General features: G+C 35.5%; 3 protein-coding genes across 3 annotated transcripts; 1 reads left to right on the top strand and 2 right to left on the bottom strand.

The window, feature by feature from the left end:
• The first annotated feature begins 13,211 nt into the window (after positions 1-13,211).
• Positions 13,212-14,614, top strand: LOC119665942. The gene is made up of 2 exons (XM_038075202.1): positions 13,212-13,484; positions 13,601-14,614. Exons 1-2 carry the CDS (start codon positions 13,212-13,214, stop codon positions 14,612-14,614), a joined length of 1,287 nt encoding a protein of 428 aa, XP_037931130.1.
• Positions 14,615-38,360: 23,746 nt separating this feature from the next.
• On the bottom strand, positions 38,361-38,933 carry LOC119665941. Its single transcript, XM_038075200.1, has one exon. The coding sequence runs from the start codon at positions 38,931-38,933 to the stop codon at positions 38,361-38,363; it is 573 nt and encodes a 190-aa protein (XP_037931128.1).
• A 1,796-nt stretch (positions 38,934-40,729) lies between these two features.
• Positions 40,730-43,551, bottom strand: LOC119665940. Its single transcript, XM_038075199.1, has 4 exons — positions 43,384-43,551; positions 42,107-42,899; positions 41,303-42,031; positions 40,730-41,226 (listed from the first exon to the last, which is right to left on the bottom strand). Exons 1-4 carry the CDS (start codon positions 43,549-43,551, stop codon positions 40,730-40,732), a joined length of 2,187 nt encoding a protein of 728 aa, XP_037931127.1.
• Positions 43,552-70,725: the final 27,174 nt, after the last annotated feature.

The raw sequence follows: 70,725 nt of genomic DNA, 5'->3' as shown, positions 1-70,725 counted from the left end.
CCGAAAGGTAATCTTTTAAATTCGTAATGACCATCATTTGTTGAAAAGGCGGTTTTTTGTCTTGAAGAGGCGTCAATTGGTATTTGATGAAATGAGCTGGTCATATCTAAAGTGGAAAAATACCTAGCTCTTCCAAGCTTATCGAGAACATCCTCCAAACGTGTTAAGGGGAATTTGTCGTTGACTATCCTTTCATTGAGTTTTCTGTAATCAATGACGAGTCTCCAATTCTTGTTATCGTTTGTTGATTTCTTAGGAACAAGCAAGATTGGTGAATTGTAGGGGCTTTTTGACGGTTGTATTATATCGTCTTGTAATAGTTTTCGAACTTGTGTTTTTATATCATCATTATGACAATGTGGTAATCGGTAATTTTTAATGTATATTGGATTATTGTCAGTTGTAGAGATGTGTTCTGTATAAAAATTGTTTGTAGATAATGGTTCTGATTCGAGTTGAAAAATGTGTTGGTATTTTGAAATTAGTGGAATTAGTGTTAGTGCATCTTCTTTCAGCTGTACCTTGTCAAGAATTTTAGCTAATCTTTGTTCAGTATAAATTTTTGATTTGTTATTTATACAGTAATAGTTATACAAAGGTTGTGACTTAATTTTTAAATCAGTTATGTTGATATCTGATTCGTTTGTATTTATCACATTTATGTGGCAAATTCCGTTTGCTGGTACTATGGTATTGGCCATGTACACTCCTTTGTTGATTTCGTTACTGAACAGAACAGAATCTGTATTAAAACGAATGTCTATAGGTAATATGTTTTGAGTTCTCGCTTTAACTGTAAATGTTTTAATATTTATTGGAATTGTTGTGGACTGTAAGTCCGAAGTTACTGTTAGAGAAAATGTGTAGTAATCTATATTACATTTAAAATGTGTTAAAAAATCTCTACCTATTATTCCATCCACCTCAATTGGGAAGTCTGTATCGACTACTGAGAATATGTGATTTAGAAATAATCCATCAAAATTTAGGCTTAGTTTTGAAATACCTAAAGATAACTTGTGACCATCTGTAATACCAGTTAATAAGCAAGTTGTGCTAGAATCAAAATTTAAATTGTAGTTATTTTTTATAATAGACACATCAGCACCAGTGTCAATTAAAAGCTTTAGACTTTTATCAATAGTATTGCAAAATACTATTACATAATTTGATATATTAGGGTTTATATTGAAAATTTTTAATGATGTACCAGAGGAGAATTCCCTAAGTTGTCCTCTGGTTCTGAGTAGTTTTCCTGGGCATTTAGTATCTGTACACGCCTGTTTCGGTTAGAGTTGAATTGACTCCTTGGATTCCGAGCTGTATTGTTGTATCCTGTTCTATTTCTATTCTCAACGTTTGACGTATTGTTGGGGTACGCGTTGTTTCTGTTTCTATTGAAGTTTCTCCCATTATTGCTTCTATTTTGAGAATTGTTGTTAATTCTCTGGTTATATTGGAATCTATTTTGATTCATTCTATGTTTGTCGTATCTTCTTTGACTATGAAAACGTTGTTGGGTGAAAAAGACTTGTTGTTGCATTGGTATATGCATATTTTCTGCAAACAATCTAGCTTCTGTAAAGGTCTTTGGTTGAGCTGCCTGTACAGTTTGTGAATAAACAGTATTTAATCCCTTTTTAAATGCTAACAATGCTGTTTCATCATTTACTAAAAATACGGCCTTTCCTTCCGGAGATGACTTCTTAAAATTATTCTTTAGTAATGTCGCATTGTTTAAATTCGCCAGAATGGTTGATATCTTTTCTGTATATTCGTGTATTTTCTGGTGAGGGCCTTGTTTTACTTCTGCTATCTTTTGGAGCAGTTGAGGTATGGTATCCTTTGATATGAAGTTCCTTTTTAGATTCTCTATTAGTTCAGGAAGTGAATCTGGAATTCCTACGGGGCTGACTTTGGCTCTTACTGAATGTTGTAACTTGCATTCTACTATAAAATCTAAAAATGCTTGTTTGTCAGAGTCAAGTAGGTTGTCATGAATTATATTCAATCTATGTATAAAATTGTTTAATTCTTCAACTTTACCGGTGAAAGTGGGTACTAGTTTTTCCACAGTTTCGTAATTTAATTTTTCCATGTTTGTGCTTGTAGCACTACTGTTTTCCTGGCTAACTATGTTTTCACTAGTAGACATACTTAATAAATATTGTTTAGTCAGGTTATATTTGTCGAAAAATGTCTCTGTTAATGAAGTTATAGTTTCAAACTTAGAAGTTGGGTAAATTGTTCTAACTTTACTTGACAGATATTCTAATCTTTTTAATTTTTCGGATACTGTAGTTTTTGAATATCCTCTTGAAGCAGATTTTTTTGCGTTTCTTAATATGATATGTATTTCAGATATACACTCAGATATAGTTTCCATTAACTAAACTAGTTGCTACTGTGTATTGGGGACATGAATATAGCTAACGATTTCTATGTAGGATCTATTTTATATTAAATTGAACGAAGTGAACGATAATACTGACACATGTGAACGAGTGAACGAGAGACAGAGATAAAAGATAAAAGAACTTTTATTTATATATATATTTATTATTATTTTAGTACATGATTTAATATAATTAAAAGTTTTTAGTAATTTTTATTTTCATACATGTAAAGTAATTTTATTTTCATACATTTTCATATATTTTATTTAATACTGTAATATAATATGTTACAGAAATATTATATAATTTTTACATAAAAAGAATATAATCTATTTCATCATTTTAAATTTTCAACATATTTTTAAACATTTGATGTTTGTTGTTGATGAACATGTTTGTGTACATAACTTTTGAAATATTTATTTATTCTAAATATTACATATACAATACATATTATAATTATAAGTGTTATTATGGCTACCTGTTGTTCCGGCATGTTGACTTCTAGAATCTGGTTCTGGTTGTTGTTGACTGTGTTTGTGTCAGGTGCATCCGCGGAAAACCAACCCATGATGTTTCAGCTGCAGATGAAAATGTTTTTCTTCTCTTTTTAATATATTTTAAAATATGCGTCGATAGTTGCAATGAAAAAATGTTTTATTTGTACACGAACACACGCTTGTAGATCGTTGGATCTTTCAGCTAATTAATTAATTTCACATATATATATAAATTTAAATTTATTTATTAATTGTTTTTGCCATTGAGATTTGGCATAGTTCACTTAGTTTTTAGTTGTATTCACATAATATGAAAATTTTAATATGAAAATTTTATTATTTTTTTTTTTTTGTTTATACGATTTTTAAAATTCACTTTCTATTCATTTAAATATATATAAATTTAAATTTATTTATTAATTGTTTTTGCCATTGAGATTTGGCATAGTTCACTTAGTTTTTAATTGTATTCACATAATATGAAAATTTTAATATGAAAATTTTATTATTTATATAAATTTATTTATTATTGCTTAGTCACTTAGTTTTTCTTAATTGTTATTTAATTAGTGGTCCTTGCCAACGAGATTTGGCAGGATCGCCATGTAAAGATATGGTTATACAAAAGAAAAGACGCGTCGTTTTGAGTGTCCAAAATAAGACTGATTTTTATTAATTTTTATTCTTAAGTCTAACATTGTTTTTTAATATTAATTTCCAATAGAATCTTATGTATTGATTCTATTGGTTATTACTTATCATACTTGCGTCTAATTGGTTAACCCAAATTAGACGTATATACTATTCTTACAAACATAACTTATCAATAAATGGTGTACTATTAACAAATGCAATTGTTCCACATATGGTTTCACTTGAAACCGTTTATTCTATTGACACAGTTTTGACTTATGCATATTGCACATATGGTGCAATGTGCGGCTCAGTTATTTGTCATCAAAGAAATGACAAAATAAAGGCTCATATTACTTGACAATAGTTTGTCATAAATTTTATCAAAAATAGAACTGTGTCAATGTTTACTTTAAAATAAGTGGAACAATTGAATGTTTTGTGATATGTGTGGTCTCATACCCATATCACATTACACTAAAATAATACAATATTAATCAACTTATATAATAAACAAAATTAACACATTAATAATACATTAATATGTCGATAATAATTTATTTCAATATAAACTACTATAGTTTTCCAATTTACAACATTAATGTGATGTATTCGTTATTTAGTTTTTTGCTATATGGTTGTTTTCATCCAGCTCATTCATGATGCTTAATAAGTTAAAATTAGTAGTCGCCTTCTCATTGCCACACTTTAGGATTCCATTTTTGCTCCATTTGCACCACTTGTTTCCAATGCGTATTCTATCATCTGGAACGAGCACCTTGTGCGAACGATTTATTGAGAGAATTTTTTTCTTATTAAGAGAAGAGCTTTTGTGACAGCTTCTTTGGGTGGCAGCTGATCTGTTAGGCCTTTGAAAATTAGGTTTTTTTCTTATTGGCATCAATTAGCCGCATCAGTTCTTCGTGGTCGGTTTGTTTTTCATGTTCCTATTTAATTATTTTTTCTTTTAAAGTTTTATTTTCCTCTGAAAGCATTTCGACTGTACGATTAAGGCTGATTATATTTGTGTTAACAGCCTCTAAATCGGATTTAGTAGCAATATCTCTCAATTTTTCATCTAGAATGCTCACCATTGTTTTTTGTATGTCCTGTAATAGCTCCGACACATCCATACTGCCAACAGATTGTAGGTCACCTTTGTTAGGTGACACCTCTGAGATAGTACGTTTTGCTGCTGAGTCAGACATTGTATCGATCATTAATTTGGTGGATTTGGATGGAGGGCTTCTTCTAATAGGCATTATATTTTTCGTAGTCGATTTCTTGACAAAAATCTTTTTAGATTGTTAAATGAACGCGGTTTAAAACGTAAATTATTAGGTTTCTAAATAGGTTTTTAAATGTTGTTTACCAATATTTAATTTAATAAATTTAATTGTTTACTTTCCGCACTCTGTATTATGCAACCGGTCGCTTCGAACGTTCAACTCAAACTCATATTATTAAAGATTCAAACACAAAGTTTTATTTGTAATTAATTAAATTACAATTTTGTAATTCCAAAATATTACAATGTAATTTACACTGTTAAAATATTCTCCGCTATTCAAAACTTGTTTGTCAAAAATTTGCACGTAATAGAATTCATATTATAAAATGTAAAATTTACTAAGATTCCACTTCTAAAAATTGTTAAGAAAATTTTTTTAACACTTAAATAATTTATAAAATTTATGGAGGTTTAATAAATTTGCTTTTCTAAACAAGCACCAATGTTTACATTTCGCACTGTTAGAATATTTTTCGCTATTCAAAACTTGTTTGTCAAAAATTTGTGCACACACTTTTGCTTTATACAATAGTAATGGAATTCATATTATAAAATGTAAAAATTTATTTAGATTCCACTTGTAATATTTGTTAATAAATTTTTTAACACTTAAACAATTTATAAAATTTATGAAGGTTTAATAAATTTGCTTTTCTAAACAAGCACCCATGTTTACTTCGAGAAAGTTATTGCGGTGGATAGGTAGCTGTAGATGTAGTGGAAGATTTTCCCTAATCAGCATAATTTGCCCACTAAACTGTTGTAGAGTTAACAGAAGAGGATTTATTTTATCGTGATGGCTGTCGATTACGACTTCCATAATTGGTAAGTGAACCCGTTGCAGGTTGGACATCGTCATGAACAATTGCATTGTCCTCTGCGGGATAGGGGTTAGAATATTCCCGCGGTAAGGCATGCCTGTCGTACGAGATGACTAAAATCCAGACAGGCGTCGGAGGGTGTGGCTTAAAAGGTCACAATAACCCTGAGAAGCTCATGAGCTGAGCCTTGCTTTTGTTTTTTGTGTTTGAAAAAGTAAGTCGCGTTCGTGGTGCGCTCCGTGTTTTTTCGAAGTGAAACCTAGTAAAAGACTTGTCATTAAATGCGAAAGTACCAAAAAATATAATATAATATCATAATTAGTTAAAGAACTTGCCGAAAGTGCCGAAATATCGCGCCCGCGGTGTTATTTTATTAATTGATTAGATTTTTTTTTTTATAATATTCCGAACGGAAAATCAAAAACATAAAACAAAAAATAACATTCACCTAATATTTGTTATTTGATATTTTATTACACATATACAATCAGCTGATATAGACAGCATAGTGTTGCAAAACTACTAAACTAGTGCACAATTTTTGGCTTTACATCGTGTAAAAAAATATTATTGTGTAATTCAATTTGTCAGCTCTAATAGCGTAGTTGTAAGTTATTTTCTTTTTATATATATATCAACTAACAAAAACTACGCAAAGAACTTAATCTAATATGAATCCGCAGCAACCTCCACTTTATGGTGGAGGAAAAGTATCAAAATTTAAAGAGAAAGCCGAAAGTAGTGCTATATCTAAATATATAGAAAAAATAAACAATATGGAGCAGCTATGTCTTCAACTTAGAAATGAGATAGAAGTTCTGAAAAAAGAAAATGAGTTGCTTAAAGGTTCTCCATTACCTGTTACCCAAAAGTCTGAGAATGTGCACAATCAAATTGTATACGAAACTGATGAAGATGAACTTGCGAAAGAAACGGAGTGGATCTTTAAGAAAAGGCCCGCTAAGAAGAGAAAACCTAATCGCTCTCCTGACTCCATATCTCCTTCCAAGGACAAAAATATGGCATCAGTTTATGCAATTAAGAATGCCTCAGCAGACCAAAAATCATCACGTCCACCGCCAATTATGGTCTCAGAAGGAATGAACTACTCAGATCTCCTTCTCATTGCTAAAAACAACTGTAAAGAAGAATTTTCTATCAAACTTTTAAATAGTACTTTGTACAAAATCAGTACATCTGAGGTTAATGACTACAGATCAATAACAAAAGCACTATCTACGCAAAAAATTGTTGGTATTCTTATGAAAATAAACAACTGCGTCCGATAAAAGTAATAGCTAAACACCTTCCAAAGTCATGTGACCCGTCTGAGATTGTAACTGATCTGCAAGAGAAAGGATTGAACATTCTAAATGCGGTAAATAAGTGGAAGCCCTTCTCAAAAGAGCCACTCGACATGTTTATGCTCACATTTGATGCGTCCGAAGATATTAAGAAAATACACGAAATCAAAACTATATTGAATTGTGTTATTAAAATAGAAACAATAAAGCGGTCGAGACAAATACCACAATGTAAAACATGTCAAGAATATGGTCACACTCAAAACTATTGTGGCAAAATAGCCCGATGTGTTAAATGTGCCGGCAACCATAAGACAATAGAATGCAAAAAGCCTGATGAGCAACAACCTAAATGCTGCAACTGCGGAGAAGAACATCCGGCCAATTACAGAGGTTGTGTAGTGGCTAAGGAGCTCCAAAAACAAAGAAATAAAATAATTCAAGAGAAGAATGGAAATCTCCAGCGAAATAAAGTGACCAAAAATCAACATAATAATAAACCATCTGATTTAATAAACAAAAACTTAAAACCTACTAACAAAAACAATTCAACGTACGCTGAAATGGTGCGATCCAACGCCCAGCCTGATGAAAATCATAAAATTCTTAACCAAATATTAGAAATATTAACTCTACAAGAAAGCTACTATAAAATGTTAGATAAGAGGCTTACTAAGTTAGAACAAAAAAGATAACTTAATTAATAATGTCAAGTTTACTAAAAATAATGCTTTGGAACTCTAATGGTTTACTCAAACATTTTAGAGAGCTTGAACTTGTTTTAGCAGCCAGAGAAATAGATGTTTGCCTTATTACTGAAACGCATTTCACACATCATTTATACCTAAAATTTAAAAACTACGAGTTTCATCACGTAGTACATCCCAGTAATTACGCTCGAGGAGGTAGTGGAATCTTAATTCGGAAATCTCATAAGTATTTCGTATCCAAAATAATCTCCAATGAAGAATTTCAGGCGATAACCATTACGCTTGATCTGCAATGTAAATTACAAATTACTTCTGTCTACAGCCCGCCAAGACACAAAATTAAAACAGAGCAGTACTTACAGCTTATTGAAATGCACAAACACCGCTTCATCATGGGCGGTGACTTCAATGCAAAGCATACGCACTGGGGTTCTCGTCTAATCACAACCAAGGGGAGAGAACTTCTAAAAGCGATACAACAAACTGGCTGTGAATGCATGTCATCCAGAAACCCTACGTATTGGCCAACTGATACTGAAAAAATACCAGACCTCCTTGATTTCTTCATCATAAAGCAAGTCTCGACATACAATCTTAAAATCGAAGACGGAACCGAACTTAACTCTGACCACTCCCCGGTATACCTTACTACATATGGCTCTCCTATTGTTAACAACGAGACGACTAAAATTGTCAATAAGTCAACTGACTGGAATTACTTTAGAACATTCCTTTCTAATAATATTTCGGCTTCGACTGAAATTTCCGATGAAGGCGATGTGGAGTTCGAAATTATGGACCTTACAAGAAAGCTTCAACAAGCCGCGTGGTTCAGCACTCCTATATGGAAGAAATCAAACTGTCCGCATAGATATCCAATGGCCATATTAGAACTACTACAAAAAAAACGTAAAATAAGGAAAAAGTGGCAACATTCGAGATCCCCAGCAGTTAAAGCTAATTTAAATAGGCTGACTAAAGAACTTACCTTTGAGATCAAGCGCTTTAAAAATAAACAATTCCATTCATACTTGTCTGATTTGACCAATGATCGCAGCACAGATTACTCCTTGTGGAAATGCACTCGAAATATAAAACGTCCAGCCTCTCATAACGCACCAATAAGACCTTCACTAGCCAATGGGCCAATAGTGATAAAGAAAAAGCTGAACTTTTTTCTGAACATTTAACAAAAGTATTCTCTATTTCTGGTAGTGAGAATAGTGTTGAAACTTGTTATCTGGGTACTAATAGCATAAACAATTTGCCGCCAACTAGCGAGCTTGAAGTAATGATGATAATAAAGAACGAACTTAAGCTAAAAAAAACACCAGGATATGATCTCATAACTGCAGCTAACTGCATAGTTAAAGTTACTAACATCTTCAATGCTGTTCTACGATTGAAATTTCTCCTTTCGTTGTGGAAGGTCTCAGAAATTATTATGGTCCTTAAACCGGGGAAAGATGCAAACGAGGTTAGCTCCTATAGGCCAATAGCTCTCCTACCTGTGCTTTCAAAAGTATTTGAAAAAATTATGCTTAAACGGATGTTGCCTTTACTTGAACAACAGCAGACCATACCTATGCATCAATTTGGATTCAGGTGTAATCACTCGACCATTGATCAAGTCCACAGAATCACAAACGTAATCGAAACTGCCCTTGAGGAAAAGAAAGTATGTTCAGCAGTATTTTTAGACGTATCCCAGGCTTTCGACAAAGTTTGGCATACAGGTCTACTAACAAAAATAAGAGACATTTTTCCGTTGGAGTATTTCGATATGGTTTCTTCTTATTTGACCAATCGTTACTTCCGTGTTAAGCATGGAAACGATTACAGTGAACTCCAAAAAATCAACGCTGGGGTACCACAAGGCAGTGTACTTGGTCCTTTGTTATATTTAATATACACACATGATTTACCAACGAGCTCAGCGACGTTTACAGCGACGTTCGCTGACGATACAGCTGTTCTAGCGATTGGAGATGATGAACTAACAGCAGCCAGGCGTCTGCAGTCTTCTGTCAATGACATTATCGCTTGGGCTGAAAAGTGGAAAATAAAACTTAACCACTATAAATCAGTTCACGTCAACTTTACAAACCGAAATATCAGATTTATGCCCCTCTACATTGATGGAATACAAATTCCACATTCTAATACGGCTAAGTACCTCGGTATGACATTGGATGCAAAGCTGAGATGGAATGAACATGTAAAAAAAAAGAGAGATGAACTGAATATAAAATACAGATCAATCAAATGGCTTATTGAAAAGAAGTCGAAACTGTCACTTCATAACAAGCTTTTAATTTACAAACAAATATTGAAACCAATTTGGACATATGGTATTCAGCTCTGGGGATGCGCTAGCAGCACACATGTTGAAACCATACAAAAATTCCAAAACGTTATGTTAAGGGGTGTGGCAAATGCACCATGGTACGTAAGGAACTCTGATCTGCATCGTGATCTAGGGATAAATACGGTGGTGGAAGAAATACAGCGAAATGCAAGAATGCACCTGCAGCGACTGTACTCTCATCCGAATGATGAAGCTAACGAACTGGCGTCAATAGAGCCAACACGTCGCCTTAAGCGTCTAAAACCTTGTGATCTTTGGTCGCAACCTGTCCGAAATGCGTGATAAATGAACTTGCGTGATTTCTAATTAAATTCTTTATAATTGTTGATTAAAATTGTTTGTTAGCTTATTATATTGTTAGCTAGTTACTCTTATAAAATTTATTTAATCAAATAAAATAAATTTATATATACAAAAAAAAAAAAAAAAATGAGCTGAGCCGAGTAGACACCGGCTCTAAGTAAGCGTCCACCATCCCGGGATGGCAACGAGGGACATCCAAGTGCGTGGAGAGTGGTTAAGCAGCTGCGCACCATCGAGGGACACAGGAGAGTGCACTGTTCCAAGAGCGGGTAGTTGCACCATCGATGAAGTTCTTTCGTGCTCAACGTAAAAACTATGCTAGACATGAAAGTTGGAAAAATGCATGCCAAAACAGGCAATGCATTTGCAGATAAGTATAATTAGGAATTCAGGGTTTAAACACTCATCAGGATCGAGCCCAGTAAGATCCTGATTATGGCATACTGGAAGAAATTTACAGCAATGATGATTTTCGGGCTGGTGGATGTGGTATTCTGTTACTTGAGTATATGAGAGTGACATTGCATAGAAATGGTTTCAGTTTAATGCCACACCTTCCTCCGTCCTTATAAACTTGGCAAGTCTCCAAGTACGTTCGATGTCTCGTCACCATTGAGTTGGTGGTATAGGTTCAGTTAAGAGTACTCCTGACCTGCGCCAGATCCTGAACACAATCTCCCATAAGGAATTGTGTCAACCCTCGCATGGCCTTCCTGTTTTGCATAGATAACCATGGGGATCGTCATGAGCGACTATACAATCGAACATCGATAGCGGCTAGGAGTTTGGACCCAAAAAACATGAATAATAACAAAACACAAATGTCAACGGAAATGCCAGTACAAGATGGTGTGAATGTACAAGTGCCAATACAAGATGGCCTAAGGAAGTCTGCAATGAACGAGGGCACGTCAAAGCAAGCCATAAATCGGCAAAGAAATGTCTCGACGGACATTAAAGAGGGCGTTCATGAACTGCAAATGCAGTTTGATTTGATGACCGTTTTCCACCAAAGTTGGGTTAAGGCAGTAGAAAAAAGAGAAAAACTGCGAAAAGAAACTATTCTGACTGCCACACCGAATGTGCAACGACAAAAGCGTGTGGCAACAAGTCCAGTGGCGCAAACAACAGAGAATGAGAGCGCCAAAAAAATTCGAGAAGACAGATCCGGAGAATGGCAAACCGTAAACCGGAAGAAGCCTAAAAGCCCAAACGCAAACGGGAAACACAAAAATGATACCCCTGCCACCTCGAAGTGACAAGTAAAAACAGCTGCCGACACGAAGAAACAGTCAAAGACCACGAGGAAGATAGAGGCAGAAGCAAGGAGGACCAGATCAAACAAGGACAGGGGTCCGAAGACAGAAGCCGTCCTTATAAAACCGACAGGAAGCCAAACATAAGCGGATATTTTAAAAAACCATCGTTCGAACGTCAAGCCGGGCGATTCGGAAGTCAAAATTCGCGCAGTTCGGAAGACAATGTCGGGAGCTATGTTACTAGAGCTTGATAAAGGGACAAAGGCAAGACTGCTGAAGTTGAAGAAGCAGTCAAATGAATCCTTCCAAATGGAATTCATCGATTGAAAGCCATGGTCACTGAACCGAATAATCGAGAATTGGTCAGAGCTTATGTGCAACTCCCAACTACAGCAGCGGAAAAGCTTCTCGAAGCAGGCTCAATCACTATTGGATTGATCAGAGCGAAAATGCGGTTGCGCACTAAACTAAGCGCTGTTTCAGGTGCCATGGCGTAGGACATATTCAAAGAAACTGCAAGGGTCCAGACAGAACGAATCTTTGCATCAAATGTGGAGAACCTGGACACAAATTAAAGGATTGCACGAACCCTCCAAAGTGCTGCATATGTTCTGACGCTGGCCTTAAAACCGTTGATCACATCGCCGCATCTGGCAAATGTACATCGGTTAAAACTCAAAAATGACACGACTTCTGCAAGCAAACATGCACCGAAGCAAGACAGCAGAGGCCCTCCTATTACAACTCGTGCATGAACGGAACGTGGGTGTTGTCATAATCAGCGAACAGTTTAGAGAAATCAATAGTGGTGCCTACTTGGCTGATAGCAGTGGAACAGCAGCCATTTGGCTTCCATGCGCTGAAAACTTCCCTTTTTTGGTTAGCGGTGCTGGAGACAGATACGTTTGGGTGCAAAACCGCAACGTCACCCTTATGAGCGGCTACCTATCACCTAACGACAGCATCGGCGAGTTCCAAACAAAACTTAACGCAATCGAGGATTGCGCCACCCAATCAGGCGGCAACTTCATCATAGCGGGTGACAACAACTCCAAGGCTATCGAATGGGGTATGACGACCACAAACTCTAGAGGTAGGCGAGTCCTCGATATGGCAGCCAGATTAGGGCTGGTAGTAGCAAACAGGGGAACGGTTCCCACCTTCCGCAGACTGGGATGCGAAAGCACAATCCCAGACATCACGTTAGTGTCAGAGAGGACAGCGAGTACGCTAAAGAGATGGTCAGTTCTGGAGGACTTCACAGGCAGTGACCACCAATACATCTGGTTCACCGTCGAACTACTTAGCAGGCCAAATGGAACTCCGGAAGAAAATCTACCCGCAAAACTGAATCGAAATATTTTTCTCGAGGTGTTTGATGAGAGGATGATGAGAAACGCTGGAGGGAGAGACGCCAGAAGCATGGTCCGCCACACAATGCAAAGCATAACACAGGCTGGTGGACTGGTGGACTGATGAAATAGCCGAACTTCGAAGGGTCTGCCTCCAAATGCGGAGGAGAATGACTAGGGCCAGAACCCGAAGTAACGCCGCGGAAGAAATTGAAGCACTGAAAGCGGCGGAGAAAGCGTTAAAGCTTGCTATCCACAAAAGTAAGAAAAGAAAATGGAGGTGCGTAACGACGTAAATAACGACCCATGGGGACTTGGCTACAAGATCGTTATGCGGAAACTAGGAACTTTGGCATCAATTCCTGATCTGGAAGAAAGTATGATGGATAATATCGTAAATTCTCTCTTTCCGGACCATGAAGAGCGAAGAGATCCCGAAAGGACCTTCATGGACGACCCACCATTTTTCACGGAATATGAACTTAAAGCCGCCGCACGTTCTTTGAAGAACAACAAGGCTCCAGGACCAGATGGTGTTCCATCAGAGGTAATTAAACTGATAGCAGATGACCGCCCGCAACTCCTGCTTGAAATGTTTAATTCTTGCCTGAAGGAAGGAATCTTTCCAGAGGTTTGGAAAAAACAGCAACTAACTCTGATCAGCAAAGAAAAGGGCATCCCCGAGATGCCGAACGCATACCGTCCGCTTTGTATGCTCGACACATCAGGGAAATTGCTGGAGCGACTGCTAAAACCGCGCATAGCAGAATCCATCGAATCGCTGCACAGCGTGGCAATGCTTACTCGAAGCGCATAGTCCTTCTGGCGGCTCTAGACATCCGTAATGCGTTCAACAGCCTACAATGGGTTGATGTGATCAACGCCCTAGCAAGGCGCTTTAGTACACCTATGTACCTAATGCAAATGATTCGCAGTTACCTTAGCGATAGAGAGCTTCTCTACCACACACGGAACGGCATGAAAACCAAGAAGATTTCTTTCGGTGCAGCACAGGGCTCCGTTCTCGGCCCCGATCTATGGAATGCGAGCTATGACGAAATATTCTCCATCGAAATGCCAGACAACGTTCACCTAGTCGGCTTTGCTTATGATGTAGCTGCAGTCATCACAGCTCGAAATATGCACGAGGCACAACTCAAACTGCAACAGGTGGTGAAACGCACGATGGCTTGCATGGACGACCGTGGCCTGAAACTAGCAACCGAGAAGACTGAATTGATCTTACTAACGAAGCGGCAAATACCCTTGGAAATCGAAATGCAGGTCTGGGACTCGACCATAAAAACATCCAAGGTAATGAAATATCTGGGCATCCATCTGGACTCTAGGATGTCGTATCGGGCTCAGATAAATCATGCTGTCGAAAAACCTTCAAAGGCCTCAGCGTCCCTTAGAAAGCTGATGGCAAACGTTGGTGGACCAACAGAAGGTAAACGAAAATTGCTTATGGCAGTAGTGAACGCAGTACTACTCTACGGTTCGGAAGTATTGTCAAACACCTTACAGATTAATCAGAAGCGCAATGCGCTCCAAAAAGTCCCGAGAACAGCCGCACTCAGAGTAACATCAGCTTACCGAACTGTATACGGCGCAGCGGTTCTTGTGATCAGCAGCCCAATGCCCATCGACTTCTTGAACGAAGGTGAGCATATTTAGGCCGCCAAAACAACGACAACAACAGCGTGAGCACAAGCTACCGAGAACACACAATGCAAGAATGGCAGAGCAGATGGAGCAACGAAATAGTGGTAGGTGGACTGCAAGACTAATCCCCGATTTAGTGGTATGGACGACAAGAAAGTTCGGCGAGGTCAACTATTACTTGACGCAACTCCTCTCTGGGCACGGATACTTCGGCATGTACCTGTACCGGATGAACATTCGCGAAGAACAGAGTCGTATTTACGACGCAGAAGTCGATGACGCAGAACACATATTCTTCGAATGCATTATATGGTCAACCGAGAGAGCCAGCCTAGAAGCACAGATTGGCGGCATGTGGACCACGGAAAACGTAGTACCTTTACTATTGGCAAGTGAGAGCAACTGGTCCGTGGTGGCGAGGCACGTGGAGGCAGTACTGCGTGGAAAAAAGAGGCGCCTGGACGCAGGTACAACAGCAGCGTCGTAAGATTATATCTTACATACAGGATGTGCATGACCTGAAGCAATACCTAGTGGTGGTTCTGGGTCATGTACTTCGTCCTGGAAAGGGGAGATTTTTAGCATGTCAGCGACTAGCGCGAACCGTGCACTACCCACAGAAAGACGTTTCTGCGGGTGTGTGTAGACATTTTTTGTTCCCCAGTTTCAAAAAAAAAAAAAATGAACGATTGCACCGACAGCATAATTATGTTTTGTGTTACGTGGATATCGTTCATTGACTCATCTGAATACAATAATTTATTCATGAACTTTTCTATTTCATTTTAGCTTGCATGTTTAATTTGTTTCTTCTTAATTCTGTTGATTGCAGAGTCAACGAGTGACGTTTGATTTTTAATGAGTCGTTCCAGGTGATTATCGTTCCTTTTAAGACCAAGCACAATAGCTTGACATTTGTGTTGCATAGTTTAAATCGAGAACATCAAACAATGAATTGGCAAAATTTACAACAATGTCTATAGCTCCTCTTGCGATTCTTTTTTTAACAGAGAGAAGATTAAGTTTCATTTGTTGTTCCGGTCCGATCCGCTGAAAATAGTTGAGTAAGACCTTGCATGCCATGTTATTCAATGCCTTGTCGCAAAATTTTGCAACGCTTTTGTTCCATCAGTTAAAGTGTTCATTTGTTGTTGATATGGGGAAATGTCAAAATATACAGTCATTTTCCAATCAACAGACATGAGTTGGACTAGATTTAGTTGTTCAGAATAAATGACAGGTTTATTGTTGAAATGATGTTTATTGATGGGACTACATAGAACAATTGACAAAATGAGTAAAGTTACAATGGTAAGCAGCAATCCTGGGTTCAAACATGACCGTTTGTTGTCCAATTGACTAATAATTCAGATTTTCTGATGCTTACGAGCATCGACACTGGATTCAATTTTCTTTTCTGGACCTTCAGGAAATAATAAAGCTAATTTAAGCACCGGTGTTTTAAATATTCCCTTCTTTGATTGAATGTCACAAACTCTCACCAATCCATCTTCGCCTTTCTAAACCTTGATGATGCGTCCCAACGACCATTGCAGAACTGGGAAATTGTCTTCCTTGAGGATTACTATCGTATTCATCTGTATGTTGCTGGTTTGGCAGGTCCAGCGCTGCCAAAAACTGTATTTTAGCTCTGATACCAGTTGTCAACGTTGAAGTACTTTTTCTTTAGGGTCATATGCATTCACATTCACGCTTGAAGTGATTTCCTACTAAAAAGTGACCTGGAGTGATTGTGTGGTGTGAAGCTTTTAAATAAAAGAATAATTTGTAAGTAAAAGTATTTACATATTAATCATTGCATCCGTTCGGTATGCATGTCTGAATTAGAATGTGTACTTATGCTCTGCTTCATAAGCTTAAAGCTAAACTTAACATACAAAAACAGCTTACGTTTAGACTTATTATGTATCTAAGGGAATGGTAAAGCATGCATATATCAAATCTTATCGCACATAGCGTGGTTTTAAATAACATGAAGGCATTGCTGCTTCATGTGTGTTTTATTTATAAATTCATTCCAACCACATATAAATGATATATAATTATTGATATATTATTATTAATTTAATATAAGAAAATTTATATATAGTCTTTTTTTCATTGTAATCTTATGTTAATTTTAAGTTGTAATTAATAATGAATTAAAGAAATAAAAGAAAATTGTAAAAAATATACTTTATATAATTTTATATTTCTATATAATTCTTAACCTATCCTTATGTATTACTATTAAACTATTATCTTTCTTACTTTTCAGTGTGCAATTATTTCTATCATCAATACTAGTTACTATATAAGGTCCAATATATCTATTATATAATTTATGTCCTGCTTCATTTGAAATTAATACTAAATTTCCTATCTCTACCTTAATTCTATTTTTTTTTTATCATAGTTTTCTTTCTGCGTCTGTTTATACTTTTGTATTTGGGCATTCGCTCGTTTTTGTGCTACTTGAAGTCTGTATTTCAACTCTTTATCATACGATTCATAATTGTAGATAGGGTCTATTTGTTCTTGATTTAAAAACTCATGTACTGAAGATGTTTTGCCAAAAATTAACTCAAAGGGCAGTAACCATGTACTGCAGATGGTGTTGTATTATAACAATAAGTATAATATTTTAACCATCTGTCCCAGTCAGTTTTATCAGATTTTATATAGTTTCTAACGTATTCGTTAAATGTTCTATGATTCCTTTCCATTGTTCCTAAAGTTTAGTGATGATAAAGTTTTGATGTTTTATTTTGTATTTGTAACAATTTACGGATTTCTGTTAATATTTGATTTTTATATTCCGTTCCCATGTCAATGATTATAGTTTTCATGGGTCCATATAAAAGTATGAAATTTTCAAATATTGCTTTTGCCATGACTTGAGCATGTTTACTATTTACTGGTATGGCAACAAGGTATTTTGTGAGATCATATACCATAGTGATTGCATATTGATTTTGTTCATCCGTTTTAGGTAGTGGTCCGATCGTGTCTATAAGGACCGTCTCAAATGCTTTCACTGGCGTTGGTGAAATTACCATAGGTTCCTTAGTTTTGCGCCCTGATTTATTTATTTTGCATTTAATGCATGACTTGACATACCTTTTTATGTCTCTTGTCATATTTTTCCAATAAAAGGTTTTTGAAATTTTTGATAATGTTCTAGAGATTTCTGGGTGTCCTCCAGAAATGGGATCATCATGGTACTTTTTACGGATTTCTAGAATATCCTTTTTAGTTAATAGTCTAGTTTTGCTAGGTATGAGCTCTATTTTAAAATTGTCTAACATGTTGGTTCATTCTTTCTTGAACATATTTATCCGGATAATCTTAAATATGTCGTCTCCTAGAGACATTTGGGCCTTTTTTTATTCCATTATTACCAGCTATTTTTTCAAGCTTCAGAAAGAGTTGACCTAAATCAATTTTTTTGTTAGTAGTAATGTCGTTCATATTAATTGTGCCTTTTATTATTTTACCTAGCTTTATGTTGATAGTATTACCCTTACTATGGCACTTTTTCTTTTTATATTTTCTTCAAGAGCTTCATACATTTTTTCATTGAATTGAATTTCTTTGTTTTCATTTATGGTCATATTTTCAACTTCTTTTCTTGATTGTGACCTTGTTCTACCTTGAATAGGTTTCTTTGTTCTTGTATATTTTTAATATTATTAAAGTTCACTCTTGATAATGCATCTGCTGTATAATTTTCTTTACCCCTAATATACTCTACTACCAAATCATATACCTCTAAATCTAAACGTATTCTAGTTAACTTAGATGAAGGGGTTTTACATTCTTTACATTACATTATTCAATTTTAATAGGACATTAGTCAATTCCATTTATATTTATATGTGTTTATATTTGTTTGCTTTTTTTTCAGTTTGCATTGTAATAATTGAGAAAACAAATCAAAATTAAAAAAAAAGTTTTATTATAGACATATTATTACATTGTATTTGTAATTTAGAATATTACACAATACTATCTACCGACGCACCTCTTGTTAAATATTTTTTCTTTAATGTATTTTTGTGCATCTTGTATACTTTAAGAGTACCATTTAAAAAAATAAGTATTGTTAATATTAATAATAAATACTTTACTTCATTTAGAATTTCTTCATTGAAATTTTCCTCGATTAATACGTCATCTACAACATTTGCATTAGGGTTTTTAACCACTGGCTTTGAGCTGGTTCCTCCCATGCTTGTATAAATTTTATAGTATAAATTTTATAGTTTACAAATTAAAAAAAAATATTATGAAATTAGTTTTGTAACATAAAATTTATGTTCTTAAATTTCACGTCATAACTTAAAAGTGAACATAAAACAATAACAAAAGCAATAAAGCAAGTATTAAAAACCATCAACAAATTTAATATACAAAAAAAATAACACCAGAACAATAATAAATAAAATTGTAAACAACACACCGTTGATTTTACAATAACAAAACAACTGCATGCTTCGCACTTCGCGTGTGTAAAAGGCGAAGCAAAAACACAGTGAGAACAGTCAGCAAAGCATCGAGCTAGTGAAGACATCGTTCTAAACTTACAAGCTGATACATCGGTGAATAGAAATATACATTTCAGTTCGCATTGTTTTTTTTATATATAATAGAAATAAACATTTCTATCTTTGTTTATAACGAAACCCACATTTTGCTAGAACCACGTAGAGTAGAAATATACATTTCTACTATTTACTCATCTTTTGATAACGACATCAACAGTGCAGGCAGAAAAGGAATTTACAATTCTTCAAAGAAGCCAGCGATTTCATAGCAGAGCAACACTACCTGATTGTAGCGAAGCCACCACCCACCGTGTATCCAAACTTACCACCGTCCCAACATATAAATTTTATTGTAGGATTGAACCTGGAATCCGGCGAGCATAACCTCGGCCAGAAAGGTTCGTTACAATTGGCGCCCGAGCAGGGACGGTGGGAACAAAACTGACCAACATCTTCAGTTCATTATGGAAGACAAACCAGCGGTGGTACAATCAGGAATCAAGGAAGTGACAGGACAAGCAGGTCGTAAAACAGCAGTCGCTTCGACAAGCGCAAAACGATTAACATCAGGTGGTAAATCTTGGATTTACTTCGCAAAAAAGGAAGAACTGGTGAGTTACGCAGACGAGTTCAGATTAGGTCCAAGTGGATCACTGGAGGAACTTCGGAAAAAACTTTCAACGATCATGGACTTAGAGGCAATTGAGAAAGATACTGCCCGGCTACAGGAACTCGCTAAGCTACATACCAGAAGCTCATCACCGGGAGTCATTGAAAATAGACGTCCTTCGATAACTGAGGGAGGAAGTGTTGCCATGGCAGAATATTCAGTAATAATCGATCGAGTCAGAAAATGGGGATACCACTACCCAGGGGAACATGAAATACTACCATTTATAGAACGGATCAAGGAACTGGCGGATATGTACGGTACACATAAGGACGTATTACCAAAGCTAATGCCCGAAGTACTAAAAGACAAGGCACTGATCTGGTTTAGGAGTAACAACAAGCGATGGACCGAGTGTATTCGAACAATTAGAGAACAAAATACGACAAACAATTCGAACAATTAGAGGACAAAATTGCTGCTTTACAAGCATCTTATTTTGCTGGAAAAGAGGGAAACGTACAATTGATTGCTGCAGGAATCAGGGAAACGAGGTCAGGGTCCATCGACAGAACGGGGCGATAAGACCACAAGACAACACCCCGTCGAACCAGTAGGATGCATGAAGCTCAGTGAATCACGTCTGTCGGCCCCAGTAACTATTAATCAACAAGTCATAAGAGCAGCTATCGATACAGGATCCTCGCGAAGTTTCATCAATTCGCAAACGGCAACAAAACTTAAGGGAAATATCATCCTTAGCTCCACCAAGCAACAAATGGCAACATGTATCACGCTCGGGACAAGAACCACAAAGTTAAGATTAATTCTACTTCCAAACTTGATCGATGAGGTAATTTTGTGACTGGAATTCTTGGCTGCTATGGTATCCTCACTAACAAGCGGATGCCAAAAATTACAGTTTACATATCACAAACACGAAACTACGGTAGCAAACACCATGCAAGTGTCAACACTAAATCAAAGGACAATGGATGAAATTTTCAAGGTATTCTTGAAACCGGAATTGGATAAGTTCTCACAGATTAAAGGACCCAGTAACATCACGGAACATGGCATTATCATGCGTCACGAGCAACCCATCAAACAGCAATATTATTCGCGCAACCCGGCGATGCAAGCAATCATCAATGAATATGTCAACGAGCTATTAAAGAACGATTACATCGAACCATCAAGAAGCGCATACAGTGCCCCAATTGTGTTGGTACGGAAAAAAATGGCAAGTGGAGGTTCTGTATAGACTATCGACAACTAAACACACAATCCATCCCCGATGCTTACCCTCTACCTCGCATTCACCACATTTTAGATAGGCTAAGGAATGCCAAATATATCAGCAGTCTGGATCTTCGCGATGGATACTGGCAAATTCCAATGGAACAGGGTAGTAAACAATATACAGCCTTCACCGTGCCCGGTCGCGGATTATTTCAATAGAAAGTGATGCCGTTTGGCGTACACTCCGCTCCCGCCACCTTCACATATTTGGACGATATAATCGTCATTGGCAACACAAATAAAACCTTAGTACAGTGTTAAGACGACTTCACGAAGCAAATCTTTGAATTTACAATGAAAAGTGCGAGTTTTTCAAGACGTTAACGAAATATCTAGGGCATGTCATAAGCTAATAAGGTGTACACACTGATCCAGAAAAGGTTGAAGCAATACGGATTTCTCCAGAATAATACACCCGTTAACCACACTCTTAAAAAAAGGGTAAACATTGGAAGTGGGAATCAGAACAACAAGATGCCTTCGATGAGCTTAAAACAAAACTTACAGAAGCACCAGTTCTCGCGTGCCCAGATTTCAGTCTCCCGTTTACTCTCCAGACAGACGTCAGTAACCATGGATTGGGAGCTGTGTTTACACAATCGATCAACAACGTCGAACATGTCATTGCCTATGCAAGCCGGAATTTAAACCAAACCGAGGAAAAGTATTCCCCCACGGAAAAAGAATGTTTAGCTATAGTCTGGGCAATTCGCAAAATGCGACCATACCTCGAAGGATATCTCAATTATCCTTAACTCAATTAACAACCCAACCGGACGGATTGCCAGATGGGCATTAGAGCTGCAACAATAAGATATCAATTCGAGATTCAATACCGAAAAGGTAAATTAAATGTCATCGCGGATGCGTTGTCCAGACAACCGGTTGAAAATATTGCGCGAATAATTCTAGAGACCAGACAAAGTAATTGTATGTGATTCACAAGGAAATTCGATGAAGTACAGACAAGTCCAGAAATCTTCAAAGAAAATCACGATGACCCCACAGCAAGACACTTCGGTATACGGAAAACAGTACAGCGTATAACAAGCAGATACTACTGGCCTGGTATGCTCAGAGACATTGGGCAATATGTAAGGAACTGCCATATCTGCTCACAATACAAAGCCAGTCAATTAAAATCGGCAGGCGAAATGCTCACCCAAATACCCGAGGAGCCATGGGCAAAGGTCCTTGCAGATTTTGTCGGTCCGCTACCAAGATCGAGTAAGGGGAATACGATGCTACTTGTTTTTGTGACCACTTCAGCAAATGGGTAGAAGTGATTCCAGTGTGAAAAGCCAGCACCGAAGCCACCATCTCCGCGTTCAAATAAAAAATCATCGTAAACTTTGGGGTGCCCAAGGTGTTGATCACAGATAATGGGCCACAACACCGCAACAAATCCTTCGAAAGCTACATGCAGGAAATTGGAGTCAGACATCAGCAAACGGCACCATACTCACCGCAAGAAAAAGTATTACAAAGTATTACAATTTGCGAAGAAGACCGTGGAGATCAGACATAGGCCAACTGGTGTGGATCAAGGAACACCCAGTCTCAAAAACAACCCAGGAATTTGCCGCGAAACTAGTTCCACGCTACGGGGGTCCATATAGAATAACCACCTTTGTATCGCCAGTCATAGTAAAGGCCGCACATGAAACCACTCACCAGACACGCACCGCACACGTCAAGGACTTTAAATCCGCTAATCCTATGAACTAAAGTAATAATCAAAGTAAACCACATGAGAACGAAACAAAAACTAATAAAGCTAATCCACATGAAAACAACAAAAGAATAACGGTTTCCATATAAAAATCAAGTATAAAAAATGGTACCATTTAATCAACAAGACAATCGATCGCAGAATCTTGAAACGATAACATGTCGAAGTGGGAGTAAAGCATTCATAAATTCAGAGAACACTCGGCTAAGCTCAAGGCGCAGCAAAGTGAAGTTAAAATATTAGCTGCGGGGAAAAAATTGAAAGGCAATAGGTACGCGCCGGCTACTCCTATTCACCCTGATGTGTTAGCGTATGTCCGAAAACTTACCTGTCCCAGACGACCACCGATGTCAAGATCACAAAACCGGTAGAGAGACAGAGAAGCTAGTCCAGACGACACCTTGGAATGTGATACCGGAAGCGACTTAAGACGTCTTGAGATCACAATACCTGTTTCCAGCGAGATTATGCCGCCACCCACCGAAACTGAAAACCGATGGCCAGAGGTATTAACCAAAGACATCCAAGAAACACTGGTGAACCGGAAACAAGGTCGACAAATTATGTTTCTTCGGGCAATCGATCAACGGAGGTACCAAGTTAAGATCAATCGGGGAGGAGTGGTACGAGTTCGTCAACTCGATAGAAAAAGCGGGGAAGTGTAAAATAAAATTTATGTTCTTAAATTTCACGTCACAACATAAAAGTGAACATAAAACAATAACTAAAGCAATAAAGCAAGTATTAAAAACCATCAACAAATTTAATATAAAAAAGCTGATACATCGGTGAATAAAAATATACATTACAGTTCGCATTGTTTTTTTATATGTATTAGAAATAAACATTTCTATTATATAATTTTTTTTTTTTTTTCCAAAAAAAGGGTTTGGAAGTAGTCACCGCGTCACTGCATTCTCGAGGATTATTGTGACATATTCACTTCAGTTCCATAGACGAGTAGCAGTTAAGAATGCCAGTATGTCCTTTGGAGAGATGTTACCTAATTCCGTTATAAGCGGATAGGCAATGGATAAGTAGTGAAGTCTGAGTCTTGCAAGACTATCACAGTGACACAATATATGTTCTGCTGTTTCCTCTTCCTCGTAACGAAGTCTACAGCTATCGTTTCCAGTAATACCTAGATTCAATAAATGTTTTTTAACTCCGCAGTGTCCAGTTAGAAAACCTGTGACAAGTCGGATGCCACTTCTGTTCAGCATAAGTAGCTCCTTAGTTCTGGCTTTTGATCGAAACGGCATGGATTCTTTTGCTTGTCTGCAGGTAATTGTATTATCCCAATCATTCTGAGCTGCTCTTTCCAGCCATTCATTAGTTTTAAGTTTGAAAAAGCTCCACGAAGGACCGCAGAATGGTTGTGGCCCAATATAGTATGGGGCCGCCCCTTTTCTCGCTAGTTCATCTGCTTTTTCGTTTCCCTCAAAACCGCTGTGCCCTGGAATCCATATTAAGTGGACTCTGTTCCTTTCAGCAAGGTCTTTGAGAAGTAGAAGGCATTCCCACACTATTTTTGAGGTTACTCGAGGTGAGCGTAGTGCCAGGAGTGCCGATTTACTGTCAGAAAAGATGTATATGTTTTTTCCTGTGACTGGTTTACCTTTATATACCCTGAGACATAATTCAATTGCGTGTACTTCAGCCTGAAAAACTGAGTTTTCTTTACTCATACTCGCAAATATTTCCTCTTTAGGTCTTACTCCATATACTCTTTCCATCGTTTTGGAGCCATCCGTGTACCACAGATGGTAGTCTCCAGCGAATGGAGGTATGTTCCGTTCCCATTCATTTCTGTCTGGTATTAGTATTAGGAACTTTTGGTGAAAGTTGAATTTAGGTAAGCAAATGTCAGATATGGTGACATTTAGTCCTTCCTTTGCATTTCCCTACCTAACAGGGAGTTGTCGAGTAGTCTTGTTGATTGATTGCTAGTCAACTGTAGCTTGGCCATAAAAGTCATTGCTTCCTTTTTGACTAGTAGGTGAAGTGGGGGGAGCCCCAATGCAACCTCTAGGGCTGCTGTCGGGGTAGTTCTCATCGCTCCACTTGTCTTTATGCAGGCTAATCTCTGCAGCTTACGAAGTTTATCTATTACAGTCTTCTGTTGTGCTTTTTTGTACCAGATAGCTGACCCATAAGTTACAATTGGTGTGGCAATAGATGTGTACATCCAAGGGCTGAGTTTTGGATTAAGACCCCAGTGCTTACCAATGAGGTTTCTGCTGGTCCATAATGCCTCTCTGGCTCTTCGTATAACATTGTCTAAATGAGAATTCCACGTCAACTTCTCATCCAGAATTATTCCCAGGTATTTTAGTTGGGTAACGGATGATAGCTTTTCTCCATTCAGGAATGGGTAATTAGAAAGTACACTTTTCCTCTTCTTTGTGAAGACTACCAGACTTGTTTTCTTAGGATTTACATTTAATGCTACTTCACTGCACCATCTACTAACGATGTTCAGGGCTTGCTGGAGTCGATATGAGATCATGTCTTCATATTTACCCCTGACAAGTATAACTATATCGTCAGCATAGCCTTGTGCCTCGAAATGTTTGGCACTGAGTCGATGCAAGAGCTCGTCTACTGCAATTGACCACAGAAGTGGGGATAATACACCCCCATGTGGGCATCCTCTTACAGTATGTGCTTTTATTTCGGCATTGCCGAGAGTGGATTTAACCATGCTATTTCTTAGTACATTGCTTATCCATGTGCGTGTCGTATCATCTACTCCTCTGTTATGGAGGCATCTTTCGATATGTGCGTGATCAGTATTGTCAAACGCTCCCTCAATATCAAGAAAGCATCCCACCGCAAATTCTTTGCAATCTACAGACTCCTGTATTTTATTAGTAAGACTGAGCAATGCATGAGTGGTGGATTTATTTTGTTGGTAGGCGTAATGGTTGGCGTGGAGTGGATTTATAGATAAATACTCTTCCCTTATATGCCTTTCCACTATCTTCTCCATAGTTTTTAAAAGAAATGTAGTCAAACTTATAGGCCTATCGGATTTAGGAAGTTCGCTAGGTTTACCTCCTCCTTTAGGTATGTATTTGACAATTGCTTTCTTCCAATTAGTGGGAATGATTCCCATCGCCAGCCCAGCTCTAAAGATATTAATGAGGTAGGGCATAAGGTGAGTTAGTCCCTTTTGTAGGAGTGCTGGAAATATTCCGTCTGCCCCAGGGGCTTTGAAGGGAGAAAATGAGTTGATCGCCCATTTAATTTTATCTTCAGTGAAGATTTTACGAGCAGTCTTCCAGTTATTGTTTCTGGGCCTTTTGGTCACCAGGGAAATAAGCTGGGAGATTGATTGGTCATAAATTGTAGATCCCGGAAAGTGTACTTCTGTTAGAAGTATAAGTGACTCTTTGCAGTCATTGGTATAAAGACCATCAGGTCGTTTTAGAAGCCCAATGGGATTAGTGTGGCTTTTCGAGATAACCCTGTGAATTTTTGCGCTACTGCTTAAGTTTTGAATCTCTGAGCAAAAGCCTCTCCATGATTCTCTTTTTGCCCTTCTAATTTCTTTATTGTAGGCGGTGAGGGCATTTTCATAATTGTCCCATTCACCGTTGGTTTTTGCCTTGTTGAAGAGTCTCCGGAATTCGACTCTTAGCTTGGCTAACTTTTTATTCCACCATGGTGCACTTCTGTTGCCGGTCTTATTTTTCACCGGACAAGCCCCATGGTAGGCATTCATAATAGTTGTGCTTAAGGCAGCATCAGCTATTTCTAAATCATGAATATTGTTTATCGTATGTTTATTACTGCCTAGATTGGCCTTGAGTTCGTCAGTATAAAGATCCCATTCTGTGGCCCAAGGTACCCTATACGATTCCCTTACTTTCATATTTAGATCAATATCAAATTTTATCTGACGATGATCAGACATGGATGTTTCTGCTGAAACATTCCAGTTTTTAATAAAATGTTTTATAAATTGTGTAGCTAGGGTGATGTCTAATACCTCTTCCCTGATTCTGTTTATAAAAGTGGGCTTATTGCCCGTATTCAAAATATATAGGTTGTTACCAGTTATAAATTCAAATAGACACTCACCTCTTTTATTGATGTCGGTGCTGCCCCAGATCGTGTGGTGTGCATTAGCGTCACTTCCAACGATGAGTTGCGTCTTGCTTTTAAAACTGTAGTCTACTAGTCCTTTCAGTGATAGGAAGTCCAGGTCTTGGGAGTCTCCAGGTAGGTAAGATGAGCAGACAATGAGCTCTGTCTTACTTACTGGGGTGTCCACAGAAATTATAGCTGCTACCTGGTCCTTGTTGGTGTGCTGTGGAATAATGAAAGCATTAATATCATCTCTTACCACAATACAAGCACGAGGTCGACCATGGCTGGCATGATCGTACAATAGCTTACCTTTTATTCCCTTTATCTGGTTCTCATATACATATGGCTAATGGATAAAGGCTAGGTCAATCTTTTCAGATAGAAGTCGCTGTGTCAACACCGCCGTAGCAGCTTTGGCGTATTGAAGATTAACCTGCAGGCACTTCATCATTTTATTAGTATCGTCCTTTACCGTTCCGCATCCACTTGGGCAATTTTGTCCCATGAGTGGGTGCTTCCTGTCGAGGGGATCTTGAAGCTAGTTTCTTTGGCCTTCTGGTCCTTTATACTAGATACCGGTGTGCCACCTCGCTGTTTTGAGGTGCTGGGTCCGAGTTCAGTTCGGGTGCTGTCCCGTGTGACCTTAACCGTCTCACTTGGCTTATCTGCCTGTGCTTTTGAGGTACTGGGTCTATCACCTGAAAGCGGCCTTTTGGATGGAGGCACCTGTTGCTTGACGTCACTGGGTTTCTCTGTCGTCAGTTTCGTGGGTCCAGTTGGCTCTCCCTTCACACGTACGTGAATTTGTGTGAAGTTCAGATACAGCTTCCCTGCCTGACCGACTATCCAATTTTTGGATTTTTCGTCCGCCGAGATCGTAATGGTTTCCCCACCATTCTTATTTTTCTCAGTCCTGAGAATTCTCCACGATGATGTGCAAATGCCACCATTTTGTTTTTCCAAGCGGGACATCAGAATTTCTGGTGGTAGCACAGCAGAGGGGGGAATAAATGTGATGCACACATAGGTTTTGGGCATCTCTCCGCCCTGAAACACTTTGAGAATAGCATCCGGGAATGGTTTGAGTTTTGGGACACAATTGGTCAGCCAGTTCCTCGTTTTACCATTGCAGCATGTTAATGAGAGCCATCCGTCTCTGTTAACACTGGTGATGAAGCCGTAGACACTATTGTGTTTGGGAAGTTTGTCAATTTCTTCCAGGAGCTTCAATTTTATCAACTTCATTTGGTCACCAGTGAGATTCACCTCCGGATATTTCTCATGGGCGATAGCCACTTTGCAAGCACTGGCTACATCACTACATTACAGCACTGGCTGTAAGATGGAGTCGGTTTTAGCTGGTTTCCGGTAGAGCTAGATGTTTGTTGAATGGCTTTTGGCTTTTTGGGCTGAGGGCAATGTGTTTCTTCGGGAGATGTGTTATTAGATCTGCACCTTTTGCTGGTACTGGGTCTGTCACTTTCTCCTTCTGCTGCCAAGGAAGCTTTCAAGAGAGAGTATCGCTCTCTCTCTTTCTGCTTCGCAGTCTCCAAATCCAATCCATCCCTAATCATGGCCTTAATGCGTCTTTTCTGAGCCCCGGTGAAGTATTCCGCTTTCTTCCTGGTCTCTATGTTGGCATCACCTGAGTTCACCATGCTCTGGGTGTTAGCATTAGACGCACCGCCATCGTGGTCACCTGTATCCATAGGACTCTGGGTGCCAATCACCGGAGAGGTGTTCCCACCGCTTGATACCATTGGTCTCTGAACAGATGGGTTCAGATCATCCAGATCCTGAATCTTGAGAGATGCTTCAAGCCTCTTTTCAAGATTTCCTCCAACCTTCGTTGGCGAACGGAGTAGATCTTCTTCCTCTGACTCTGTAATTATATTATTAATAGGTATATTTAGATTATTTTCCATATATAGTGTTTAATATAAGGGAAAGAACAGTCACCCAAAGCAGAGCCCCATACTTTGAGAAGGCATTAATTAAAACAGGAGAGTGCCCGGTATCCTGAGTTCATTACTAAAAGACTGGATGCACCCCTCCAGTCAAGCATCCTCGGCGTAACAGTCTACCTCAGATTTGGGGGTTTTTTTAGGTATCGTACAAACTTGATAGCTACACATATTAAAACAATAATTACTAGAAATACGTACTCGGGAAGTTTTCTCTTCCCAGCCCGACAATCAGCAGTCCACCCTTGGCAGAGACATGACCATATCAAGAGCTTCCCATCAGCATGAGAGATTGTCGCACTTACCCTTACGAGTCTGGCTGATAAACTGGAACTTAGTGGACGGTCTTTACCGCCACCTACTCCCTAAGGCGCTAGAGTATTGTTTAACCATTCAGACTTTGCCAGCTTGCAAAAACAAAGAGCCTATCTACAAACGAACTACTACAAAGACTACAAAATTACAATCATCAGTGATAACACTGACTGAAACATTGATCAGAATAGCTCAAGTTGTACACCACGACAAGGTGCCTACCACGTAGAGGTATATAATTACTTGTAACGAAATCAATAGTTCATTATATACATCGGTGAATAGAAATATACATTTCAGTTCGCATTGTTTTTTTTATATATAATTGAAATAAACATTTCTATTATATAATTACTTGTAACGAAATCAATAGTGCGTTATATACATCGGTGAATAGAAATATACATTTCAGTTCGCATTGATTTTTTATATATAATAGAAATAAACATCTCTATTACATAATTACTTGTAACGAAATCAATAGTGCGTTGTATAGTAGCAATAGAAATATACATTTCTATTATTTTTTTTGTATATAACAGAAGCAACATTTCGCTAGAACCCCGCAGTATAGAAATATACATTTCTATCTTTGTTTATAACGAAATCTACATTTCACTAGAACCCCGTAGAATAGAAATATACATTTCTATTATTTTTCTTTGTATATAACGAAGCAACAATTTGCTAAAACCCCGTAGTATAGAAATATACATTTCTATCTTTGTTTATAACGAAATCCACATTTCACTAGAACCCCGTAGAATAGAAATACACATTTCTATTATTTTTCTTTGTATATAACGAAAGCAACAATTTGGTAGAACCCCGTAGTATAGAAATATACATTTCTATCTTTGTTTATAACGAAATCCACATTTCGCTAGAACCCCGTGGAATAGAAATATACACTTCTATTATTTTCTTTGTATATGGTATAACGATATCAACATTTCGCTAGAACCCCGTAGTATAGAAATATACATTTCTATCTTTGTTTATAACGAAACCCACATTTTGCTAGAACCACGTAGAATAGAAATATGCATTTCTACTATTTACTCATCTTTTGATAACGACATCTACAATGCAGGCAGGGAAGGAATTTACAATTCTACAAAGGAGCCAGCGATTTCACAGCAGAGCAACACTACCTGATTGTAGCGAAGCCACCGCCCACCGTGTATCCAAACTTACCACCGTCCCAACAAATAAATTTTATTGTAGGATTGAACCTGGAATCCGGCGAGCACAACCTCGGCCAGAAAGGTTCGTTACGGTTTCAAAATTACAATATTACAAAATTGCTGGTGTCGCAGAGAAAAGGTATAAAAAGAAATTATGAAACTGTATATGAATACTAATATAAAATACATTACTAGATAGTACTCCATAAATATATTTATAACTATTTGCTATGAATATAACATAATACAACATTTTATATAACATAATTTGTATTTTAACTTTGAATTAAAATATTTTACATATTCATTGATGATCCATTTAAGTACATCAATCCCTACCTTTAGATTTCATACCAGCGTTTACCGCCATTGGTATTCTAGTTAAAGGTTCACTTCGAAGGAGTGTACTCTTTATTACAACAGTATTTACAGTGTTTATAATTCTTTCTTTTTATAACTGCTGCGTTTGACTGCTTGAAATTTTATAGCTGCTTCCCACGATGGTGGAGGATTTCTTTCCAAAAGACTTCTCAAGTGGGCTAACTGCCTCCTTAACGTTGTCTGTTGTCCGCCTCTCCTTTTTGGCTTTTTGATTTTTGCTGGTGGTACGTATGCTAATGATTGTTCTTTTCTTGTCTGCTGTCTTCTTAAGTACTCTGTTATTGTTAACTTTTTAGGCCCTTGATTAGCCATTTATTATTTTGATTATTGTTGCACTTCGCACTTTATTGTTGCGTTTAATATTTTATTGTTTTTTATTTGTCCTTTATTTGACATTTTATTTTTAGTTTGTTAAAATATATATTTTTAAATAAACTTTTTATTAATTTTTTTTTTAAATATATTTTTTTTCTCTTTTTTCCTTTTTTTCATTGTTTTTATTTTTGTTTTTGTTTAATTTTTCATTAAATTTTGGGCACCAATGTCACGGTCGCCATGAGGTGTGAACATTTATCTGTCACGGTCGCCATGTGGTGTGAAGCTTTTAAATAAAAGAATAATTTGTGTGTAAAAATATTTATTAATCATTGCATACAGATCAATAACAAAAGCACTATCTACGCAAAAAATTGCTTGGTATTCTTATGAAAATAAACAACTGCGTCCGATAAAAGCTAAACACCTTCCAAAGTCATGTGACCCGTCTGAGATTGTAACTGATCTGCAAGAGAAAGGATTGAACATTCTAAATGCGGTAAATAAGTGGAAGCCCTTCTCAAAAGAGCCACTCGACATGTTTATGCTCACATTTGATGCGTCCGAAGATATTAAGAAAATACACGAAATCAAAACTATATTGAATTGTGTTATTAAAATAGAAACAATAAAGCGGTCGAGACAAATACCACAATGTAAAACATGTCAAGAATATGGTCACACTCAAAACTATTGTGGCAAAATAGCCCGATGTGTTAAATGTGCCGGCAACCATAAGACAATAGAATGCAAAAAGCCTGATCAGCAACAACCTAAATGCTGCAACTGCGGAGAAGAACATCCGACCAATTACAGAGGTTGTGTAGTGGCTAAGGAGCTCCAAAAACAAAGAAATAAAATAATTCAAGAGAAGAATGGAAATCTCCAGCGAAATAAAGTGACCAAAAATCAACATAATAATAAACCATCTGATTTAATAAACAAAAACTTAAAACCTACTATCAAAAACAATCCAACGTACGCTGAAATGGTGCGATCCAACGCCCAGCCTGATGAAAATCATAAAATTCTTAACCAAATATTAGAAAAATTAACTCTACAAGAAAGCTACTATAAAATGTTAGATAAGAGGCTTACTAAGTTAAAACAAAAAAAGATAACTTAATTAATAATGTCAAGTTTACTAAAAATAATGCTTTGGAACTCTAATGGTTTACTCAAACATTTTAGAGAGCTTGAACTTGTTTTAGCAGCCAGAGAAATAGATGTTTGCCTTATTACTGAAACGCATTTCACACATCATTCATACCTAAAATTTAAAAACTACGAGTTTCATCACGTAGTACATCCCAGTAATTACGCTCGAGGAGGTAGTGGAATCTTAATTCGGAAATCTCATAAGTATTTCGTATCCAAAATAATCTCCAATGAAGAATTTCAGGCGATAACCATTACGCTTGATCTGCAATGTAAATTACAAATTACTTCTGTCTACAGCCCGCCAAGGCACAAAATTAAAACAGAGCAGTACTTACAGCTTATTGAAATGCACAAACACCGCTTCATCATGGGCGGTGACTTCAATGCAAAGCATACGCACTGGGGTTCTCGTCTAATCACAACCAAGGGGAGAGAACTTCTAAAAGCGATACAACAAACTGGCTGTGAATGCATGTCATCCAGAAACCCTACGTATTGGCCAATTGATACTGAAAAAATACCAGACCTCCTTGATTTCTTCATCATAAAGCAAGTCTCGACATACAATCTTAAAATCGAAGACGGAACCAAACTTAACTCTGACCACTCCCCGGTATACCTTACTACATATGGCTCTCCTATTGTTAACAACGTGACGACTAAAATTGTCAATAAGTCAACTGACTGGAATTACTTTAGAACATTCCTTTCTAATAATATTTCGGCTTCGACTGAAATTTCCGGTGAAGGCGATGTGGAGTTCGAAATTATAGACCTTACAAGAAAGCTTCAACAAGCCGCGTGGTTAAGCACTCCTATATGGAAGAAATCAAACTGTCCGCATAGATATCCAATGGCCATATTAGAACTACTACAAAAAAAACGTAAAATAAGGAAAAAGTGGCAACATTCGAGATCCCCAGCAGTTAAAGCTAATTTAAATAGGCTGACTAAAGAACTTACCTTTGAGATCAAGCGCTTTAAAAATAAACAATTCCATTCATACTTGTCTGATTTGACCAATGATCGCAGCACAGATTACTCCTTGTGGAAATGCACTCGAAATATAAAACGTCCAGCCTCTCATAACGCACCAATAAAGACCTTCACTAGCCAATGGGCCAATAGTGATAAAGAAAAAGCTGAACTTTTTTCTGAACATTTAACAAAAGTATTCTCTATTTCTGGTAGTGAGAATAGTGTTGAAACTTGTTATCTGGGTACTAATAGAATAAACAATTTGCTGCCAACTAGCGAGCTTGAAGTAATGATGATAATAAAGAACGAACTTAAGCTAAAAAAAACACCAGGATATGATCTCATAACTGCAGAAATTCTTAGAGAAATCCCAGCGAACTGCATAGTTAAAGTTACTAACATCTTCAATGCTGTTCTACGATTGAAATATCTCCCTTCGTTGTGGAAGGTCACAGAAATTATTATGGTCCTTAAACCGGGGAAAGATGCAAACGAGGTTAGCTCCTATAGGCCAATAGCTCTCCTACCTGTGCTTTCAAAAGTATTTGAAAAAATTATGCTTAAACGGATGTTGCCTTTACTTGAACAACAGCAGACCATACCTATGCATCAATTTGGATTCAGGTGTAATCACTAGACCATTGATCAAGTCCACAGAATCACAAACGTAATCGAAACTGCCCTTGAGGAAAAGAAAGTATGTTCAGCAGTATTCTTAGACGTATCCCAGGCTTTCGACAAAGTTTGGCATACAGGTCTACTAACAAAAATAAGAGACATTTTTCCGTGGGAGTATTTCGATATGGTTTCTTCTTATTTGACCAATCGTTACTTCCGTGTTAAGCATGGAAACGATTACAGTGAACTCCAAAAAATCAACGCTGGGGTACCCCAAGGCAGTGTACTTGGTCCTTTGTTATATTTAATATACACACATGATTTACCAACGAGCTCAGCGACGTTTACAGCGACGTTCGCTGACGATACAGCTGTTCTAGCGATTGGAGATGATGAACTAACAGCAGCCAGGCGTCTGCAGTCTTCTGTCAATGACATTATCGCTTGGGCTGAAAAGTGGAAAATAAAACTTAACCACTATAAATCAGTTCACGTCAACTTTAAAACCGAAATATCAGATTTATGCCCCTCTACATTGATGGAATACAAATTCCACATTCTAATACGGCTAAGTACCTCGGTATGCAAAGCTGAGATGGAATGAACATGTAAAAAAAAAGAGAGATGAACTGAATATAAAATACAGATCAATCAAATGGCTTATTGGAAAGAAGTCGAAACTGTCACTTCATAACAAGCTTTTAATTTACAAACAAATATTGAAACCAATTTGGACATATGGTATTCAGCTCTGGGGATGCGCTAGCAGCACACATGTTGAAACCATACAAAAATCCCAAAATGTTATATTAAGGGGTGTGGCAAATGCACCATGGTACGTAAGGAACTCTGATCTGCATCGTGATCTAGGGATAAATACGGTGGTGGAAGAAATACAGCGAAATGCAAGAATGCACCTGCAGCGACTGTACTCTCATCCGAATGATGAAGCTAACGAACTGGCGTCAATAGAGCCAACACGTCGCCTTAAGCGTCTAAAACCTTGTGATCTTTGGTCGCAACCTGTCCGAAATGCGTGATAAATGAACTTGCGTGATTTCTAATTAAATTCTTTATAATTGTTGATTAAAATTGTTTGTTAGCTTATTATATTGTTAGCTAGTTACTCTTATAAAATTTATTTAATCAAATAAAATAAATTTATATATACAAAAAAAAAAAAAAAAAAAAATTGCATCCGTTTGGTATGCATGTCTGAATTAGACTGTGTACTTATGCTCTGCTTCATAAGCTTAAAGCTAAACTTAACTTGTAGCTTACGTTAACACTTATACATAAAATCTTATCGGACATAGCGTGGTTTTAAATAACATAAAGGCATTGCTGCTTCATGTGTGCTTAAGCAACAGGAATGTGCTGGCCAGGCATAATTCATGTAGCTGTGCAATACTAAGTAAATTATATAGTCTTTTTAGACTATTTAGCAACAAAGTATATTTATTGAAGTTGCTTTATATATGTAAATGTATGCATACTACAATTGCGTTAAAATCGTTCGCATGAAATGAACTAGGAATAAGGGGAGGCGAGTTCAACCATTTCAATCACGACAGTTTCAAGTTCTTAGAATGTCAGTGTTGCTGTTGAAATATTTTTGTCGACCAAATGTTTGACAGATTTTACTGCTGCCTCCCATCCGCCGAAGTATGGTGAATTTGGTGGAATAAAATAAAATTCTATGCCTTTTGTTCTGCACATTTCTATAATCGATTCCCTTGCTCGTTCAGCATAGATAATTTCATTGAGTTCCTGTAACTGGTTTTTCGCACCAAGAAAGTTGATCGCATTGTCGCAGTACAAGGTTTTGCATCATCCTTGCCTTGCAATAAAGCGTTTTAGTGCTCCAATGAACGTTTTTGTAGACAAATCATTGACAAGTTCTAAGTGTACGGCCTTGGTTGCAAAACAGCAGAATACAGCGATATACACTTTTTGTGGGCGCTTACCTCTTGTTTGGTAGTGAACCCATAATGGGACACAATAATCGACTCCAGTGTTTAAAAATTGCCCAGCTGTTTGCACACGGTGTCTAGGCAAATTTCCCATGATTTGATTGTAAACAATTGGCCTTGCTCTTCTGTATCTTCTGCATTGTTGTATTACTGTTCTCATCAAGCTTTTTCCTTTGAGAGGCCAAAAATGCTGTCTCACTTGTGCCAGCAATGCTTGGGCACCACAATAATAGTTGTCCTTGTATACATTTTCTACTAGTAGACGTTACTTGATAAAATCATTTGATGAATGGCATCAAACTGCTGTGTTGAGGAGCTTAGCCATCCACCAACTCGTATTACCCCTTCTTCATCGAAGAACGGCGCTAGAGAACTAAGATAGTGTGTTTCTTGCACAATATTTTCGTTAATTAGTATTTTCTTTAGATCAGGAAATTCGAAAGCCTGGATTTGACGTATAATTAACTTAAGTGCGATGTCAAGCTCAATCGGTGAAAGCTGAATGGTCTCGAGTTTTTTGATGTTCGTGCGTTTTTGGTAAAACGAAGTACATAACCAACAATCCTTTGGACATGTGTAAACAAATTTTTTGAATGTATTGAGTAGACCCATGGCTGGTCATCAGCACGTTGTTGCGTTGTTAGAGCGAGCACCACTGTGTTGTCTTCAATAAATAATTCCCTTTTGAAGGGAGTTGGTCACAGCGGCTGTGAAAACTGACGAGCACTTAAACTCGTCGACCAATAGAAAATACACTTTATAAACAATATTAATAGTACATAAATTTTATTGAAAAATTTATATAAAATGTTAAATAAACAAAAAAAATTAAATAAATGATAAAAAATCATTTTTGTGCAAAATCATTTGTTCTGTTTTTAGTTTTGGCTTAATTTTTCTTTGAATGAGCAATCGAATCAAATCGGCCAATTTGAATTTGTCTTCATATGTGACCACGTATGCAACTGCAAAAGGACGCCAAAATAATTAGTATAAAATATTAATGAATTGTTTGAATGAAATACTGATTAAGTCTCGAACTGATGCTCCATTTTGAAATCTTATATTACAAAGTTCTCAAAACTTCAGTGTATTTCGTAAACACCGTCTCATCATATGCCAAATGACCTTGTTCATCATCATTACTGACATAAAATTAAGGCCCGTCAAATCTCAACTGATAAGAACGCGTTTGTTCTTATTAAATTACAAATTGTTGTATCGGCCAAATATGATAAGAACTTGTTTGTTCTTATTTGAGCCACCAATAGTTATATCACGCTTCCAACACGCACATGAACTAGTGCTGTTCATATTCGAATTTACGAAGTATTCGAAGAATTCGAATATTCGAATATTCGAATAGTAAACGAAGTCTTCGAAGTTGGAAAAAACTTCGAAGTTTTTGTGAATTTTTGTTCTCGAAGTCTTCGAAGTTTAAGTGTAGTGAAAAACTTCGAAGACTTCGAAGAGTTCGTAAGCAAAAGGTGAAGTGAGAGCGCAAAATGCAAACAAACGTGCATCACACAAATTATTTGAGGGATGAAAGCATTTGCTTCGTTTGTACGGTTTTATGTTTGTTTTTTTTTTTGGTATTCTATGCAGAAAATTAAAAACATGTTTTTTTGTTTTATTTTATTACATAAAATTTATTTTATTTTAGTTTTTTACAACTTCGAAGACTTCGTTGAAATGCGAATATTCGAATAATCGAAGAAATTCGAATTTTTAAAAACTTCGAACAATGTGAACAGCACTAACATAAACGTGTTGGATGATATATTTTAGTATTTTGTTTAACTGGTCGTAAACTGCCGAGCACATAAACTCGTAGTTTGCCTTATTGATCTATTTAAAAATGAATACTCCAATTATTTTATATGTATTTTAATATTTATTTATTTTTATTAATTTTAGACATGTGTTGTTACCCGGTTCACGATTCAAAACCAAAGAGGAAGTCTTTTAGCTTAAACCCAACACAGAAGCTGCTCTCATGTCCCTAATCAAGCTTAAAGCTTACTTCATTCTCCTTTTGTTGCCAAACAGCTGATTACTAGTGTTTGACAACGTTAAGCAAATGAAGTTTTTTATATAGTTAATATCTATATACCAAGATTTACGTTACGGAGAATTAACATCCTCCCCGCGTTGAATTATTTGAATAATTTAAATAATTTAACTAAAAGTACTATAAAATGCATGCCTGCAATTGATATGGCATAACTGCACCTTATATTTAACTAAACAAGTTGATCTAGGTCATGAGAAGCTTGCTTCTGTGTTGTTTTTTTTTGCTTGTTTACATATTAAATGGCACATGGTTTTCAACTGTCAAAATAGTAAAAAGCATTGTTAACATTTTTTGTTAAGTTAATGAACAAAGTAAAATAATGAATTTTAATAATTTCAATTAGTTAAAATTAATTTACTGGTTAGTAATTTAAAAATTTTGAAAGTATTTATAAAATTTACAAAGATTTTTAAGTGAATTTAAGCCATATCAAATATTACCTGTGTGTTTATATTATTTAACAATTTTACATCATGTTTTGTCTTCCCTAGAATTTTGGTGTGAGATCAGCAGTTGCTCGATCGTTTGGATACCTTCGAATTGCGTCCGACATGATTCATACTGCTAACTGATGAAATTGGTACCTGTATAGGCCTTTTTGATGCTGTCAATTGTTGCTTTGTTGCTTCTTTGGGTTGTACTGGTGGGATCTTGTCATCTTCACTATCGTTGGTTTCATAAAAAAGTGGAGCCAAATTATATACGGCACGTCTCAAAGTACCTGATGCTGTTTTAATATCGACCACACGTACCATTCCGTCACTACCTTTATATATGTTGGTTACTCGACCCAATGACCACTGAAGAGGAGGTAAACTTCCATCCTTCATGATAACTAAGGTGTTTTCCTGCAAGTTATTGCATTGTTCTCGCCATTTATGTCGGTATTGTAGCTCCGTTAGATATTCAGAGTTCCACCGTCTCCAGAATTCATGTTTTATGTGGGAGACCAATTTCCATCTTGTTAATAATGATATTTTTAACCTTGGTGTGCTTGTGCTTGCTGGTGCTGTAAGGGCTTCACCAATTAGAAAGTGGCCTGGCGTAAGTGCTTCAAAGTCATTTGGATCATTCGACATTGGAGTAATCGGTCTTGAATTTTCGACTCTATTTCAATAACAACTGTTTCTAGCTCTTTGTACGTTAAGGATTCTGTGGCAACGCTGCGCACAAGCAGATGTTTCGCCGATTTCACTGCTGCTTCCCAGAGTCCTCTGAAGTGAGGCGTACGAGGAGGAATGAAGTTGAATTTAATACCTTTTTTACTACACGCTCTTTCAATTACTTCTCCTGCTTTTTTTGAGTAAGTGAGTTGTTCTAGCTCATTCAGTTTATTATTGGCTCCAACAAAATTAGTTGCATTCTCACAAAATATATTTTGGCAATGTCCACGCCTCGCAACAAAACGTTTAACTGATCCAATAAATGCGTCGGTAGTTAGGTCACTTACCAGCTCCAAATGTACTGCTTTGGTGGCGAAACAACAGAAAACAGCAATATATGCCTTGTGCGGTCGTTTTCCTCTTACCTTGTAATGTACTAGAAATGGTCCACAAAAATCCACGCCTGTATTAAGAAATGGTCTGGCAGATTGTACTCGAGTACTTGGAAGATTCCCCATAATTTGGTTAAATCTTGTAGGCTTACACCTAGTACAGCGAACACAATGTTGAACAATTTACCGCGCCATTATTTTTCCCTTGACCGGCCAGAATCTCTGTCGAGTTGTTGCGAACAATGCTTGTGCACCACAATGCATGTTTGTTTCATGAATATTTTTCATTATTAGTTTCACAATTTGGTCGTTGAATGGAAGAAGAATTTGATGCTTAGCATTATATGGCAATTTTGATGCATCTAACCTGCCTCCAACCCAAATGATGTTGTCTTCATCTAAAAATGGAGTAAATGCAGCTATTGCGCTTGATGCCTTTACCTGGTTGCGATGCCTTAATTCCTTTTTGTCTTCTTTGAATTCAGCTTCCTGAATGCACCTAACTATGTGAGTCTCTGAATCCCGTAGCTCTTTTGGATCGAGTTCTATGGAATGAATCTCGCCCTTTTAAAGTTGTCTGGTCCGTTTTATGATCGCAGCACATAGCCTACAATATGAAACAAGGTGTCGAAGGAATTTCTGTGGTTTATTGTATACACCCAGTCGGCACTACAGCTAGTTGCAGCTAATGCTACCTGACGTGAAGTACCCTTCAATTCTGCGTTATCTGGAAGACTGCATTACATTTTTTTGAATTCTTCTGGCCACAGTTCCTCGGACCCATGTAGAAACATTGGGCCATAAAACCATAAGTGATTAGTTTGTAATTGGGAAGGTTTAATGCCACGTGATAATGCATCTGCAAGGTTGTGTCGTAAACTCACATGTCGCCATGGGCTTGGTACTAAAATGTCTTGAATTGCAGCAAATCTGTTTGATATAAATTGTTGATGCTTTGCTGGCACCGAATTTATCCAATACAGTACAATTTTCGAATAGGTCCAATAATATGTTGGCACTTTGTAGTTCAATTCATTTTTTACTCCTTTCATTACTGTTGCTTCAAGAAAGCCGCGTACAATTCAATTTTGCTCGAACATATATCACAGCACCAAAAGCCTTTTCGGAAGCATCACAGAATGCATGAAGTTGTAACGATGTCGCCATCAGCCGTCCAAATATATGGCTTTCAATTTGAAACCGATGAAGTGATCTTAATTCGTCGCAAAAACTGATCCACCTACTGTATACTTCACTTGGTACCGCTTCATCCCACGTTAGGTTGAGTTGCTATAAGTCCTGAATCAGTACCTTGGCGGTTACTAAAACTGGACCCAGGATGCCAAGGGGATCAAATATTTTAGCTACATTTGAAGTAATTCATCGTTTAGTTACCCGCTTCGCTGAATGTAGATCCACCTTAATACTGAATTTGTCTATTTTCGGTTGCCACACTAACCCTAAAGTTTTGATGAATGGTTGATCTTCACTGTCAAAGTCTAAATCGACTTCTTGATCTTGTTTTGCTGTATTCTTAAGCAACGAAGGATCTTTGGCGCACCACTTACGTAATGTAAAACCGGCCGACTCCAACAAATCCTTAAGTTGACGTTGTATCTCCAATGCAGTATTGAGATTGTCTGATCCGCTGAGACAATCGTCAATATAGAAATCATTTTGAATCGCCGAAGCTCCGAGCGGATATTTAGATGATTCCTTAATAATCAATTGTTGTAGACATTTCACGGCTAAATATGGTGCCATGACGACGTGACGATTCTCTCCAAACAATAATTTGGTAATTCCCATCATTCGGATGTACAAGGATTTGCCGGTACATCTTTTCAATGTCTGTGCAGAATACGAACCTTGGACATCTGAAACGAAGTAGAATAGAAAAAATCTCACATTGAATTTTTGGACCTGTCAATAAAATGTCATTTAATGACAAGCCGTTATGAGTTTTGCATGAAGCATCAAATACTACTCGGAGTTTGGTTGTGCTGCTTTCTGGTCGAAGTACGCAATGATGTGGAATAATGTAATGAGATGCACTTCCCTCGATATCACTCTTTTCCATGTGACCCATGTTCTCATATTCTCTCATGAAGTTCACGTATTGCTGCCAAACAGTCTCATTTGTGACAAATCTTCTTTCAAGTGCATAAAACCTGTTTATCGCTATTTGATCAAATTCTCCAAGACTTTCTGGATTTTGCTTAAAAGGCAGTTTCACTACAAATCGACCCAAATTGGTTTGTTGCGTGTTATTTACAAAATGCGATTCGCACAATTCTTCATGTGGACTTAATGTCTTTGTTGTAGGTTCCATTGCATCCAACTTCCAAAACTTCTCTATGACCTGTTCTAGTATTTCATCATCGTCTGAAAGTACGCCGCAAGTCTGTGTCTGTGTAGGTAATTCGTGATCACTTATCCTTCCTATCACTATCCATCCTAGTAATGTGTTTTGTAATGATGGAAGATTATTCCCAATCCTTATTTGCCCTATAGATAGCAGTTGATGTAAAAACTCAATTTTATCAATATCAATTTTATCACTAGCATTGAAGCCTGGGTCAGCTAATTTATTGTTGCTGGGTATTTTCCAATTCGATATGTCGATGTGCACACTCGGCTGATCAGATACAATTTTCGGTATAACGTATGCTTCTACCCTTGCTGAATAGTTGTTAATTATAGAACCAAATGTTAGATTTACTCGTCGTTGAGCATTTTGTTTTCACTGTCCAATACCTTCAATGCATGCTGCCGCCCTTTGGGGGTTTTCTCCTAATTTCTTCATAAGCCTGTCTGTGATAAGGTTGACCTGCGAACCAGAGTCTAATAATGTTCTGCATTCGATCTCTGTTCCTCTATTGCCTTTTATAGTTATACGGGCTGTTCCCAACATAACATAGCATCGTGTGTGATTATTGCTATTAGAGACTAGGCTTATTGAATTATTTACTTCTGGCCTTGTAGCCTTACGGCTTGGATCTTCTAAATGTAGGAGTGAGTTGTGTTTTTTGTCACATTTTTTGCAACTACTTGACTTGCATTCTTTTGCAAAATGACCCGTCTTCAGACAATTAATGCACAAGCGCATCTGCTGATCTAGGTGAAGCCGTTTACTAGGAGCATCCTGAAGAAAAGACTTACATGTGTACAACGGATGGCTATCCCTTTTACATGCTAAACACAGTTTTTCAGTTGAAAATTGTTCATTTGTAACTGCAACTAATCTTGATGTGTTCCAACGTTTTTGATCGAATCCTCTACCAAACGTGTCTAACGATTGGAATCGATTTTCAATAAACTGAAGCAGTTCTTGTAGCGACACCAACGAACGATTATCCTTAAGTGATTGTTCAAATGCTGCATGACTGACCTTATCCAATTTCCTTAAAGTGAGGTGTACTAATATTGCATCCCACTGCTCTACAGGAATACCTTGTGCATGCAAACCCAAGATACACTCTTTAGTGACATCGTGCAGCGATTTTAATCCGGAAGAACTTTCTGATGTTAATGATTGTTGACTTAATAACTTGTTGAGTAATGCAGTGACGTTTGTTATCGTAACGAGAGGTCAAAATTTTCCACACTGTTGTGAAGTTTGCTTCAGATGCTGGTAAATGTTTTATTAAATTTTTGGGCTCTCCAACCAAATTTGTAGTCAAATAAAACATCTTCTGGATTGGCTTAAATGCTTGCACGTTTATCAATTGTGTGAACAAATCACGGAATTCCACTTACTTTAATGGATTACCATCAAATGTTGGAAGCGTGATTTGTGGCAATTTTACTGATTGTGATTGCAATGTTACTTTACTTTCTGAGATCCCATCACTAGAATTTAACAATTTTAGCTTCGATTTTATTAACATCAATGTATTGTGTAATTTCCTTTCTATTTCAAAAAACACCTTCCAACTGTAGTCCTTTACCGTGTCTGCAGTGGTGGAGTTTCATATTATATCATTGTTTTGACCTAACTTGCTGAGATAATTTTTCAGCTGTGCTTGACTTACCATGTTAACCACTTCTTGTTGTGGTTCTTCAAATGTTGCTTCTATTTCTTTCATCGTTTTTTCAATTACGCGAATCAGCGCCCTTTGATTCCGTAACGGTTTTGTCACATCTTCGCTCGACACAGACTTGGTCCCTTCTTGTTTTTTGTCTCCTTCAATGGATTCCATTTTTTGACTTGAAAAATTAGTTCTTTTATGAAATTAACAGTTGGTATCAGATGTATGTATGACTGAACACAATTGAACACGTGTTTTAATACAATCACGTTGTGTGCACATGTACCAGGTTCTTAGCTGCCGTAGATTAAGCACCAAGTGATGATCCTGTTAATGCAGTAATCACGTCGGGATCATCAAAAATGATAAGAACGCGTTTGTTCTTATTAAATTACAAATTGTTGTATCAAACAAATATGATAAGAACTTATTTGTTCTTATTTTAGCCGCCAATAGTTATATCACCCTTCCAACACGCACATGAACGTGTTGGATGATATATTTTAGTATTTTGTTTAACTGGTCGTAAACTGCCGAGCACATAAACTCGTAGTTTGCCTTATTGATCTATTTGAAAATGAATACTCCAATTATTTTATATGTATTTTAATATTTATTTATTTTTATTAATTTTAGACATGTGTTGTTACCCGGTTCACGATTCAAAACCAAAGAGGAAGTCTTTTAGCTTAAACCCAACACAGAAGCTGCTCTCATGTCCCTAATCAAGCTTAAAGCTTACTTCATTCTCCTTTTGTTGCCAAACAGCTGATTACTAGTGTTTGACAACGTTAAGCAAATGAAGTCTTTTATATAGTTAATATCTATATACCAAGATTTACGTTACGGAGAATTAACATTCAACAACATTCCAACTCTATCAAATGTCTGTCCTTGGGATTTATTAATTGTCATAGCAAATGCGGTGATGACTGGAAACTGTGTTCTTTGAAGATTAAATGGCAGTTCCTGAATACGTCAAGTGTATGCGTGTAATCAAAATAGGATTTCCGCGAACATGTCCAGTAAGCACTTCACAATCTATTGTATTATTATGCATTGTGTTGACTCGCTTCTTGTCCCATTCACTAAAGCTTGCTTCGTATTTAAATTTCGAATTAACAAAACTATCGCATTAATTTTTAGCTGCAACTTATGTGGTGGCAAACCAATTACAATCAAAGTATGCAAAAACTCTACTGGATAGTTGCCCACCTCGCTGGTATCCTCACAAATAATTGTGTCAAAACTGTGATAAACTTTTTTTCACCAACAATGTGATTCAATACATCGTTATTGATAAGTCCACAATCTTCATTAGTTAGAGCTAACACAACTGACTTCACCATTCTTTCTTATAAAGTGGTTTCATTAATACCACCAAAAATGTCTTGTACTATGTTATATTCAAAACCCATCAAAATTCTCTGGAATTTCAACTAAATCTTCACTAAACGGTCTGAAATTAGATTCACCATTGCCAATTCTCTTTAGAAATTGATCGAATTCTAGCTCTTCGGGGATTGCTCTCATATTTTGAGTTAAGGTTATGTGAATGAAAAACGGAAATTCTGCCCAACTCGTAATATAATTTGCAATCATTACTGATCGCGATGCATGAGGAATAACGGGCAATATTTGTCTAAAATCTCCATATAATAATATAATTTTTCCAGCCAAAACTATTTGTTTTTTTTTGTGAATCGTCGCATAAGTCTTTCAACAACGTATCAATACATTCCATCCCTTGTAACGGACACATCGAAATTTTATCAATAATGAATAATGCCGCCGAATTATTAAATCTGGCATACCTACTATTTGTTTTATATTTGGTACTGTATTTTGCATCAAATTCATGAGCAGTTTAAAAACAGCCGTTTATACCCGTTTGTGTGCGCATTTTCTCACAACATGCATTAGCTGTCAAACAAAACACATTTGATCCTGTGTCGTGATACTGAACTTCACGAATAACTTTATCAATAGCATCACGCTGTTCATTATTTGCACTATCATAAAGCTCATTAAATAAACATTCTTCTTAAAAGGATCAAAAATATCGAGATCAGCAAATTCTAGCATCATTGTAGGTGTAGGCAAACCAAGTGACGTACATGTAACATAATATCCTCGATTTCCAATAATGCTCTATTGAAAGAAACATCTACACTACAACCATCTCTAACGAAATCTTCGCTTAAATTATCTCTAAATTCCACCCAAAGCGCTAATGTATTTGCTGGAATATTTAAGGGACAACCAATCTCAAACAAATTACGCATTTGTTTTACTGAATTAAATGTCTTAGCTTCATTGAGACAAACTCTCCACTCATTATCGTTACATGCTTTGGTAAATGTATTATAAACAATTCAATTGTATGTACGTACATCTTGATATTATTTTAGCCCTTTTACATGCAACAAAAGTAATCTTAAAGGGAATAGCTCAATTTCTTTGGGAGACACCATATACATCCGAGTAATAATTTTATTACCTCCTCGTTGTTTTTAATGCCAAGATTTTCTACTATCATTCCAAACTTGATCAAAAACGTTAGATAACCTGATTAAAACGTTAGATGCACTACAAACAACTCAATATGAAATTCGTCTTTTACAAAACAATGAAATAAAAGTTCAGCCATACGAATCAACAGATTACACTAGCAAAGTAAAATTTCTTAATGATAAAAGCGTACAGAACTAAACGTACAAGTCAAAAGAAGAAAGGGGGTTTAAGATCTTCCTACGCGGTATGCACCACTCCGCTAACAAAAATGAAATTATATTAGAGCTAGCTGAACTAGGACATGAAGTATGCAATATACAAAACGTATTACATCCGCGCACAAAATCTCCATTAAACCTATTTACAATCGAAATTAAACAAGATGTAAATAACAAAGAAATTACAATATCAAATACCTATTGCACTGTAAAATAAATTTTGAACCTTTCCATCCAAAAAGAACAATACCACAATGTAATAACTGTCAAAAGTATGGACACACAAAAAATTTTTGTACAAGACGTCCAATCTGTGTTAAATGCTCCGAGGGGCATATACCAATTGACTGTCCCAGGAAAGGTAAGAACAATGACGTTAAATGTGCACTCTGTAAAGAGAATCACACTGCAAACTACAAAGGTTGTACAGTTTATAAAACTCTTCAAATCAAACGATTCCCAGTTCTTCGCGCAAAACAACAAAAAACCACATCTCAAAATAACGCAATATCTCTGCCAGCTAAAGCTGTTATGAACCTCATAACTACCACCCAACAAACCCAATAAATTAAACCAGCTAAAACATACGCCGAAATATTAACATCGCATCCAACTCAACCCATTCCAATAAGCAATGAATGATAAAGCAGCTTATGATGCAAGTTACCAGTGTTATACATATTTTAACCATCCTAATTACCAAACTCGATGGACAGAAATAAATTGAACATTTTAGCTTGGAATGCAAACGGTCTCAGCAAACAACTGATAGAACTGAAAACATACTTAAATATCAATTCCATTGATGTACTATTGGTATCAGAAACACACTTCACAGGCAAAAGTTGCATCAAAATCCCTAACTATTCGATATATCATACAAATCATCCCGACAACAAGGCCCATGGTGAAACAGCAGTAATTATTAAGCGAAATATACAATGCTCGTTAGCTAATATATACCAAACAGAGCAAATACAAGCTACAAGTGTCCATATTCAAGATACAAAAGGCGAGTTAAGGATATATACTTGAACTACTTTAATACTCTTGGCAATCGGTACATTGCTGGTGGTGATTTTAATGCAAAAAATACTATGTGGGGCTTAAGAATTACAAACTGCAAAGGGAAAAATTTACATAATGCAAAAAAGCATGTATTTTAATCACCGGTGAACCTACGTACTGGCCTACAGATATGAACAAAATACCAGACGTGATTGACTTCTTCTTGAATAAAAATATAAACAAACGATTACTTGCAATAAGTACACTTCCTGACTTATCATCTGATCACTCTCCAATTATGCTGTCATATGAAAGCCACCCAAAACTAAACGTCATAAGCACAAAATTAATCTATAATTACAAAACATGTTGGGACACGTTTAGAGATATTCTTAATACTGATCTGACTATAAATGTTTCTTTAAAATTTGAAGACGAAATCGAAAGCGCGATTGTATATTTAAACTAATTTATCGCTTTTGCCATGACAAATTCTATCCCAGCTCTTAAACAAAACAACACTCAAAATAAAATCTCGATGACCGTTAAACGTAAGATAATGGACAGAAGAAAACTGAGAAAACAATGGCAAATAAATCGGTCCCCTGAACTAAAAAAGGACTTAAACCAACTAACCAAAGAACTTAAAATTATGCTACTTAATGAGCAAAATAAAAACCTGCAAAAACCCATAATAAACTTGACAGCTGACAAAACCACAAACTATTTTTTTTTGTTTTTTTTTTTTTTATTTTAATTGCTTTAAGGGTCAAAAAACCCTTTCATTGCATCATCTTATAACTAACTTAAAAACTAACAAAAAAGAGATAAAAAAGAGATATTATTTACTTAATATATAACAAATTACAAATTATTAGATGATAAAGCAAAGGCAAGAGATTGAATTAAAAAAATATTAAATTAAAAATTAAATTAAATTAAAGAATACAAAAAAAAAAAATTTTTAAATTTAAGATTAAAAATTTAAAAATTTAGAATAGAAAAATAAACATTACAAGCAGAAAGTTAAAAAATGACAATTAAAGAAAATTATCAATTAAAAATAGAAATAATTGACAAAACGGGTGGTGTCAATATAATTCATTAACTAGCAGTTTTTTAAAAGCTCCTACTCTTGTTGTGTTTCTGGTTTCACATGAGAGCGAATTCCATACTCTGACAGAGTGGATAAAGAAAAAACTTGTTGTGGAAATAAAGTTAAACCTTGGAATAATAAATAGAAGAGATTTATTAGATCGTGTTTGTTTCAGACAATTGAAAAGGTATTCAGGTGATTTAGCATTAACCAATTTAAACAAAAACAGACAGACACGAATCTTAATAAACTGTTCAATGTCACAACCTAAGATTGCATTCCTGAAATTACCCAGGTGATCAAATCTTCTGAGACCGTAAACATATCGTGTCATGGAATTGGTTAGACTTCTTCACTTAGTAAGAGACACCGCGTCTAATTTGGAATAAACTAACGAGGAAAACATAATAATAGGAATTATTAACTGTTTTACCAACAAGCAGCGAGTAGCAACAGGGGTAAATCTCGCTGATAGATTAAGACATCTGAGGCAAGTGTATACTTTCCTAACAACTTGATTGATGTGGTCACAAGCATGTAAGTTAGTATTTAGATGGAAACCTAAACACTTTACAGAAGTATTGTATTCAATAAAGGATTGCCCAATAGACGCTTGAGGCAAACTATTTACATCCAGTTTTAACCTACTTATTGGCAAAATAGTTGTTTTTTTGGCATTAAGTAGCATGTTATTTTCAACGGCCCAAGTGTTAATATTATTTAAATCAACATTTATCTTTTGAATAAGATTACCAATAGCGGTGAAATCACAAGAAATGTACATTTGGATGTCATCAGCATACCCATGCAATTTAGTATACTTACAAATTGAAAAGACATCATTTATATAAATTGAAAACAAAAGGGGACCCAGGATTGACCCTTGAGGAACTCCAGTGTGAAGATTTTTAAAAGTCGAGAACTCATTCGATACCACAACAGACTGCGACCTTCCACTTAAATAGCTAAAGATAAATTTTGCCGCCGACTTAGAAAATAAGAAGGAGTTGACAAGTTTTTTGCATAGCAAAGAATGATCAACGCGGTCAAAAGCCTTGGAGAAATCAAGTAGACATAGATATGTAATCAAGTTTTGATCATAGCTGATTCGAACATCCTCAAGTACTTTCAACATAGCAGTCGTGCAGCTATGACCTTTTCTAAACCCAGATTGCAAAGGGGAAAGAAGCTGAAAACGATCTAGGTGACAACGAATAGCGTTAGCCATGATATTTTCACACACCTTCGAGAGCGAGGAAAGAATGATAATTGGGCGAAAGTCAGAGCATAGGGATGCATTTGACTTTTTTTCAATTGGAATAATTTTTGCAAGCTTCCATGTATTAGGAAATGTTGAAGAAGCAAAACAGTGATTTATTATATGTGTCAGAGGAGAAATAATTGACTGAAGAGTGAGTTTTAAGAACTTCAAAGAAATTTTATCAATACCAATTGCATTTGATTTAATTTTCATTACACTATTGAAAACTACTTCTTCACTAACACACTCGAAACTAAATATACTCTCAGAGCCGGCATGTTCAAGACAAGGGAAAGCAGGATTGACGCTCAATCTACTACCAACAGACGAAACAAAATAATCATTTAGGTTATTGGGATCTAAGGAGCACACAGCTGTGGAGTTTTTTATAATTCCTAAAGATTTAATATTATTCCAGAGAGATTTTGTTTGCTGACGACTTCCAAGTTTGGATTTAAAGAACATTAATTTGGCTTTATAAATAGCCGCAGAAGCTAAATTCCTAGCCACTTTAAATCGCATCCAATTGAGTGCCGTGGGATATTTCTTCCAAACAGCATATTTTTTATTTCTATAGTTAATTTTTCGTTTAATATAAGGCTTAAACCAAGGACAAGACGAATTTTTTGCACATACTGTACGATACGGCACAAAACGATGTAAAAAATCTGTCAATATGTTATTAAAGACTCCCAATTTTTCATCTACTGATGCACTAAACCAACAACCACTCCAGTCAACAGAATTCAGTTCACTGAACAATCTCCGAGTATCAATAGACTTGAAGTCCCAAAAAGAGAATTGTGTAGGAGTAAATGTTTTAGTCGCATTATAATCAAAAGTCACTGCTCGAAAAACAAAACTTTACTCAAGTCAGAGACAGCAACTAAATCAAGAAGACTAGGTCGTACATTGTTGCTAAACCTAGTAGGCATGGAGTTATTTACAACACTTAAACCCGTCATAGTCATAAGGTCATTTAATTTAGCTGCTTTAGCAGAATTTAACAGGAAATCAATATTGAAATCGCCGAATACTGCAAGAAAATCAAACTTAACGGCAATAGGTAGAAGAGAATCAAAGGATAGGCACAAGTAACTAAAATTTTGTAGTTGCCAGCAAGTACACGCACGCTAATGTGTTCAATTTCAGTTTCCATTGAGACAGACACTAATTGACCTTTTAAATGTGACTTACAGAAAATAGCCACTCCGCCACCTAATCTATGTTTCCTGTCATGTTTAAATAAATCAAAACCGTTCAAGGAAAAAAAAACGCTGCTTATGTTATGATCAAACCAAGTCTCGGAAACACAAATGACATCAACTTTGGAGCCTTCAAAAACACTTCTAACATAATCTAATTTAAGGCCAGAGAGGCTTCTTGCATTAAAATGAACCATATTAACACCACACCGTTGACTCGAAAAAATATTGATAAGTGTTTTGTGATCCTGCATATTTAGTAGTTAATATTTTCAGCTTCCTGTCTAGTTCTACGTTGTAAGATCTTACATATCACATTCCTAGAGTCGTGATCAGTGGAAAGATCATGGAGATTCAGCAACTTTTTAGCTTTAACACAATTAACGCATTTGACAATATCGCTTTTGCACTCCTTATGTGAATGCCCCACTTCACTGCATTTAGCACAAACATGGTCATTTTCTTTGCATACACTCGCCTTATGGTTAAAGCCCCAGCACTTATAGCACCTCATTACGTTTAAACTTTCATATACTATGCATCTATCCCATTTAATGTTGATTCGACGTTCTTTCATAAATTGCTTAAAAGCTTTGCCATCTATTTCAACAATCACATTAAATGTTTTTTTATTTTTATAAGACTCATAGACTTTTAACACTTTAATATGTTGAACTATAATATTATTCTGATTTTTTATGGCAAGTACTAGGTCCTCATTTTCTAGCTTTTCACTAATACCCGAGATGAATAATTTGGGGTATCGAAGCGCAGGTGTTACGATTATATATTGGTCACTTAATTTTTTTTTTATGTCATTTGCAAGAATTTCACGTTCCTTTGAAGTAACACATTTAATAGTAACCCTGCCATCATTTTTAGCTCGAAAACCATTAACCTTCACGTTAAGTTCAGACGGATTAATTTTCATTTTTAAGTTTTTTTTAGTGTCATCACCTAACTGTTTCCTTATAGGTTTCACTGTAATAGGCACAGTAGATGTATTACTCGATTTAAGTTTTTCTGCATAAGATTCTTTCTTATCTTCACATTTATTAAATTTTTTTAATAATTCAGAACACAATAATTCATTATCTTTTTTTAAATTATTCGACAAATTTAATATTTTTTCTTCATGTACCGTAAAATTATTTACGTATGCTTCTTGAACTTTCTTCAGAGCATTTATTCTATCAGAGTATTTAGCCTCGATAGATAATAAACACTTAAGTTCATTTTCATTAATTTTCAATGCGTCTTTAAATTCGTTTTTATATTCTTTAAGATAATTATTATTTTTTCCCACATTTTCATTTATTTCCCTAAGTGCAAAGTCAACATTGTGAACATATTGCACACAGTCTTCGCACATGAAATGAATCATAGGATTATTTAAGCAATTAATATTAAATTGCTCTACACCAGAACATTTGGTAGCTGTGTGATATGCCTTGCCGCACACACCTGAACATATTAACCCAGTTTCACCGCGGATACCTCCACGACACTTGTGACACTCTTTCATATTAACAGTATTAGACTATTTGAAATTACACAATTACACAATATGAAATTTTTTAAAAAATGTGTGACAGATTAATTGTTTTACAACACTATACGCACTTAAGAATTTAATGCTGTCTCTATCAGCTGTTTACATGTGTGAAAAAACAACACAACAGAATTAACCGCGTTTTTATATTGAACTTTAGAAATTAATCTGTTGTCCCTGTCAGCTGTTTGAGTATTTTTATAAAGTTTTGCAAAGAGAAAATCAACGAAAATTGAAATAACGCGCACTATTTTCAATTTAATGTTTTATGTAGTTACTTTTTAGTTTGTTTTATTTTTAAATAATAATTGTGTTTTTGTGTCAATAACAAAACAATTCCCATAAAAATACGTGTTATCTACTTGTTTTAAACTGCAATTTAAAATTCACCAAGACCGGCTTAAAAATACGTCCGTTCACTAGGACTTGTTGTAGTAGTATTCTTTATGGAAAGTAACTAAAAATATTAACAACTCTGTAATGCATCAACCACCACTGAGGAGAGCAAATGGAACTTGGGCTGGAGCCAACTCCGAAAAAGCTGAACTTTTTGCCACCTACTTCGAAGTTACGTTCAGTAACCTAAAACAGCAAGATGGAAAAGTAGCACAGAGCAACAAAGAAAGTCTCAATAACAGAGATTAAAAATACTATGAAAAATAAAATTAAAGCAAAAAAATCACCGGGATATGATAGTATTCTGCCATATATCTTGCTGCCGCAAAGGTTTTCGACACCGTTTGGCATGGAGGTCTCCTAACTAAACTATCCCACCTACTTTTATGTGAAGTATAAAGACTCAATCTCCGAACTTAAACAAATGAAAGCTGGTGTGCCCCAAGGAAGCATCTCTCTCTCTCTCTATTATCCTTATCCTTATCAACATGCCAAATGCAGATTTAGATTTCATTTAACGAGAGTCAATGTCTTCGTCCGCACCACTCACCACTCGCATCACTTATCTACGTATTCCACAGCTTCTTCTTCTATTTTAACAGCTGGCGAAGAGTTTGAGCTGTATCCTTCCGCCATTACTTTTGTTTTGTTGCAATTAATCCTAAGTGCTTTCATATTTTCTAGTAAGTCTCTGATGTTATGGCTGGGTAGACAAACATGGTCTGCGAATTCCACGTCTTCCAATTGCATGATTGGGTTCCACTGGATACCTTTGTTGCCTTTTAAGGATGCTCGCATTACTACATCCACCTCTGGAATAAATAGAAGTGGTGATAATATGCACCCTTGTCTTACTCCTGTGGCTACTTCAAATGTGTTTGATAACAACCCGTTGTGCAATACTCGACATATGAATCCAACGTAATGTACGCTTTAATATAATGCTTTAGTAACTTTTATTATTTCGCTTGGAACTTGTCGTGTCTCTATAATATTTCAAAGAAATTCTCTATTGACACTATTAAACGCCTTTTTGAAGTCAATAACAATAACGGACAATATACTGATGTCCGGACCTCGTTACATTGCTCGAACACAATGCGGACTGTGTTGATAAGATCGACGCATGAACGGTTTTCTCGAAATCCGAATTGATTATCACACAACGTTTTGTTCAATTCTTCTGAAATGCGTGATAGAATAATTCGGCTAAGTATCTTGCTTGGAATAGGAAGGAAGGTTATGCCTCTATAGTTATTGCAGTCTTTGGTGTCTCCCTTTTTGGGGATTTTTACTAAGGTACCTTCATTCCACAAACTGGGTAAGGATTCCTCGTTCAAGATTTTTTGAATAATTGGAAGCCATATTGTGGCTGTATGTTCTACGTCACACTGCAGTAATTCAGTGCAGATGTTATCATTTCCAGGTGACTCGCCACGTTTAAGACTCTTTATAGCATTGATTACATCGCTTTTTGTTGGTGAAGAGTGATTTATTCCAGATAGAGTAATATTAGATTCAGGTGGTATTTGTTGACCTGTACAAGGCTCCGGTCAGTTGTTCTTCTGCTGATGTTCTGTCAATAGTTTTCCATCTCAAGCCACAATGGGGCTATTTATATATGTGGACTTGCCCGTTAAGAGTCGCGATATTTCAAAAACCGTTTTCTTATCTCCAATTACCGCTGCAGTTTCTGCTCGATCTGCTTGTTCCTCGACCCATAACCTTATATCCTTTCTAGCTGATTTCTTAATTCGTTTCGATAGTTCACTATATTCTTCTCGAGAAGGATTATTTTGATTTAACATTCTGATTTTTATTATTTTGCGTTGATCTATTAATCCCCATGTCTCTTGCGACATCCATGGCTTGTTATTACTTTTCTTAAATCCTAGTAGCTGCGTGCTCACCTCATTATACGCTTTTGTTATTCGTTTTGCTATTTCGTCAACGCTGTTCATATTAGTATTTAAGATATCTGTTTCTGTTTGATTTTTGACTGCTTCTGCGTAATCTTTCTGATACTGAGCTGTACTGTAGGACCTAATACATAGTACTAGGTCCATTACTCTACTTGCTATACACGGCTGATGTCCCGATACCTTCTGATCCTCAAAGTTTGATAGCAACTCTTGCAGACGATACAGCACTAATTGCCGCTAATATAAATTTAAACAAATCCACAGACAACTTGCAGAATTACTTAAACGCAACGCCTGAATGGTTCGACAAATGGGGAGTTCAAATATATACAAGCAAAACAGTTCATGTTATCTACACGAATAAAAAATATAACCTAAAACGTATAAAAATTAACAATGACTAAGTCTTCACACACACAAAGCCAAATTACCTTGGTATTACTATAAATAGCAGATTAACTTGGAAAGACCATATCAAAGCTAAAAGCAATGAAATTCAGCGTCGCTTTGGATAATTTTACTGGTTAATCTGCTCGAAATCAAAACTAACAGTGGAAAATAAACTACTAGTATATAAAACAGTAATCGCTCTTATATGGAAATATGAAGCCGAAAAGTAGGGCACAACACGTAAATCCAACATTCAAATACTTCAAAGACTACAATCAAAAATACTTAGGACTATCATCAACGCTGACTGGTACATTTCAAACTATGACATTCATCGAGATCTAAAGATACCCTTCGTTGCAGACGTTATTCAAAAAAACTACTACTTTCCCATCCTAACCCAACAATGAGGCAGCTACCTAATGACGAAACCACACATAATAGACGATTGAAACGCTTACATCCATCAGAACTCTCAATATTATAATAACCCATAATTATCTATCTAATATATTCATAGTAAATACCTATTCTATTTAATTGACTCATTTATTTATTCATCTATCTATTAATTTAATTATCTTATACTATTTAATTTAAAGAAGTTTTCTTTTTTTCTTTTTATCCATTATTAATAGTTCACTCATGTAATTCTTAATCTTGGTTTTGAATTATTATTTGAATGCTAAATCTTAGCAGTTGTGTAAATAAAGGGAAGCAAAAAAAAAATCCAAACTTAATGCAATGGAATTTCTGTATACATACATTGTGACCGAAAAGCTTTCGGAAATTCTCATTTAAAATTCGCGCGCTGTATATTTTTCGATATTTTAAGTTTATGTAGTTTGGCAGCACTGTCCTTAATTACTATGCCAAAAATGAGCGCGATCTGTCAGACAGTTCGTTTACGGCAGCTGTTGAAACCAGTTCACCTCAGTAGTGCGTTGCGAAAAAAACAATGGAAAAAAATATTGAACAAAGAGTTTGCATCAAATTTTGTTTTTCGAACGAAATTTCGTGTGCAGAATCGTTGCGAATGCTACAAAAGGCTTATGGGGAATCAGTTTTATCGAAAACTCAAGTTTATGAGTGGTACAAAGCCTTTCAGGACTGTCGTACGACCGTCGAAGACATGCCGCGTTCTGGACGACCTTCGACCTCTACCACCGACGAAAACATTGAAAAGGCAAAGGAAATCGTGTTCAAAAATCCTCATGTGAGTGTTAGAGAGATAGCACGAGAGCTAGGCATCGGTCGTGAGATGGCTCGTTTGATTTTGGTGGACAATTTGTGTATGCGACGTGTCAACGCCCGGCTTGTTCCGATTCACCTCAATTTGTTCAACATTATCAACGATTTTAAGGCCAAACATTCAATAAATACCATCGAACAGCCACCGTATTCACCTGATCTTGCACCGTGTGACTTTTTCCTGTTTCCCAACCTCAAATTACCACTCAGAGGAACGCGTTTTGAATCCATAGAAGACGTAAAACAGAATTCGCAGAGGGAACTCAAAGCCATACCGGAAAGCGCCTATAAAAATGTTTGATGATTTGAAGAAACGTTGGCATTTGTGTATCGCTTCTAATGGAGCATATTTTGAAGGAGATAAAATAAATATTGATGAAGATTAAGAATTTTGCGTTTTATTTATTTATTTCCGGAAACTTATTTATTTCGGTCACAATGTATATTGATTAACAGATGGATCAATTTAAATTAATTGAAAGAAAGCTAATAGCCTCGTAAGTTTAAGATTTTCTACTGCTTGTTGTTCTTGGCCTTCGCGAAATACAATATTTTGTCTTTGTTGCAAATGAATGTGAAGACGAATTATGATATGAGACTGAAAATGCATAGGAAATGCATATATCACATAGTCACATAGTCTCAGTTGATCCCACATATTGACCATTCAAAAAATTTCTAACTTCATCTACTTCAACTTGTACTTGCTCTACATTTTCATTTGTGTTTTCACTTTGAATTAAAACAGTTGCACTATCAAAACCCTTATATACATTCTTATATTATACTTTTAATATACTTTTATATTCTTTATACTTTTTTTAATACTTTTGACGGAAGTGCAAGTTAAAACCCTAAATTAACATAACGGCACTGAGCCACTGTTTAATACTTTTGTATCTTCGGAATGCGTACTTAGATATTACGCATTAAAATATGCTTATATAAACAATCTGAATCTGGGTCAATGCCCACACTTCATTTGACAGCAATGCTGCAAAGGAAAACAAAATTGTTTTCTTTAAAACTGTAACACTAGGGTGGCTCACGTTATAAGGGGGAAAATTAAAAATGAAGTTTTGAATGAGCGCACCCCCTAGGAATATGCCATTGACCAAAAAAATGATATTCCCAAAGTTTTGGATCAATAGAATTAAAAATGACGTTGCGCCACTCGAGCAAAGTTGGGTTTTCAGTACAAAAAACAGAAATTTTTCAATTCAAATTCATTTTTTATCTTTGTTACTTATTTCAATAGTTATTAATATGTATTCATTTGATAGATAATTTAAATATCTTTTTAATAAGATACTGATGAGCAAAATCGGTTAAAAATTATGCGCAAAACACAATAATTAGTTCAGCGACTGTGCTCTGTTTTCTATTTCATACCTTTTAGCTGGCATGCACAATGCTATAGCAAATGTTTACAAGAAACGGAAGAAACATAAATAAAAAATAAAAATAATACATTTCTACTTAATAATTTATATAGATATTTAAGTAGAATTGAAAATGTAGTCAAATCAAGAATTTTTACGTAAGTAAAGAGAAAATGGTCGTACAGGGAGTATGACTGAAGTTAATATCCTTTTAGCAAACGAAGCAAGAGCGACTAAAAATTTCATTGATTTTAATTGGAATAAATTCGATGAAGAAATTTGTCCCAAAATGGAAGCTGAATCTGTAATTAGTTCAACAAAATTGGGATAACGCAGACAGAACGATTCAATTTATCACTCCAATTTTAGTTTCCGCCCTTGACAAATGCAAGGTTTCGGATCGCTACGCTATACATATTTTGTAGTAGTAGGAATGGTTATCTGTGGCGCCCAGGTGCCATCCAAGATTCTCGATGGATGGCGAAAATCATGTACTTACTAAAAATGTATATTTTAAGAGACTAATTTACATATAACTCGGATGGTTTGTACGAAATATATACATTTTTATGGTGAGCATATATGCGAAAATTTTAACCCACACTAGGTTAGGTTATGTTCGGAAGGCACGTGCTGACAGTTGTCAGCACTTATACTCGGAGACATATATTGCCCATTGGGATTCTCTCAAAAAATTTTACCAGGCGATGCGAGTTGCTAACCTTTGTTATCCTTGTTAAACCATTTGGTTTTCCAGATGAAGTTGAGGAGATCCGATAAGTTTGCTTTCGTTATCTCTTGCAAGCCAGTAAAATAAGGATCCCAAGACATTAAAGTAGCCTTGTTTGAAGTCCTGGACAGAGACATAGGAAGTGGTTGATAGATTTTACCTCCTCTTCATCTTGGCAACTTCTCCATAATCCACTTGTTGGAGCAACTTAGGTCAAAAGATTCTAGCGACCTTACAGTCTTCGCGGTTAGTTTATAAATTGATAGTCACCGTATTGATTTCCTCTATTATCCTAAACAGTTTACATATCGGTGTATGTATTTAGAGGTCTGCCCCTCCTGTATGCAGTTCAGAACCTCTTCTGGCCATCTCATCTGCTAGTTCATTCCCTTCAATATTGCTATGTCCAAGTATTCGAAATGTACTATGTCCAGCAAAGAGAGACCTTATGATATTTGATGATTTAGATTCAATTCAATTCAAATCATGATATTCGAAGGACGAATTGTACTTTGTTGTCTAATGTTGACCTCTTTTTCAATAGCATATATCTCGCCGTGAAAGACGCTGTAAGTAGCAGGGATTCGGTAGCACTGTCTTATCTGCATATCTTTCGAGAAGATATCTGCTCCCGTACCTCCTTCCATCTTTGAGCCATCTGCGTAGATAGTAACTGTAGAGTTACCGGTCACAGATCCAAGCTCCTAGCTATCTCTGGTTAGATAAAGAGTGGGAACCCACTAATACAGTTATTCTGTGCCAGACTTCATATGATAAATGATTGTATAGAAAGAGGAATTAGGCTTATGATGGATTATAATTCGATTTTGACAAAATATGAAGAGGAAAAACAATAACATATGTTCTGCAAGTAGTCGAACATTATCATAAAAATTATCCTTCACGTAGTCAGATTTATGTTATAAAACATAATAAACACAATATATTAATTACTGAAAAAAGGGTTTTCTTGATATTATAATTTTTTATAAATAATTAACGAAATCGTAGCATATACGTTTTACGTAATTGTGCATGCCAGCTAAAAGGTATGAAATAGAAAACAGAGCACAGTCGCTGAACTAATTATTGTGTTTTGCGCATAGTTTTTAACCGATTTTGCTCATCAGTATCTTATTAAAAAGATATTTTAATTATCTATGAAATGAGTATATATTAATAACTATTGAAATAAGTAACAAAGATAAAGAATGACCTTGAATTGAAAAATTTCTGTTTTTTGTACTGAAAACCCGACTTTGCTCGAGTGGCGCAACGTCATTTTTAATTCTATTGATCCAAAACTTTGGGAATATCATTTTTTTGGTCAATGGCATATTCCTAAGGGGTGCGTTCATTAAAAATCGCATTTTAGTTTTTCTGAGCCACCCTACTGTAACACATTTGAGATATTTGATTGATGGATATAAACATCATCTTCCGGCTACTGACGCCGAAGCTAAAGACGCTGACGAGGTGCTTTAGCAAATAGAAGCTCCAATTCTATTGGTTGGAGGAAAAGACGCTTCTAGAAAATTCTCAGGAATTTTAGAAGCTGTGCTCTAATTGGATAAAACCCAATTTCATAATCAAAACAATAACTTCAGTTATTGAAGAATAAAACCTCAAGAGTTAGTCTAGAGTGAGCTAGCCTAAAGTCTAGTTCAAGCATTCGAGAAGTCAACCTTTAAATCTTACCTATTCGGAGTAATAACCTTATAACTTGTAATTTATATATATCTTTAATATAATAAATAAAAATATTTTTTTTAAAAATTAAAACTCGTGTACAATAAAATTAATTGGCGCCCAACAACGTGGGGCACTCGTAACAATTGCGGAAAAATAAAAAGTACGCGACGCGAGTGTCAACCGCAGTGCACTCGTAACAATTGCGGAAAAATAAAAAGTACGCGACGCGAGTGTCAACCGCAGTGCACTCGTCACAATTGCACAACATAAAAAGTATGCGACGCGAGTGTCACAGTAAACTCACGCTAAACGCAGACAAAAGTATGCGACGCGAGTTTTAATCACAGTGAACGCACTCGTAACTATTGCAAAAAATAAAAAGTATGCGACGCGAGTGTCAACCACAGTGAACTCACGCTAATGTGGAAAATTTATTAAAAACAGAGTACGCGACGTGAGTGAAAAAATTAAAAATTCCTGCAATACATAACACCCGAGAACAAAGGTGTTTGCAGCGAATTTTAACAATCAAGTATCCCAAAAAAAAGGGGAGAAAAGTGACATAAAAATCTAAAATCTCAAATAATATAAAACAAGATTTCGCGAGTGAAATTTTTTTAAAAAAAATTTTTAATAACTAACACTAATAAGATAAATAAAAATTATTCAGTGCACAAAAACACAAACTAAAATATGGCATGTATAATTTATATTTTAAAATATAAAATAAAAAGACACATCTTTTATCTTTAAAAACCTTTAAAGTGCGTACAGAAAATCGCATACGAAAAAAATAAAAAATTAATGAAAATAATTGATGACAAAATATATATTAAAAACTGAGCAAAAACAATTCTAATAAAATTTTTCTAAAAAAATTGCTAAATTGCTCTTGAATGAAATTGTGCTGAATAAAAACAAAAACTTTTAAACCACCAAATGGATGACAACCTTACTGACGAGCACAAAGCAGTCCTCAGAATATTGCAGAAAGAGCTGCAAGCATAAAGGCGAGAAGATACCTAGACAGCATCTACGGTCCTGAAGGAAGTCAGGATAATTCAGTCCTAAGCCCGAGCGTCTCCAGATTTTTCGAGGCATTTAGAATACAAAGTCAACGCGACAACAATCAACAAAATCAATCTCAATAACAACTTCTCTACTATTGGTACTGATAGGAACAACACCATCTATAAACAAATTACTGGAGGTATTTCGTAATCAACTCTAACATTATTATTTTCTCTTTTATTTAATTTAATTAAATTTATATAAAATACTGTAATAAAGATTGTATTAAAATACCCAATGCGTTAATCGCTGGTATTAAAACTGATTCTTTCAAGCACTATAACTGCATTTACGCTGGGTGCGTTAAAAAAGAATATTTATATATGTGTAACTATTAAATAAAAATATTAATGAATACTTGTATAAAAAATACATAATTAAATAATTTGTACGCAAAGTCCTTAGTAATTTTCCCTTATATATATAAAAAAAGCTCTGCAAAAATTTTTGTTTTGGCTTGTTTTTGGTTATTCGTTTTTGGATATTTGATATATAAGAGTCCTTAAAACTGGACGAACTTCTTTCAAAATTTAAGAAATTTCGCGTGTCCAAAATGACCGAAAACACTGACATAATTACGAGACTGATTGCTGCTAACACAGTTAGCCTTCAGGCAGAAATTAATACTTTAAAAACTCAATTACTAGCCTTGACGAATACAAACGTAGTTACTGAATACGAAACGCAGACAATTGATGATAACATAAAATGCGATGAATCTTTAGGTATAATCAAATCCTTACCCGAATTTTCTGGTAAAAATAATCTGTATGTAAGTTGGCGCGAGGCCGCCAATAATTCTATTCACCTTTACACTAAAGGAAGTAAGAGATACTTCGCAGCTCTTACGATTCTTCGTAATAAAATTATTCAGGATGCCAATGACGTTTTGACAAGCCATGGCACAGTTCTAAATTTTGACGCTATTATTAGTCGTCTAGATTTCGCTTATGCAGACAAGCGACCCATACATATTCTTGAACAAGAATTGAGTGTACTACGACAAGGAAGTCGTTCAATTATAGATTATTACAATTTAGTGAATCAAAAATTGACACTCTTAATAAACAAAACCATCATGACGCATGGTACAAACAATAATATAACTAAAATTATAAATGATCAAAATCGTCAAAACGCTCTTCGAGTGTTTATCACGGGGCTGAATGCTCCATTATCTAATATCCTGTTCTCACTCTCTCCAGAGGACCTACCTAATGCCTTGGCAAAAGCCCAAGAATTAGATTCAAATAATATGAGAGCAAACTTCGCTCTGCAATTCAGCAGAAATAATGCTCATGATTACCTTAATAATAATAGGAATAATTTACGATTTCCTATCAATAATAATTTTAATAACAATAGATTCTTTAATCAAAAAAGAACATTTAATAAACCTGAACCAATGGAAGTCGATGACTCCAATCAATTTAAGCAAAATGCTTATAACCAAAATAAAAAATATAATCAAAATCAAAGAGGTTTTTCACAAAATAATAATTTTAATAGAAATTATAATAATCGAAATAAAAATGTTCAAGGTGGACAATTTTATAATCCACGAAACAATTTTATAAAAAGAGAAATGGACAGTAAAGTAAACAGTGGACAGCCTCCAGTTAAACATCAGAGGGTTAACAACATAAACGAGCGTGCTTTTTTAGACAAAGCCACGACCTCCCATATGTCTTCGCGACCACAACAAAATCCAACAGGAGATTAAAAATTCTAATTGATACAGGCGCAACAAGTTGTTATTGTTCGCCAAACATATTTAAGGTTAGAGAAAAATTAGTTATAAAAAAAAGAATTAGGACCATTAATGGCCACACAATAATAACCCATTTTTCTGAATTTATTATATTTAATATAAAAGAAAGATTTTATGAAATAAATGGACTTGATGCAGACTTATTAATAGGTTATAACTTTCTAAAAAAGGCCAATATTACATTAAATTTCGAGAAAGAAATATTAATATATAAAAATGAGGGATATAAAATAAATCCCTACGAAGAAAATATTAATAACAAGTATATTACCTTGGGAAACAATCCTAAGGCGCCAACCGAAGAATTTTCCGGCACTATTGAAAAAAATAATAATATTAAAAATAAACATATTACCTTGGGAAATAATCCTAAGGCGCCAGCCGAAGAAATTTCCGGCACTATTGAAAAAAATAATAATATTAAAAATGAATATATTACCTTGGGAAAAAATCCTAAAGCGCCAGCCGAAGAATTTACCGGCAATATTTCTGATAAGAAATATAAATCAATAAATACCCTAAGCGGAGAAATAATAAATCAAATAAAAAGAATACACAATAATATAAATTTAAACATTCCTTTTAGAACGGATGTAAAAGCGGAAATCCGCACAATTGTTGAAACTCCTATATGGAGTAAACAATATCCATATCCACTATCTGTGAATGACTTTATAAATGTTGAAATTAAAAAAATGCTAAAAGACGGTATAATTCGTCAAAGTAAGAGTCCATACAACTCACCTGTTTGGGTTGTACCAAAAAAAGGAATAGAAAGAAATGGAACACCAAAACTAAGAATGGTGATTGACTTCAAGAAGTTGAATGAACAAACAATTTCGGATAGGTATCCAATACCTGATACCAATGTTATTCTTTCCAATTTAGGAAAAGCATCATATTTCTCTACAATAGACTTGGAATCGGGATTCCATCAAATTTTAATGAAGGAAGAAGACATTGAGAAAACAGCTTTCTCAATAAATAATGGTAAATACGAATATTTAAGACTACCATTTGGGTTAAAAAATGCTCCTAGCATTTTTCAAAGAGCAATGGATGATATATTACGAGAATATATCGGAAAAATTTGTCATGTCTATATAGACGACATTATAGTATATTCAAATTCCTTAGAGGATCATGAGATTCATTTACAAAAAATAATAAAAACCCTAAAAGATGCCAATATGAAAATTTCACTTGAAAAATCTAAATTTTATCAACAAGAAGTTGAATTCTTAGGATATATAGTCTCCTATAATATAATTAAAACCGATCCAAAGAAGATCGACACAATAAGTAATTTTCCTATCCCTCAGACATTACGTCAATTAAGAAGTTTTTTAGGAATGACTTACTAAATACTTATCTGGTGAAAATGGAAAAGTTTCACAACACATGTCAAAAAAAATAAAAATTAATTTAAATGAAGATGCAATTAATGCAGCAGTTAAATTGAAAAACTTATTATCGAACGAAGTAGAACTGGCACAACCAGATTTCAATAAAAAATTTATTCTCACTACCGATGCTTCTAATATAGCAATCGGCGCAGTATTAAGCCAAGAAGGCAAACCAATCACATTTATTTCTAAAACATTAAATTCTACAGAGCAAAATTATGCTACCAATGAAAAAGAGCTTTACGCTATAGTATGGTCTTTAAAGACATTAAGAAATTATCTTTACGGAGTTTCCGATTTAGAAATACATACCGATCATCAACCCTTAACTTTTGCGGTATCTACCCGCAACCCCAATGCTAAAATGAAAAGATGGCACTCATTTATTGAGGAATTTGCCCCAAAAATAATTTATAAACCAGGAGCTACCAATGTAGTAGCTGATGCCCTTTCAAGGCAATACTTAAATCACATTTCGGAAGAATCTTCCTCTATAAATACTCAGCACTCAGCTGAAAGTAGTGATAACAACATCATTCAAGAAACAATGAAACCCCTTAATCAATTTAAACAACAAATTCTATTGAGCAAAGCCTCATTTACTATCCATGAATCAAAAACGACATTTGGAAAAATTAGACATATTATTGAGTATGATACTCCTGAAAATTTACTTACTATATTAAAAGATTATTTACAACAAAAAATAACAACAGCAATTCATTGTACCATAGAGGATCTTTATGAAATTAAAAATATTTAACTAAACAATTTCAATATTAAATTCGTATATACAAAACTATTTCCAATTGATATAGTCAATCTTGATGATCAGGCAGCCATAGTAGAACAAACTCATATTCGCGCACACCGCAATTATAAGGAAAATGTGAAACAAATTCAAGGCAATTATTATTGGCCTAAAATGAAGGATCATTTCAAACAATTTGTTAGAAATTGTGAAATTTGTAATAAGAACAAATACGACAGGCATCCGCAAAAAGCACCAATTGGCGAGGCTCCAATTCCTAAGAAAGAGGGGAAGCAGATTCATATAGACATTTTTTTCGCCCAAAAATTAAAGTTTCTCACATGCGTTGACGCATACTCAAAATATTTAGTAGTTAAATTAATTGACGACAAAAGTAAACTTGATGAAAAAGTATTAGAAATTTTGCAAAACTTTCCTGATATTAAAAAAATAACTTTAGATAATGAGCCAGGTTTTACAACAGCTCAATTTAAATCTTTAATGCAAAGATTAAACATTCAAGTATATTATTGCGACCCAAGGCATAGCACTACTAATGGTCAGATTGAAAGGGTTCATTCTACAATAATAGAAATTACAAGATGCATTAAGCAAGAATATAATTTAATAAGTGACGTTGAATCTATCTTCAGAGCTGTTCAACAGTACAACAAAACAATACATTCTGTCACAAATAAAAAACCAATTGATATATTTTTCAATAAAATAAATCATGATAATAATGAAATAAATTTAAAAATTGCTCAAAGCAAAATGATTAAAAGGAACGAAATTAATAAACCCCTAAAAACATATAAACAAAATGATATAATATATGAGAAAATAATAGGTGAAAGAAATAAGCTTCAACCAAAATTTAGAAAACAAAAAGTTAAAGAGGACTTAGGAAACAGGATAAGAATTTTTAAGAATAATAGAATAATTCATAAAGATAATATTAAAACGTAACATACTTTTCAGACAATGGAAATTTTTATCTTAATAACATTATTAACCAAATTGGTTACAACGGATATCATAGACTACACGCGTGAAGACTATGTATTAATCGAAAACGATAAAGCAGCAATCTATGATGACTGGTGAAATTTACCATATAACTAACTTAACATATTATGATCAAATAATACAACAATTTCAACACGCATTAGATACAGAAATGAACTTCGTTAACAGCGATAATAAAATTAACTATGTCGACATTGACACGGATATTCATATAATCAGAATACTTTTAACACAATTACAAAAAATAAAAGTTCACAGAAATAAACGTGGTATTAATGAAATAGGAACCTTATGGAAGTGGATAGCAGGTTCACCTGACCACGATGACTTTGTTAAAATAACAAACAAAATAGAAGAACTAGTACAGAACAATAATCAACAATTTGTTACAAACTCGAAAATTTTTAAAGCAATAACCGAACTGAATACAATTATAAAGAACTTGAATAGTAACACTCAATTTTTTAGAATGACAAAACAACAAAATAAATTAATAATGAACGAATTACAAAATACGTTACAAACTGTAACTTTAGCAAAAATGGGTATTCTCAACACAGCAATTCTGAACTTAAAAGAAATTCAGGATATTACGAAACATGAACACGACACTGTTACTATAACCGACTTAATGGATACCTCACAATTTAAAATTTTACAAAACAATGATCTAATTGTAGTATATATCAAATATCCAATTATTAAACAAAATTAGAAATATGAAGCCAGAGCCATAAGTAAAAAAGATGGCAAATTATTAATAGATAAAGAAATTGCAAAATGCAATGATAAATATTTAAATATAAAAAATTGTAAAATAGAAATAAGTAACACATTTTGTCAATCTATTAATGAAAAATCCTGTTTCACGAATTTATTAAATAATGAAAAATCTAAATGTAAAAAAATAAGAGAAAGAAATAAAGAATTGGAAATTATTAAAGACGGAGCTATATTGATCTCCGGAAAGAATGTTGTAAATAATAAAAACCTAAACGGTACATATTTAATAACCTTTGTTAATCATACTATCATTAATAATCAAACTTATATTAATCAAGAATCCATAATATGGAATTATGTAAAAAATATTAAACCAGCAAATTATGAAATATCGGAATATATAGAATCCGAAAATAAAGATTTGAAATTTGAAAATATTAAATTGCTAGATTTGTATAAAAATAAAATAGAAAGACATCCAACAATGTCAATTATTATTGGATTAGTCATAAGCACATTAATTATATTCATATTATTCAAAATTATTACGAAAATTAAAAAATGTAAAAGAAAAATTAATAATAATAAGAATGAAGAACTATTCATAGAACTGAACTCTAGAATACAAACATTGACTGAAGCGGGACGCTTCAATCAAGAAAGAGGGGAGTTAAAACCCTAAATTAACATAACGGCACTGAGCCACTGTTTAATACTTTTGTATCTTCAGAATGCGTACTTAGATATTACGCATTAAAATATGCTTATATAAACAATCTGAATCTGGGTCAATGCCCACACTTCATTTGACACCAATGCTGCAAAGGAAAACAAAATTGTTTTCTTTAAAACTGTAACACATTTGAGATATTTGATTGATGGATATAAACATCATCTTCCGGCTACTGACGCCGAAGCTAAAGACGCTGACGAGGTGCTTTAGCAAATAGAAGCTCCAATTCTATTGGTTGGAGGAAAAGACGCTTCTAGAAAATTCTCAGGAATTTTAGAAGCTGTGTTCTAATTGGATAAAACCCAATTTCGTAATCAAAACAATAACTTCAGTTATTGAAGAATAAAACCTCAAGAGTCAGTCTAGAGTGAGCTAGCCTAAAGTCTAGTTCAAGCATTCGAGAATTCACCATTTAAACCTTACCTATTCGGAAAAATATAACTTGTAATATATATATATATCTTTAATATAATAAATAAAAATATTTTTTTTAAAAATTAAAACTCGTGACGAATAAATTTAATTTACATGCATAAAAACGAATGTATTAAATGTTTATCTATCTGTGCATTAAGTTCAAATATTCATTTAGATACATTTATAATAGTAGTTTTTTATTATTATTATTTAGTTATAGGCTATTAATATACCCCGACCTAAAAGATCTATTGTGCACCTAAAGTCCCAACTAGGACAATTTTAGACTATTTATAAATCTTGTAATAACTGTGGGCTTAATTTAACCTATTTGATTTGGAACTAAGATCCCGCTTTCAAGGTAATCGCGTCTATGTCTTGCCACTGCTGGGCAATTGCATAGAACATGTTCTGATGTTTCCTTCTCCTCATGACAGAGTCGACAGGAGTAACTTTCTACCACACCTATAATCTTCAAGTGATAATTAAGTCTACAGTATCCTGTAAGAAGTTCAGCGTGGATTTTAATATCGTTTCTGCTAAGACCAAGAATAGCATAAATTTGGATGTGATCAGTATCAATGTATCTTTTTGACTGTCGCATGCCGGTTTGGGCTTTCCAGTGTTCAAGTAGATGTTGTTTCTCCCGTTCACATAATAAGCTATTTACGAAGCTATTTGTTATCCCGTAGAAGGGCGCTGGACCAATGAAAGGAGTACATGTACCCTTCTTTGTTAGGGAGTCTCCTTCAAAGTACTCTCCTCCTGCGGCAATACATGCATGCCAATGCTTTATCCAATTTTCCATATAAGTTTTATAGGCCGCCGAAGGTATGGCCTTTAGTTCACGCAGCGAATTCTCTTTTTTGACCTCTATGGTCTCAAAATGCGTCTATGGTTCTCGCAATGGCAATTTGAGTCAAAGGAAAAGGAAAAAGTCACTAGTAGCCATATCTGGAGAATCCGGTGCTTGGTTGATGATATTGGTGGAGTTTTTGACCAAAAACTGCGACACAACCAACGCTGTATGAGCCGGTACGTTATCGTGGTGTAAAATCCATAAGTTTTCTTCCATAAATCTAGCCTCTTTTTGCGAATGGCCTCACGCAAACGACGCATAACGGCCAAATAATACTCCTTATTGACCGTTTGACTGTCCGGAAGGAATTCATAGTGCACCACACCACGAATATCGAAGAAAACAGTCAGCATAATGTTCGAAGCACCATTCGGTTGATTGTTGTTTGGTAGGCATGTTAAATTCATATGTCTGCTTTTTATAGGAGGATTATGTTTTATAGGCTGTTTTACTGGTTTCACGGCTTTCAACAGCGAGTAATCTGTGCGTTTCTCATAGGAAAGGCTTCTAAGATTCTGTTGTATCTTATAGTTTTTAACATTATTGATAAGTTTTCGTAGTTGTGCAGTTTTCCTATTTAATTCCGTTTTATCAGTTGGTGATCGTGTTTGTTGCCATTTTTTACGCGATTTCCTTTTTTCTCATATTAGTTTATTTATTTCTTTTGGAAGAGTTGGTCTAATCTGGTGTTTAGAGAACTGAGAAGTACTCATCCATGCTGATTTTTGAATCTGCTGTGTAAATAGAAGAACTTCGTTATCCACTTCAGTTGCTGAGTTTAGATCAGAGTTAAGATTAAGAGTGTTTTCAAGTTGCAGCCTAAAGTAATCCCAGTCAGTAGATCTATTTATTATTTATGACTACACTTTTATTAATAGAGAGGTGCACAGGTGAATGATCAGAAGAGAGATCGTATCCATTTTCTATTTGTAAGAGTTCTTTCGGTATTTTTTTAGTTATAAAAAAGTCAATCATATCCGGTATTTTCGCTGGGTCAGTTGGACAATATGTTGGGCTTCCAGTTGATAAGACATCACATCTTGTAGCTTGTATGGCTTTTAATAGTTCTCGGTTCTTAGTTGTAGTTAATCGCGAACCCCAATGGACATGTTTAGCATTGAAGTCGCCGCCAATAATGAATTTATTTTTAAATTTAGAAAGAAAGTTTATATATTGATCTGTACTAATAGAATGTCTTGGAGGACTGTAGACCGAAATAATTGATTTTGTACTTTTATTGTAACAGTTGTGGCTTGAAACTCGCTACAGCTGATATTTTCCTCTTCATAGTGACTGATGGTTTCCTTTATTATAATAGCACTTCCTCCTCGTGCAGTGTGTTATGAGTTAAATAATTAGTCCATTTAACTTTACGTTTTGCAATTTTAGTTGATCGTATATTTTTCTAAAAATAGGCAAGGTTGTTTGCATCTGGGCAGTTATTGACTAGAACCAAAGCATCAGACCGTCAGTTCGACGATAAGAAATGCTGATTTTTGGTAATTGGTTAGTAATTGGTGTCATGATGTAAGTGACTTTGAAAATATTGAATACGGAAGAATTGCAAAAATATGTGGAGCATTCTTGTAATAATAAAACTTTGCGAATTTAGCAAAATAAATTATACAACTATGGGAAAAACCCAATAACGTAACTAGGTCATATATTGGATTTTTGCATCAAGTTTAGGTATATAAGACGAGTTCAAAATTGGAACTGACGTCTTGGAATTGTGAAGAGGTTAAGCGCAGTAGCGCTTGACCAAGTATTAAAGAGTGTAAAAAAGTGAAAAGTGAAGCGTAGTAGCGCTGATATATATTGGAAATAAATAAAGTAATTGCGTCATTGTATAACTAAAGAAAAGTGTATTATTTTTACGGGTTTTCTGGAAGGACTATATCATCATCACCATCACCTCAACATCCTCAACTAGGTCTATATTATTTGGTTAAAGAGGAAGCAACAACT

This window comes from Teleopsis dalmanni, chromosome 1 (assembly GCF_002237135.1).
Source record: "Teleopsis dalmanni isolate 2A chromosome 1, ASM223713v2, whole genome shotgun sequence".
Taxonomy (NCBI): Eukaryota; Metazoa; Arthropoda; class Insecta; order Diptera; family Diopsidae; genus Teleopsis; species Teleopsis dalmanni.
Note: the sequence above shows the minus strand (reverse complement) of the source record. Positions and strands in the feature narration are given on the sequence as shown.

Coding starts and splice junctions, on each gene's coding strand:
- LOC119665942 (XM_038075202.1), top strand. CDS start 13,212: ATGGAGGTGCGTAACGACGTAAATAACGACCCATGGGGACTTGGCTAC. Junction 13,485..13,600: donor CAGATGGTGTTCCATCAGAG/GTAATTAAACTG, acceptor AACTCTGATCAG/CAAAGAAAAGGGCATCCCCG.
- LOC119665941 (XM_038075200.1), bottom strand. CDS start 38,933: ATGTCGAATGATCCAAATGACTTTGAAGCACTTACGCCAGGCCACTTT.
- LOC119665940 (XM_038075199.1), bottom strand. CDS start 43,551: ATGGAATCCATTGAAGGAGACAAAAAACAAGAAGGGACCAAGTCTGTG. Junction 42,900..43,383: donor AACAAGAAGTGGTTAACATG/GTAAGTCAAGCA, acceptor TTACTCAACAAG/TTATTAAGTCAACAATCATT. Junction 41,227..41,302: donor TTCATGCAAAACTCATAACG/GCTTGTCATTAA, acceptor ACTTCGTTTCAG/ATGTCCAAGGTTCGTATTCT.